The following is a 72,089-nucleotide window of genomic DNA, read 5'->3' as shown; positions in this document are numbered from 1 at the left end:
ATCCATTTCACAGCACTGCTACATCTGTCATGATCATAATAGCTGTCATTTGTCGAGTTACTACTATGCATCAGAGACTGGGATAAGCACTCTGCTTGCGTTATTTGCAATCCTGACAGTAATCCTGAAGATGGGTGTTATTCAATTTACAGATGATGATGCTGACTCTCCAAGAGGTTTAGCAACTTTGGAAAAGTCACACCAACTGGTAAGTAGTGGCATCAGGATTCTCCCGGATACCTTTCACTACATTACACTTGTTTGCTTTTATTCCTTAAGCATAGTTGAAATATAAAGAACGCTCGAGGTATACATATATACATATGGGGGAAAAAGGGAAGAAACTTAGGAAATGTATTCCAGGAGTGTAAACCTAGACTGAATATAAGACATGGCCTAAATCAACCAGAGGTTAGAAACAAATCACAGAGCAAAGGCTACAGGCTGAGCTTAAGGACTGTGCATAGAACATAAAGGAAAAGGGTAACTGAGATGCTTGCGGTTATCGCCTGGAACTCACTGGAGGCTCTTAGTTTTCATGTTGCATGCATCCTAACTGGGATAAAAACCAAGAGTCCTACACACACACACACACACACACCCCACAAGACAAAACGGGTTATGCGTCTCCCTACTACATGATATCTAATGTAACTTGAAAATAAGTCTCTAATGTTTGTAAATCAGAAGCATTAGAAAAATTAAGTTTCTACATCAACTATACCCCAATTTTAAAAAGAAAAAAAAACCTTTTTTTTTTTTAAAGAAAAATACAATTTCACAAGTTAATGATTGTCGATTGGTGTGTGGAAATACCCATTGTATCAGTCTCGCTGTATTTTTGCAGGCTTAAAATTTTCCATAATTAAAGTTTTAAAAGAAAGAAAGGTGGGAAATGAAGGGAAAGGAAGAAAAGAGGAAAAGAAAGAATAGCCATCTTCTTGAGATGGAAGAAGAGTGATGTGTGAAAACCAAGAAACTCTGATTTAAAAATGACTTAAGAAAGAACTTCATTCCCCCAGTTCAACAATAGTTCTAGGATTTCAAGAGGACAAAACTCAGGAAAGAAAGGAAAAGATCCTCCTGTTAAAACCTGAGAGTGTTTTTACAAGAAATGTAGGACTCTGAATCACCAAGAAAAGCCAGTATCTTGGAAAATACACCAGAGTGACCCAATACAGAGGAGCTGAGGAGGAATACACAAGGAGTTCATGAGAAAAGGGCAAGTTTTGAACAGAGAACTGTTCCCAATGAACATAGGCATCTAAGAACAAAGTCCAAAATATTAAAATATATTAATATATTTGTATATATATCAAAAATATATCTATAGTGATGTCTCAGGGAACCAGTCTGTTTAAGCCCTTATCAGGGCTTCCACATAGTCATTCATTTTGCCCTGGTTGATCCTGTTGTTTGCTGCATTGGCATGAGACGGTCAACTGTGGCTGTTACCTCCTTTCATCCAATCCTAGCTTATAAACCAGTGATTCCCGAACTTCAAGTTAAGACAGATTGTTTATTCAATTTGGTGGAACTTCTTCTTTTTTTCTCCCTAAAGGAAAAAAGCTGTATGATGTTTAAAAAAAAAAAACAAAACTAAGCCAAAATAACAGTTCTGATAATTATTTAAAATATCTTTCAATATTAATAAGAATACAAAAATACTCAGCACTCAAAATGGTGAAACTAACAATGTCTGGCATTCAGTCAAAGATTACCAGACACAGAAAGAAACAGAAAAAACTTACTCTTAAAGAGAATGATAAGTCAAAATAAGCTGAACCAGAACTGACCCAGAGGTTTTGTGTCCAAAGATGTAAAAATAATGATGATGGTTGTATTATACATGTTCAGAATTTTAGTTAACACATGAAAGATATTTTTAAAGACTCTTAGCTAACTTCTAGACACCCATAAATCAATGGACCGGAATAAACAGCCTAGAAATAAAACCATGCATATTTCATCAATTAATTTATGACAAAAGAGCAAAAATGCAAAATGGAGGGAGAATAGTCTCTTCAGTAAGTGGTAATGAGAAAACTGGGTAGCTACACAAAAAAGAATGACTGGACCACTGTCTTACGTCATACACAAAAATCAACTCAAAATGAATTGAAGACGTAAATGTAAGACCTGAAACCATAAAATTTCTGGAAGAAAACATGGGACGTAAGCTCTTTGACATCACTCTTGGCAATGACCTTTTGGATTTGGTGCCAAAAGCAAAAGCAAAAATAAAAAGGGAACTACATCAAACTAAAAAGTTCCTACACAGGAAAAGGAACAATCAACAAAAGTAAAAGGTAACCTACAGAATGGGAGAAAGTAACAGCATAAAATATACATGACTCCTCGTGCACTGTCAGTGGGAATGTAAATTGGTGCACCCATTATGGGACACAGTATGGAAACTCCATACAACTTAAAAATAAATTAAAATTTTTAAAAATAGAAAAAATTAAAAATAGAACTACTATTCTCTATCAATTCCACTCTGGGTATATGTTGTTGTTGTTGTTCAGTTGCTAAGTCCTATCCAATTCTTTGCGACCCCATCGACTACAGCAGGCCAGGCTCCCCTGTCCTTTACTATCTCCCGGAGTTTGCTCAGATTCATGACCAATGAGTCGGTGATGCTATCTAACATCTCATCCTCTGCTGCCCCCTTCTCTTTTTGCCTTCAATCTTTCCCAGCATCAGGGTCTTTTCCAATGAATCGGTTCTTCACATCAGGTGGCCAAAGTATTGGATCTTCAGCTTCAGCATCAGCTCTTCATGAATATTCAAGGTTGACTTCCCTTAGTATTGACTAGTTTGATCTTCTTGCTGTCCAAGAGACTCTCTAGAGTCTTCTCCAGCACCACGGTTCAGAAGCATCAATTCTTCACTGCTCAACCTTCTTTATGATCCAACTTTTACATCTGTACATGACTACTGGAAAAACCACAGCTTTGACTATACGGACTTTTATGTGTCCAAGTGGCCCTAGTGAAAAAGAACCCACCTGCCAATGCAGAAGACTTAAGAGATGTGGGTTTGATCCCTAGGTTGGGAAGATCCCCTGGAGGAGGAAATGGCAACCGACTCCAGTATTCTTGCCTGGAGAATCCCATGGACAGAGGAGCCTGGTGGGCTACAGTCCATTGGGTTGCAAAGAGTTGGACATGACTGAGGCGACTTAGCAGGCAAGCATACAGACATTTGTTGGCAAAGTGATGTCTCTGCTTTTTGATATGCTCTCTAGGTTTGTCATAGTTTTTCTGATAAAATAGATAACTAATGAGAACCTATTGTATAGCACAGAGAACTCCACTCAATGCTCAATGGTGACCTAAAAAAAGAGGGGATATATCTATATATATAGCTGATTCGTTTTGCCGTACAGCAGAAATGAACACAACATTGTACATCAACTATACTCCCAAAAAATCAATAAAAAAATAAATAGATGTAGTTTATTGTATGTCAATTATACCTTGATAAACTGACTTTTAAGATGCTCAGAGATCAAAAAATACATGGTTCATTTGATACTAACAAGCTCACCATGCTGGTGGGCAGGGGAACTGAACCAAGGGCCTCAACCCAGCTTTCTCTGAGCTCAGTACCAGGGCTTTTCACGAGCTCCAAATGTGTTTTGGTTTTGTTTGTTTGTTTTGTTGCCACGCTGGGCAGCTTGCAGGACGTTAGGTCTCTGACCACGGACTGAACCCAGGCCACAGCAGTGAAAGTGTCAGGTCCTAGACACTGAACCACCAGGGAATTCCCCATTCATCCGTTTTACAAAGGCAATGCCTGGTTTTCCCCTCTGTGTCCTTAGGAGCCTCCATCACCACTATCCACATATTTAAACTGAAGCTAAGGCAACCAAATACATGCTTCTGAAACTCCACTCCACTGTGAGGAACACTTAAAATCAGTAATTTAAGAATAACAGCCCAACCAGATCTATATTACTATGTGCACAGAGTCCTACCAGAGGAACAACCCCTCAGAGATTCAATCTGTGTTATTTCTATTCTTTATTAAGAACTATTTGTCCCCATGCTATAGTATAGATGAGAAACAAGGAAACACCTGGTTATCACAGAGGGTCGCTATTATCTGTTCCCATGAAGTTTGGCTTCACATATGAAAGTCCAGTCATTCACACAGGTGGGTTTCTTTTCTCACTTTATTGAGAGTAAAGCAGTCAAACTGTTTTGGCAGCTCCATGAAGTTACCGGGTCTCAGCCTTCTTCTGTCTCCCCAAGCATGTGTTTTCCATCCTCAAGGTCACATGGTATTGGCTGGAGAGCTTTGATCTGAGCAGGAGGAGGAAGGAAGGAGGAAATGAGAGGTACCTTGGTTTTCCAGGAAGGTAGAAGCGGGGACTACCTGGAGGAAGGAGAGGTGGGTCACCAAGAGTGATCCAGGAATGCCTGACTTTGGAAGTCAAAAGATGGTGGACACTGCGGCCAATCCTGAGAAGGCACTTGTGCTGTCTTGCACCTTAAGGGACTCCCAAAAGAGTTCATCACTAGACCATCCACTGCTTAAGATTCAAGCTCCCAATGCAGGGGACATGGATTCGATCCCTGATGAGGAAACTAAGATCCTGCATGCCACACGGTGGGGCAAAAAAAAAAAAAAAAGAGTTAATCACTGGAGCTGAAACATGTTCTCTGGGTATAAAGACCAATAATCGAGTGCAGTGCTGAGATTTTCTTTCCCTGAAGAGCTGCTTTGAAAGAACTCCACTCCTGTGTCCTGGTCCTGATTCCACCCTCAGGGACCACATGACAAGTGCAGGCAGGAACTCTCTCCTCCCTGGAGATCAGACCTGGCCCTGGGAGACTTCCCTGGGGCTGTGCCCTGAACACCTTGCATCTTCCTCTGTGGTCACTCAGTCACCCAGTGTTTCTGGGCTGCTGGCTGGTGAGCTGGGTGAATGGGCACAGTCATGCGAGAGGAGTGTTTGCTGTCCAGAGCACAGACTTGGAAAGTGGCTACGTGCAACACACACACACTCATAAAGGCACGTTATCATGAGGGGGAGTAGTGGGAAAGCGGTGGGAGGTGTGTTCAAGAGTAGAAGCAATGCTGGTGTTGCACAGTAAGAGGCACAGAGAAGCTAGTCAAAAGGTGACGGCTTTTGTCAGACCAGGCATGCCTGCCAGCCAGCCCCAGGCCACATCTGCCCCCAGCCCACTTCTCTGGGGTTAAAATCTGGGGAGCTTTTGCCCCGCACCTCAAGGGGCCTTACCTCACACACCTTGTGGAATTTGGCTCCAGGTGCCTCACACCTGTGAGGCGTCAGAAACTCAAATGAGTGGCTGACTCTCCAACCGGAGCCCCACTGCTGAGCACGACCTCGGGAAGTGGGCAGCCCACACCTGACAGGATGGCTGCTTCCTTCACTACTGTGACCACCAACGCGTGTGCCTCCTCAGTCACTTCAGTCATGTTGGACTCTTTGTGACCCTATGGACTGTACCCCGCCAGGTTCCTCCGTCCATGCGATTTTCCAAGCAAGAATACTGGAGTGGGTTGCCGAGTCCTCCTCCAAGGAACCTTCCCGACCCAGGGATCAAACATGCATCTCTTATGTCACCTGCCTTGGCAGGCAGGTTCTTTACCACTTGCGCCACCTGGGAAGCCCATGACCGTCAAGGGAGAGGGGAATTTTTCCCAGCTTCAGCACTCCGGCCATTCGGCTCCCCAGGACCAGCCTCTACTCAGCCGCTGGGCTCCTCCACCACCATCAGTGAACAAGATCAGAGGGAGACCAGCCATACTCCACGCCCTCCACACACATGAAAGCACTACAGGTCCCTGGACACAAAACCAGGAGAGGGTAGGCGCCTTGAGGGGAATAGCCTGGACTTCTGGGCCTCCTGCCCAAGTGTCCTCCAGCCACACTCAAAGTAACACTTCCTTCCTGTTTAAAATCAATTTCAGACATAACTAGTGGGTGTAAAGTAAATAAGTTCCCCCTCCAAACCTAGCTTCACTCCAAGGACTGTAACATGCAGTTTGGGGTATGTCTTTACAGAAATGTTTTATACAAGTGTATGGCAACCCACTCCAGTGTTCTTGCCTGGAGAATCCCAGGGACGAGGGAGCCTGCTGGGCTGCCGTCTATGGGGTCGCACAGAGTCGGACACGACTGAAGCGACTTAGCAGCAGCAGCAGCAGCATTCTATTAAATGCATTCTCAAGAATTTTACTTATAAATAATTCAATTAGTAAGAATAACTAAGGTATAAAGTATATCTTATTTACATTGAAATTGGAACCGGAAAAACAAAAACTTAAAAGTGATCAGAGGACTGTCCATCCTCCCAGAGTGCAGTTTTTGAAGTGACCACCAGGTGTCAGAGTTATCAATAATATTCCCCGAATTACAACTGGAAAGTTACAGGATGGGGAAAGTGCCTGGCTGGAAAATGAGATGGTGAGATTCCCCAAACAAGATTATTTGGCCCTTTAGCCCAATATTTTGTCTATTTAGGGTTCCGTAGGGAGAGAGTAAAGGGAGCTGCAGGAAAGAAATCTTACGTTCTCTCCCAACAGACTGCCACTCAGTTGGGCACGCTTGGATCTTCAGAGCTCTGACTGGTGGTGAATTTCACATGGGAAATGTGAAAATGGCTGGGCGGAGTTGGGCCTCCTACCTTTGCAAGGCTACTTTTGGAATCCAGAGCCATCTCCCCTCTCCTCAGTAGGAGACCAGAGGATGGTGATCACCAGAGGAGGACACACGCGAGGCCACATCAGCTGTGGCCATCTTCATTTTAAAAGGGAAAACCCACTTCTGTGTCAGGAGCTCTTCCTATCTAACCTTGAACATCATGGTCTCTTACTCACTTCCAGTTTGGCCTCCTCACATATATTTCCTTTACCAGAACTGATGGCAGAGCCTGTTGGCTGTTGTCTAGAGCTGCTAGACATGTGTACCCGCCCATGCTTGAGCACACAGGGCGGGGCATCTACCACCAAAGTCTTCAGGCTGTTGCCCAGGGTTAGTTACACGCTTCCTCTAGGGGCCCAGCCACCTCGCTGGCACCACCCAGCCGGCTCTAGTGGAGCCAACATCCTGTGGAGGACTCCAGGTGATGCTCATGGCAAGCTTTACCCTTCTCGGATTCACCAACATCCAACTCAGCCAAAAGGGGATGCTGAGGCAGTTACAACACAGACTTGTAGGAGGAGGGGATGATGGCCAAGGCTCCTCTTCCCTGGGAGACCACAGCTGAAGAGTGTCAGAAAGCAAGGAGAGCCCTTGCCACGTGGCCCTGTTGGCGCTCATCTAGGTTGTTCCCTGGACCACATCCCATTTCTGGCCGTGGATCCAGGCAAGGGTTCAGACCCACTACATACTGGGGCTTGTCATGGGTGGAACTTTACTGTGAACAGCGATGCCAAGCTTGTGGGAGGGGTAGGAGGTAGTGTAAGGAGAGGGGAGAAGGTAAGAAGGTGTCAGCATTTCATGGACAATGTTATTGGTATGTAAATACTTCTCCAGACTTATGATTTCTATGAATTCAGACAGGCAGATTAAGGGGACTATTTTTGGGGTGGACGGAGGGGTACCAGCACATGCAGGATCCTAGTTCCCGAACCAGGGACTGAATCCAGTCCCCTGCAGTGAGAGCGCAGAGTTAGCCACTGGACCACCAGCGAATTCTAAGGGGACTTTTCATGTGATTTGAATGACATCATCTGCTAAATTGGTACATCCTATGTAGGCCACATGAAGCAATAGTAATTATATAAGTCACTATACACCTTAAATGCTATATACATAATTTAAAATGATACACCTGTGGTGCCACAGACATAATAAAAATGCCAGTTATTATTAAAACATAGGTAGTATCCATATTCAAATATGACCATGCATTATGTTTGATGTTTCAAACAGAATATACAAGCCAAATGCTTCTTTTAAAAACAAAAAGGGATAAAGCAGTGTTTATATTGGGATCCATGTTAATTTGCCATGACAAGTATATTAACTGTTGCTTTGATGTGGCAACATTGGGATGGCAATTGAAGGTTTTTTTTTTTTTTTCGCCATTATCCTATTACATATGCTATAAGAGGGATGGAACAAAAAGAATCTCTCATAATGCTAACCACAGCCTGACTGTTTCAAAGGCAAGACTCTCCAGACTAAGCCAAGGGAAGGGACCTAGAGCTCCACCCTAATCTGCTCAGGGTTTATCAACCTCAGGAGGCCCCACTCACTGTGGCTCCTGGACCCACTACATTCCCGTAAGTCAAAGAGCCTTCCCTAGCTGTGAAAAGTCTGGCTATCCATCACATGTTCTACTTGTGATGGATACTTGAGCGACAAGGCTGTCACAAGCCCAGAAGAGACTTTGCACAGTCAAGGCATATCTTGAGATCCCCGGACTTCAAGGTTCTCTGTTAAAAGGACAACCAATGGTGCCCCCTCAACTAGGAAAAAAAAGGACTCAGGCCCTTGCCTCTCCAATGCCTGCTCACCACCTGCCCGCTCCAGGGTAATCATGCTTTGTGTAGGTAGTCAGAGAGGAGGTGGGCGGTCGTGTGTGGATATCCTGATGACAGTGACTCCTCCCTTGACTTAATCCCTCTTCCAAGCCCTGCAACTCAGCCAGGCAAGAGGCCTGATTCAGAATCTCCTCACCAGTAGGCAAGGCTGTTTCCCTTCGATAAACCGAGCAAGGAAATCGTTGATGTGGACACACAAAAATAGACTTCCTGAATCAGATGTGAATTTGGGTGCAGAGTAAGGCCAAGCTAAAGGCTCAAACTCACTGACCATAATTATCCCTCCCATAGGGCAGCAGCCTTCCTTACCTGCAGCCAAGCAGCTTCTGAGGCAGTGACGAACAGCCAAACCTGTCGAAACCTCAGAGGAAACATTCCTCACCAGGCCTCCCAGCCCAAGCTTCAGAGGACAGGGCACCAGAAAAGTAAACAGACTAAGCCAATAGCAACAAGAGAGAACTGGTTCTCCTGCTCTCAAGATGGTTCATGACACTTCAATTAAGTTCAACACAATATAGTTGAATTATTTTTAACCTTTTATGGAGCCTCTTGGCTTCACAAACAAAATGTTTGTTGGTAAAGTTGAAGGATAGCTAGAAGCAGAGACCAGAAAAAAAGAAAGAAATCACGAGAAGAAATGAGCCTTTTATTTAAGAAATCATAAGTGTGGTACACTTTGGGTGTTGCTTATTTGTCATTTATTTCTCAGAATAATATAGCACATTTCCTTTAAGCAATTTCACGGTTATTCCAGCAAATGGGAAAGGAACCCTCGGTTCTGACTTTCTCAGTATCTCTGTTGCCTTGATAATCAGCTCACAGCTGAACAGTTCAAGATATTCCTGCCTAAAGTTAATATGAAGAGTTCTTAATGCACAGCCTTTTGGACAACTTGACTCACTCACTGTCTAAGCAGACTAATCTCACATTTAATAGCTCTGCTACGGGGCAAAGGGAGAGAAGGGTCCCTTTTCCTTTCTCTGTTCTGCTTTTCTTCTTGGCTCCATGCTACAAAAATCTCTTGTCAAGGGTATACTGTAACCTCACTGAAAAAATGTATCCAAAGTTTTTCTGATATGGTATCAGAGTTTAGCACAAGAATTGCAACTTCCAATGCCTTATAGGTGCCAAACAGATTTGTTTCATAACATCTTGAGCTGTATTCTTTGGCCTTGAAACACTTTGCTTTTTAAAATATCCATTCTGGAACTTCCCTGGCGGTCCAGTGGTTAAGACTTTGCTTGCCAATGCAGGGTGTGATTCCTGGTTTGGGAATGAGGGTCCCACATGCTATGGGGTGTGGCAAAAAAAATTTTTTTTTAATCCATTCTTCTTGAAATATGGCCCACTTTTAATAGATAGGTGGGCATGAGAAATAGCTCTCTTTCCTCTTAACTCTACTATCAGAAATACAGCAGTTCACAGTTGACCATAAATGGCAGCTGACAATCAATTTCAGTGTTTGAGAGATAATAAGGACGCGTGCAGACTGTAGTAAACTGCAGAGCACATGACCTGTATAAAGGAAGAAGCCACTGTTGCTACCAACAGCCAGTCCTGCAGGAAGATGAACTCAAGTCTTTCTAGAGAAACCAGAAATCCAGATTCTGATGTGTAATCTCCCCATTTTTAAATATGAACTGCCAGTTTAAAAACACTCTTCAGTTCACCACTTTGCTATCTCCCTTCAGTGATTAAAGGCAGTATGACTCGGAACAGAAAAGCCACCATGGAAGCCAGGAACCCAAGATTGTCAGACCTAGTTCTGACACCAACCCACCGTCTATCCCTGGGCAAGACACCTAACACCTCAGTGACCTTGTCTGAAAGGTTTAGAGGTCCAAGAATCCTTTTTTTTTTTTTTTTAATATTTATTTCTTTCTTCATTTGACTGTACCAGGTCTTAGTTGCAGCATGTGGGATCTAGTTCCCCGACCAGGGATTGAACTTGGGGCCCCTGAATTGGGAGCCTGGAGTCTTAGCCACTGGACCACCAGGAAAGTCCCACAAGAATCCTTTTAATCCTAAATTATTACACTGTATATTTAAGTAAGTTTTCTAGATGGTCAATTCCATAAAGAACAACCAGAAACATAATTAAAGGGGGGGGGGGACATACACACACACACACACAAAAACAGATCATTGTGCCATGGCAGGGTCTATTACGCTGTCTAGACATGGCCTTGATGTGGCCAAGCCACTTGGTTAATAAAACCACGAAGAATGTGAACACTTCTATCAGGCCTGATCTCCTCTATCATAGCCACCCACCCACTGGGAAGATGAAAATTGTATATCACCATTTCTGTGGCAGGGAGCACCTGTCCATAAAACAGAACTCTCTTGGCCCTTTTGAACCCAAACCCAGGGTTTTCAAGGGACATTTTGAGCTGGAAAATAAAGCTGGCCAGCAGGCTGCCCTGAGCCACGACTCCTGATTTTCAAGTTCATGCTCAGCCTACCTGCGATGAAATCTGGAGTTGCCACATCAGGGCTTTCGGCATGAGCCAACTGTACTCAGAACAACTCTTGTTATATAACCTTCGGCCACGGCCCACATGTGTACATGAGCACATGCTCACCCTGTACAAAAGCACACAGATCTTCAGATACAGCTTTTTTTGTTTCAGTTACAGGAAGGGAGTAACAAACATTAAGCTGGAAAATAATGAGGGATGGGTAAAGGAAAAGCCCTTTCCCACTGGAAAGATTAAAAAATATGCACATTTCAGAGCAGATAGAAGTCCACATTCTTGTGGCTATATTAACTGTGTGGCTTAGGCAAACCGAAGGCTCAAAGAAAAGAAAGCCAAGTGGATTACAACTGGGCAGTTTCTTCACACAGGCCATCTTGACATGGATAGCTTGGCTTCCAATGAAGTGGACAGGCACCTACATTCCTAAGTGCTTCTGTGCATCAGGTGTGAACAGCAGGGCCTTTTTATTTTGCTATTTGTAGCTGCCAATAAGTATCTAGTATGATTTAAAGAACCTTTGACTCCTAAACCAGCTATGACCTATGGCTTCAGTTCTGCCTGCTGCAGACACTTTCCTCACTGTGCCCTGATGTTGCCCTGGCTTTAGGTAACCAGTGTTTGTTCTAAGTCAGCTTGTTCTTACCCTAAGGCCTTTGTATTATCGGTTCCCTCTTCTTGGAATGCTCTTTACCCTCATCTCCACAAGGTAGTTCATTCAGGCCTCAGCTTCCAGGCTGTCACTCGGAGAGGACCTCTCTGGCCATCCACAGAATCCACCCATGCATTCTGTGTCATGTGACCCTACTTTACTTCTCTGCCTACACTTCCTACCATCTGATTCAGTTCCTGTTTCTTTCTTTATTGCCTGTCTTCTCTCACTGGTATATAAACTCCATGGAAATAAGGATTTTGTGTCTTTTTCACCATGTGTTTCCAGCAGCTAGAGTGCTTTGCATATGGCAATTGCTCAATAAATATTAGTCGAAAGAACAATGGACAGTTGGATGAATGGAAGAAAGCATCCAGCAAATATCAGTGAAGCATCTATGGTAACCTGGGAAGAGACGAAGAATGAAATCCTCTTTCAAGGACTCCACGATCTACCAGGGATGACAGACATTTAAGCGGAACAACATGGTGAGGGAACTGCTTATAGAAGAATACCATGGGGCTTCCCTGGTGGTCCAGGGGCTAAGACTCCCAAAGCAGGGGTCCTAGGTTCGGTTGTTGGTCGGGGAACTAGATCCCACATGCTGCAACTAAAGATCAAAGATCCTGCGTGCTGTAACTAAAACCTGGTACAACCAAATTAATAATAAATAAATAAACATTTTTCTAAAACGAAGACGCGTACCATGCCTTCCACCCAAGGTGAGTAGGAGGACAATCTCTAAGGAAAGTTAAGACTTGGCCAAAAGGGCAAAGATGAGAAGAAGGGTGGCAGGGAAGGCAGCCTGTTGAGAAACACCCCAAGAAAGGCATGATATGTGAAAGCAAACTATGGGTTCCAGAAGCCCCAGGATGACTGGGATGGTTGGTCCCCCAAGTGACAAAATGAGAGACATGGGGCCTCAAAAAGAGAGACCAGGGCTAGTTTTTAAGGAGCCTCACAGACCAGCCTCTGGATGTAAAGATTTTCATTCTGTGATCTGTGGGAGGCACTGAGATGTTTTTAAGCAGGGAAGTGATATGATGGTTTTATGTTTTATAAAGATAATGCTGATGGCAGTGAAGGAACTAGTTAGAGGAAAAAAAGCATTCAGGAGGTTATTGTCCAATCCAGGTGAACAAATGTCAAGGATCCCAATTAGTGGCAGCAGAAAAGGAAAAGAGCAGACAGATATGAAAGCTATTTAAAGGGTATAATCAATAGAGCTTAGTGATACATGAAATGCGGGAGGTAAAAGAAAGGATGGGGTTAAAGAAAATCCCAGGCTGTGGTTAGTGTCATCAAAATGAATGGTGCTCCTGCTTCAGGAGGAGCCTAGACTCAGAGCCTAGATTCACTCTGTTTGTGATGTGGCTGAATCTGAGTCTGCTCACTAACGTGAGCTCATGGACCCTTGCCCAGGTGGCTCTCTGTGATCCTAGCACAAAGGTTCCTTTCTCTGCTTATCAAGTAAATTTCTATAGACGTCCCTCTGAAGTGTGTGCATCAAATCTACAACGTCGATGATTTATCAGTTCACAAAAACACACAATTATTTCGATGCTCGGCCATTTTTGGAGGCACACACTGATCCATCACCACAGGACCATGACTATTGGTCTAAATATAGATGTGCCTGTCACCTCAGAGAAAGAACAGACCAGAAGTCATGATTCCATTTACTCCAAGGAAATTTTAAGGTGATAAAATTGTAAAACAAATCGATATCACGTTTCTTAAGTCTATAAATCTGATCTAAAGAGACAATTATGATTACCTCACTTGTGTTTCACATTCTCTTGATATTAATTGCTAATTTAGCCCTCAGATCCCTCTAAAGCAGCCCTCATCCCAACCCCAAGATACTGCTTCCAGTCCTCATGGGCTAGCTACCCAACAGGTGACAAAAAGCAAGCAGAGTGGGCTCTCTGGCCAGAGGCCCTTCAGGGATCCCCGGCTTATTCCTTTTCTCCTACTTTAGCCCCATCTGCTGCTGCCACCCGAGAGCCTATATATTGTTAAGAGATAGGGGGCACTGGTGCTTGAAACCTGGCTTTACCATTTATAAGCTGTGTGATCTCAGGCAAGTTATCTAGCCTCTCTGTGCCTCAGTTTCCACCCTTGTAAAATAAGGATACTTTTATCTAATTTACTTCATGGGGTAGCTGTGATTATTAAATAAGTTAATAAAGTACTTAAAACAGTACCTAGCACAGTAACAAGTAACAAGCACTCAATAAATGTAAGCTACTGGGGGCTTCCCTGGCGGTCCGGCGGTTAAGGCACTGCCTTCCAGTGCAGGGGTACGGGTTTGATTCCGGGTGGAGGAGCTAAGACTCCACATGCTCCACAGTCAAAGAACCAGAACATAACCAACAGAAGCGATATTGTAACGAATTCAACAAAAGACTTTTTAAATAGTCCACGCCTAAATAAATAAATAAATGGAAGCTCTTAATACTACTTCTACTACCACTGCTCTTAATGGCACTGGGGGAGCCTCTGGTAGGTTCTCAAAGACAGCACCAAAGCAAAAGGAGTTCTAAGGTGAGGGACAACGTCCTGCTTTTGCAGCATATCAAAGGGGCCACAAAGCGGTACGGTGCATGCTCAGTGTTTTCTAAAATTACCAGTAAAAAAAAAAAAAAAAAAAAATGCCCCTGCATTTTTCAGGGGCAGCCCTCCCTCCCCACACCAAAGGACTGAGACATGAGTCCACGGGGACCACGGCTGGAAGACACATGAGTGGCAGACAGCACACAGTCTCCCTCCATCGGGGCAGGGCTCCATCACAGGGCCAAGTGGGTCCAGCCTGGCTCCTACTCCCTTAGGACGAGTTCTTCCCCAGAGAATCGCCCATTCCTCACCTAAATAGCCTCCTGGAGCCACCCACTTCTCAATCCCTCCAAAGGAAGCATTTAAATCTGATACTTTACAAGGGTAAAAGACCCACTATATCGTTAAATTATTTGTAAGTAGAAAGTAAATATAAATTGCAAAAACAAACTGAATTCAAGACTAAAGGCTAGTTCTGATACGGACTTTTAATTTATCTGTAATGACAAACTACCTGTCAATAGTCTTAACATTAGCACAGGCAGAGGAAAATTAAATGTTAAATACGATACCACTTATATTAGCATAAAAAAATTCAATACACAGAACAGACTTGAAAGCCCAGAAATAAACCCACACATATAAGAACAATTAGTAATTTACAATAAAGTAGCAAAGAACGTACAACAGAGCTGGAAATAAATATAATTGGGAAATCTGGATGGCCACATGCAAAAGAATGAAACCAGACCATTATACCATACACAAGAATTAACTCAAAATGGTTTAACACTTCAATGTAAGACCTGATACCAGTGGCTCAGCAGAAAAGAATTCGCCTGCAATACAGGAGATGCAGGTTCGATCCTTAGATTGCGAAGATCCCCTAGAGGTGGAAATGACAACCCACTCCCGTATTCTGGCCTTGGAAATCCCATGGACAGAGGAGCCTGGACCCCTACAGTCTGTGGGGTCACAGAGTCGAACACAACTTAGCGACTGAACAACAACAACATGCTCTTTGATGTCAGCCCTAGCCCCTAGCAGTGTTTATTTGGATCTGTCTCCTCAAACAAGGACAACAAAAACAAAAATAAACAAATTGGAGCTAATCAAACTAAAAAAAAAAAAAACACTCAAGAAAGAAAAGGCAACCTACTAAATAGAAGAAAATATTTACAAATGATATGTCCAACATGTGGTTAACATCCAAAATATATAAAGAATTCACAGAACTCAACAGCAAAAATAAACCATCCAATTAAAAATGAGCAGACAGGGACTTCCCTGGTGGTCCAGCGGTTAAGAATCCTCCTGCCAGCACAGGGGACACAGGTCCAATCCCTGGTCTGAGAGGATCCCACGTGCCTCAGAGCAACTAAGCCCGCGTGACACAACTGCTGGGGCCCAGGCACTCGAGCCTGTGCCCCCCAACAAGAGGAGCCACTGGAATGAGAAGCCTGGGTACCACAAGCAAGAGTCGCTCCCGCTTGCCGCACCTAGAGAAAGCCAGCGCACAGCAATGAACACCCAGTGCAACCAAAAACAGGTAAGTACATAAATTTTTAGAAAAACTTTAAATGGGCAAACTATTTACAGTAGCCAAGATATGGAACCAACCTAAATGTCTATTGACAGATGAATGGATAATGAAGATGCGGAGTATATATAATATATACAATAGACTACTACTCAGCTGTAAAAAAAGAATGAAATGATGTTATTTGCACCAACATGGATGGACCCAGAGATTATCATATTAAGTGAAGTAAGTCAGACAGAAAAAGACAAATATTATATGATATCACTTATATGTGGAACCAAAAAAAATTATATAAATGAACTTATTTCTAAAACAGAAATAGACTCAGATATAAAAAATGAACTTATGGTTACCAAAGGGGAAAGCGGGTGGGGAGGGCTGGATTAGGAGTTTGGGATTAGCAGATACAAGCTACTATATATAAAACAGACGAGGGAATTCCCTGCCAGCCCAGTGGTGGAGTTCAAGAACCAAAATCCCACAAGCTCAACTGCGTGGCCAAAAAGAAAACATAGACAGGCAACAAGGTCCTATTGTATAGCCCAGGAGCCATATTTGATATCCTGTAATAAACCATAACGGAAAAGAATATGAGAAGAATATATATATAACATGCATGTATAACTGAATCACTTTTCTGTGTACCAGAAACTAATATAATATTGTAAATCAATTATACTTCAACTAAAAAAAATGAGCAGACACTGAATTGATCTTTTTCCAAAGAAGATATATACATGGCCAACAGACACATGAAAAGATGCTCACGTCACTAATCATCGGAGAGATGCAAATCAAAACCACAGTGAGATATCAGCTCACATCTGTAAGAATGGCTGTTATCAAAAAGACAAGTAACAGGTGCTGGCAAGACTCTGGAGAAAAGGGAACCCTTGCGCACTCTTGGTGGGAATGTAAATTGGTGCAGCCACCATGGAGGATAGGATGGAGGTTCCTCAAAAAACTAAAAATAGAATACCGTGTGACCCAGCAATTTCACTTCTGGGTACATATCTGAAGAGAACAAAAACACTAATTTGAAAAGATACATGTACCCCAATGTTCATATCAGCATTGTTTATAATAGCCCAAGTATGAAAGCAACCTAAGTGTCCATCAACAGATGCCCCATTCCGACTACAGAAAAATCTGAGCAGCCAGCTAGTTCCCCTCTTGTTCGCCCTCCCTCAATTTTGTTTTCATGTAAAAGACAAATAAATGACTTGACTCCCCCCCCAAAAAAAATGTATAAATAAAATATACGTGTATGTGTGTGTGTGTTAGTCAGTCGTTAGTCAGTTAGTCAGTCGTATCCGACTCTTTGCAACCCTGTGGACTGCACCCCACCAGGCTCTTCTGTCCATGGAATTCTCCAGGCAAGAAGACTGGAGTGGGTTGCCATTCCGTTCTCCAGTGGATCTTCCTGACCCAGAGATCGAACCTGGATCTCCTGCATTGCAGGCAGATTCTTTACCATCAAATATTGGCTATATTCCCTTGTAGCTTATTTATTTTATACATAGTAGTTTGTACCTCTTAATCCCTTACCTCTCTTTTACCCCTCCCCTCTTTCCCTTTCCTCACTGGTAGCCACTAGTTTGTTCAGCATATATATGAGTCTGTTTCTTTTCTGTGATATTCCCTGATTTATTTTTTAGATTCCACATGTAAGTGGTAACATAAGTATTTGTCTTTCTCTATGTGACTTATGGGCTTCCCAGATGGCATTAGTGGTAAAGAACCCACTGCCAATGCAGGAGACATAAGAGATACCTACAGTCCACGGGATTGCAAAGAGTCAAACACGACTGAAGTGACTTAGAACACACGTGTGACTTATTTCAACAAGCATAATACCCTTGCAAATGGTAAAATTTCATTTTTTTATGGCTGAGTAGCTTCCCAGGTGGTGCTAGTGGTAAAGAACCTGCCTGCAGATGCAGAGACGTAAGAGACGCGGGTTCCATCCCTGGGTTGGGAAGATCCCTGGAGACAGGCGTGTCAACCCACTCCAGTATTCTTGCCTGGGGAATCCCACTGACAGAGGAGCCTTGCAGGCTACAGTCCATGGGGTCCAAAGAGTTGGACAAAACTGAGCACACAGGAAGGCAGGCAGTATTCCATTGTGTGTGTATGTATATACGTGTGTGTGTATACATGTGTATATATGTATATACAGATGTATATCTATATATATACACACACATGTATACATGTGTGTGTATATATGATCAGATCAGATCAGATCAGTCGCTCAGTCGTGTCTGACTCTTTGCGACCCCATGAATCACAGCACGCCAGGCCCCCCTGTCCATCACCAACTCCCGGAGTTCACTCAGACTCATGTCCATCGAGTCAGTGATGCCATCCAGCCATCTCATCCTCTGTTGTCCCCTTCTCCTCCTGCCCCCAATCCCTCCCAGCATCAGAGTCTTTTCCAATGAGTCAACCCTTCGCATGAGGTGGCCAAAGTACTGGAGTTTCAGCTTTAGCATCATTCCTTCCAAGGAACACCCAGGGATGATCTCCTTCAGAATGGACTGGTTGGATCTCCTTGCAGTCCAAGGGACTCTCAAGAGTCTTCTCCAACCCCACAGTTCAAAAGCATCAATTCTTCGGCACTCAGCCTTCTTCACAGTCCAACTCTCACATCCATACATGACCACAGGAAAAACCATAGCCTTGACTAGACAGACCTTTGTTGGCAAAGTAATGTCTCTGCTTTTGAATATGCTATCTAGGTTGGTCATAACTTTCCTTCCAAGGAGTAAGCATCTTTTAATTTCATGGCTGCAGTCACCATCTGCAGTGACTTTGGAGCCCAGAAAAATAAAGTCTGACATACACACACACAATTTTGTCTATAATGTGAATAGCCGACTCATTGGAAAAGACCCTGATGCTGGGAAAGATTGAAGGCAGAAGAAGAGAGTGACAAAGGATGAAATGGTTGGATGGCATCACCGATACAATGGACATGAACTTGGGCAAACTCCGGGAGATGGTGAGGGACGGGGAAGGCTGGCGTGCTGTAGTCCATGGGTTCACAGAGTCGGACATGACTTGGTGACTGAACAACAATGTGTGTGTGTGTGTGTGTGTATAGGTATAGATATGTGCATACACACACACACACACATAATGGAATACTACTCAGCCATAAAAGATGAAATCTTGCCATATTATAAAGATATTTGTTCTCACAAATCAATGCACAGATTTTATTTAGTTCCAGTCAAAATCTCGGCAGTTATTTTGTGTAAATTGACAAGATGATTCTATTTTCCTATGGCATGTAAAGGGCCAAGAACAGCCAAGAAAATCTTGAAGAAGAAAAACAGCTGATAGATTTACATAACCACATGGAAAAACTTATTATAAAATGATAGCAATTGAGTCAGCATGGTATTAGCATAAACTTTTGTCAACTGAAACACACCAAACAAACAGACCAATAGAACAGACAGGGCTGAGGAACAGACCCGCCCAGGTACAGTCCTCTAATGTAGGATACTGATACCACTACAGGACAGAGGGGGAAGGATGGTCTTTTCAAAACGGTGTTAGGTCAGGAATTTCCTGGCTGTCTAGTGATTAGGACCCTGTGCTCTCACTGCCAAGGGCCTGGGTTCAATCCCCGGTCAGGGAACTAAGAACCCACATGCTACATGGTGAGGCCAAATAAACAAACAAGTAAACAACAAAAATGGTGTCAGATATCTGGATGTTCACGTGGAAAAACAAGTTAATGTTGACCCCTGTCTCATACCTGTCACAAAACTAAATACTAGGAGTGTAGACAATTTTAAAAAACAAAACGCTGAAACTTCCAGAGGGTAACTTAGGCGAACATCATCATGCCCTTGAGGCCAAGGATTGAATTCTAAAGTAGGACAAGAAAAGCACAAACCATAAAGGGAAGAATTGATGAATTGAACTTCATTAAGAAATTCTGCTCATTAAGATACCATTAAGAGAGTGAGGGCAAGCCACACAGTGGGAGAAGACATTTGCAGCACATACATTCAACAAAGGCCTCGTATTCAGAATATATAAAGAATTCCACAAATCAATAAGGAGGAAACACACTTTTAAAAGGGAGAGACAAGAGCACAAGAACTTTTCTAGGCACTTCATAGAAGAGAATATAGAAATGGCTCCAAAAAATATATTTTAAAATGACTTAACAGCATCAGTCATCAGAGAAATGCAAATTAAAACTACAATATGGTACTATGGGATCCTGGTAAAGCTCTATTTCATGACACATGGGTGGTGGTTTCATGGAAAAATATTCACTGAGTTGTACACCAGGAGGTGTGCACTCCTCTCTAGATATTACACTTAAATAAAAATGCTTCCTTAAACAGTGAGACTTTAGAAATATATCAACCAAAAGCAATGTGTGGATCTTATGTGGATCTTGCTTCACACAAGCCAACTATTTAAAAAGAATATGTATGTGAGACAGTTGGGGGAATTTGAACACTAACTGCATATTTGACGGTAATTAAGGGATTATTCAGCTTTTTCGGTATGATGATAGCTTTGTGGCAATGTTTTCAAAAAGGGTTGTTATTTTAGACCTACATACTGAAATATAAATACATATATTATAAAATATCTTGGATTTACTTCAAAATAAGCAGAAGAGGGAGAATGGATGAATTGATGGCTACTGTAACTGGACAGAGGGCACATGGGAGTCTCTGGACTATTCTACCTTTGTGTATGCTTAAAATCTTGCATAAGTCTTAAAAAAAAAAAAAAAAACCTATGGCATAGCCAAAGTTTTATGCTTTGGGGCTATTTAAGATTCCTTTCTTCTAACCCCACAACCCAATCAAGTAATACTATGTAGTGGCAACAGAAACCAGATACACTGAACCCTTAGGCTATAGTGACCTCAAGAAGTCACCTAGGGCATGATCTTATTTGCAAAAGAGAGAGAGAGACACAGACACAGAGAACAAATGTATGGACACTAAGGTGGGAAAGGGGAGGTGGGATGAATTGGGAGATTGAGATTGACATATATATACACATATACTGACATATTTGGGCTTTTCCTGGTGACTCAGAGGGTAAAGAATCCGCCTGCAATGTGGGAGACCTGGGTTTGATCCCTGGGTTAGGAAAATCCCCTGGAGAAGGGAACAGCTAGCCACTCCAGTATTCTGGCCTGGAGAATTCCACGGACAGAGGAGCCTGGCAGGCTACAGTCCATGGGATCGCAAAGACTTGGACACGACTGAGCAGCGACTTTCACTATTGACATATTTATATATGTCTAAAATAGGTAACTAATGAGAACCTACTGTATAGCCCAGGGAATTCTACCCAGTGCTCTGTGGTGACCTAAATGGGAAGGAAAACCAAAAAAGAGGGGTTATACGTATACGTATAGCTGATTCACTTTGCTATACGATAGAAATACAACATTGTAAAGCAACTATATGCCAACAAAAATTAATTAAAAAAAAAACAAAATTAAAAAATAACAATAAAAAAGAAGTCATCTAGGCCACTTTCTTGTTATCAAGTAGAGTATCTGAAAGAGAAGAGAACCTACACTCCAACTACTCAATGATGGGCACAGGAGACATAGTGTGCTTACCCTCAGAGAAGCTGCTAAAAGAGAAACTTGCCTAGGGCACCTGCATAAGACAGAGCAATCATTTACCCACATTTTTCGGGGCACATGCCATTGTAAGGGCTCTAAGCAGCCTGGCTGCCCTCCCTCACAGTAGACTCTCAAAAGAAGCTCCTGTAGTCTCCCTGAGCTGGCCCTTCCTGTCCTGCCCCTGGATACTAAGCATCTGCTGTCTGGCCTCATCTTAGTTAGACATCTATCTTCCTTTGCCAGTTGACCTGGCTGGAGCCACTAATGGAGTAAAGCAATCAAGTACGAATTCTTGTATAAATCAAGGCTGGTTCTTTCTTTTCCCAGGATCCTAGACAAGTACAGGCTTACACGGTTGAGAAACTCGCACTAGAGAGAGACACAAGCAGTTGCAAAACAACCCGGCTGAGGCCTCCTGACTTAATGTGTCTCTCAAGAAGCCCTCTAGGTTTGGAGCTCTCCCAGTTCGAAAGGAAATTAAGTTCATTCATTCCTTCTGGCCCTCCTTCACTATTTTAAGATGAAGTTCACTAAATGGATAAACAAATCTCCAGGTTATACCTAGCCTAGTGTGCTATCTATCCCTTCTAGGCAAGACGCTGCATTTCAACCAGGACTTTTTTGAAGAAATGAACTGTATGTCTGACGAGGAGCTTTCGGGCACTCCCCCAGGTAGCTTCCGGAAGAAAGAAAACCTTTTACTAACGCTCACAAAGTCATTTATCTACCACTAAATGGGCCGATGAAAGGGAAAGCCTCTTGATGAAAGTGAAAGAGGAGAGTGAGAAAGTTGGCTTAAAGCTCAACATTCAGAAAATGAAGATCATGGCATCTGGTCCCATCACTTCATGGGAAATAGATGGGGAAACAGTGGAAACAGTGTCAGACTTTATTTTTTGGGGCTCCAAAATCACTGCAGATGGTGACTGCAGCCATGAAATTAAAAGATGCTTACTCCTTGGAAGGAAAGTTATGACCAACCTAGATAGCATATTCGAAAGCAGAGACATTACTTTGCCTACAAAGGTCTGTCTAGTCAAGGCTATGGTTTTTCCAGTGGTCACATATGGATGTGAGAGTTGGACTATAACGAAAGCTGAGAGCCGAAGAATTGATGCTTTTGAACTGTGGTGTTGGAGAAGACTCTTGAGAGTCCCTTGGACTGCAAGGAGATCCAACCAGTCCATTCTAAAGATCATCCCTGGGTGTTCTCTGGAAGGAATGATGCTAAAGCTGAAACTCCAGTACTTTGGCCACCTCATGCGAAGGGTTGACTCATTGGAAAAGACTCTGATGCTGGGAGGGATTGGGGGCAGGAGGAGAAGGGGACACAGAGGATGAGATGGCTGGATGGCATTACCGACTCGATGGATGTGAGTCTGAGTGAACTCCGGGAGTTGGTGATGGACAGGGAGGCCTGGAGTGCTGCAATTCATGGGGTCGCAAAGAGTCAGAACCGACTGAGCGACTGAACTGAACTGAAATGGGCTGACGCAGAGAGTCGGACAAGACTGAGCGACTTGACTTTCACTTTCAAATGGGCCGATGAGACAACAGGGGTTTCAAAGGTGAGGGACCAAAATTTTATGTGCACAAAAAGGGCAAAGTCAAAAAATTAATTCAGGGACCTCCTTGGCAGTCAGTGTTTAGGACTTTGCTTTCCAATGCTGGGGACACAGGTTTGATCCCTGGGCAGGGAGCTAAGACCCCACACACCAAAAAACCAAAAATAAAAATGTACGCAATACTGTAACAAATTAAATTCTTTAAAAGCGGTCCACGTTAAAAAAAAAAATTCTTTAAAAGAATTAACTTATAGGACTTGCTCTATTTCTTTTTTTTGGCCCCTTTAAACAATGAGTACTTTTCCGAGTCATACCAGCCATCTCTGAAAAGCAGTGGAGTGCAGAGCACACAGTTGTGAAGCCTGTGCATCCGGCTCTCCCACACACCAGCTACGTGACCTCAAGTTTTCTGTGCGTCAGTTTATCACCCATAAAATGGGGGTAATATTGATAATACTGTATACCATCAATAATATTACATAGCTCATAAGGTTGATGGGAAGGTTAAAATAGTACAGTGAATGTAAAGACTTAAAACAAGGCGTGGTAGGTGTTAGCTCTTCCTATTTTTTTATTATTACTGTAAACCCGGCATTGGACATGTCCCATCATAGGAAAGAAAGGATAAGAATGGGAAGGATGGACACTGGGAAACAAAAGGAAAAGACCAGTGTTGTTGAAACTCTTGACTGAACCTTGCAAACACACCTATTTCTATTTTCATAATATTTGTCAATAATTTAGGGATAGAGAAAAAGCTACTCTGAGAAAGGCTCAGAGGTATAGTTACAAAGTGGACATTCTTGTATTTCACAGATGTACACAGAAAGGTCACTCTTATGAAAAGACACAAACCCCATTGGTATTAAAGGACCAGCAAGTCCTAAAACCCTCCCGGTCCTGACTTAGCCAAAGACCGCTCCACAAGCCATTAAAAAAAGAAGCTAGCTAGCTAAGAACTACTGTTTTGCACTTTTGTTGTTAATGACTGGCATTCATTAATTCCTTCAGCTTTTTAAATTTAGGCTACCATCCTGTGCCACATTAGCCTACACATTTAGTATTATTAAGTAAACAGCACATTTTTGAGATAAAATTAAAGGAAGAAATGCAGGGACTCTTTCAACAGTTTTTTTAAACTTCACGAATAATCACCTACTAAAACCTTTAAAATGTTTAGGCATTAGACCATTACTTCTATCTGGGCTGTGTATAATCTAATCAGAAAACATATTTTCTCATCCTAATTAGAATTTGTTGGTTACCAATAATTGTGTTTTTCCACTGATTATTATTTACAGTTATCACAGTGCCAGAGAGATGAACCACATACGGGAACCTGAGAAGAAGAAAGATTGCCCAAAGGGCCTGCTGTCCAGTGTCCATGGACTCCAGGGGCTATTAATTATTTATCTACTTTTCAAAGTTAATAAATAGGAATGTCTTTTTACCCTTTATTCCCCAGATGAATTTAACCAAATGAGAGATGGGTGTGTGTGTGTGTGTGTGTGTGTGTGTGTGTGTGTGTGTGTGCAGAGTCAGCAGTCTGAGAACATGGGAAGTGGAGGTAATGGGAAAGAAAGAGACGTTTACAAAGCAAATATATTTAATGTCATCAATTATACACAACACTGCTTCATCTGGCATCTTTTATTATGATTAATGATCATGAATATTTTGATTGGTTTTGAGTGTGCTTTTAAAAATGTGAAAAAATTTTTAAAATTAAAATAAAAATAGAAACTTGAGTACTTTAAAAACATGGCACTTATTAATACACAAAAAAGCAAAATCCAAATAACCTCTATTGACACTTTTAAAAAATACTTATATTTAGTTAGAAAATGCAAACACTGCAGAAAAGTATCAAATGGAAAAATCGGACCCTCCCTCCTCAACCACCCCAGTCCTTCCACTCAAAGATAAATCACTGCTTTATGCTCTTCTATCCTACTAGAAAAAAATAATGCATACATATCTATTCATTTATTTATTAGGTGAGTCATATTAGGCACACTGTTTTGTTACAGGCATTTTTTACTCAATATATCTTGGTCCTATTTCCATATCAGCACAAGGTGATGACCCCACTCTTTTTGCTCCTACCAACGATGCTTCAGTGCATATCTCTGCACACACATCTTCGTGTTACATGCATTTTGTGACAGAGCAGCAAGAACCAGCTACTCCAAGCAGTCTAACCCAGCTGTGTGGTGGGAAAAGAACAATCTAGTTTTCTTGGCAAAAAGGACAGTATTCAGCTGAGAGGAAAAAGAATACTTCCACATGTTCCCTTCTAAGTATAAGGCTCCTGTCTTTGCACTTGGATCCACCCAGTGTGCCACCCCTTCCCCCCCTTAGAGGAGGATACTGGATGCTGGTGGCAAGAGTGGAATGTTGGTAGGAGGGGAGGACAAGCAAGTGCTGGAGAGACACGCACAGAGCAGTAACTGCCGGGTTACCGTGCCCTTCACTCTACAACGCAGGTACTGGAAACTCCCCGTTCATGGAAGACCAATTGGAAGCACAGTATTGAGAGCTGTCAGGCTAGGGGTGCACAGGAACCCAGTGGAGCGGCAGTGTTGGGGTTAACAAATGACTACAGAGTCCACAGCTCAGAAACACGAGCAGTTATTAAATTCTACCTTTGAACTTCATTGCCTCAAATCTTTTTTAAAATGATGGAAGACTTAAGTTATGTTTTAAAACCTTTCAAGATAGTCTTTTTCCAACTATCTGTTATACTTGATATCTTCTTTGACCCCCAGATCAAGTCTCTGAGGCAGGTAGGCCGGTGCCATTATCCACACTTCATTTGTGAAATGAGGGCAGGGCAGAGAAGTCAAACTACTTGCCGAAGGTCAACTGGCTGATCAAATGTGCTCTCACTCCAAGAACAGTGCTCTTTCCTGAATTCTCCCAAGTCCAACAAGTCCAGCTTGCCAATATTAGAACCCTGAACAAAGAAAAGCTAGGAATGATACAGGCAGATTCTTTACCATCTGAGTCATCAGAGAAGCCCCAGAAATGATGCTAGAAATGTAAATACAAATATATCCCTCTCCAAGGACACCTGAGAACTACCTTTTCCAGTAGAAATTTAATAAACTGAATAATAGTAATGTTGCTAACACTAAATTTAAAACTTCACAGAAGAGTAAACAGTCTCTTCTAGTTTTTTTTTTTAGAAAGTCTTTTATGAAAATTTGGTTTTATGTTTTATTATGAACACCCATACTATCTAAGTAGCTTTTAATTTTTTAATCTAGTAGCTTTTAATTTTTATGGCTAAGACACTGCTCTGGACAGAACTTGTCTAACACTGATTTCCTGAGTTGCCTTTTGTCAGTCTAGACCGTCCGAGATGAGTGTTTTGCAAACTTTTATGAGAATGGCCTACAGAAGAAATGCATTTTGCTTTGTAAAGCTGAGAGATATGTCTGTCATTAAAGCAGAACTTTAACAAAATAATAATGACCTTTCCTACTAGTGACTGACTTGGATGTTTTCTACTCTTTTCCATTTTTCCATTTCATTTTTAAAAATTGTAATCACAACCAATACACTGATTTTATGACTCACAGGTCAGGGTCCAAAATCTGAAAAACATTGGCTTAAACGAACAATACACAGATCCTACCTCAAAGAATTTATACACTAGTTAAGAGACACATTATGTACATAACTCATAGACATTTTGTAGTTGGAAAGTCCTCACACATAAACTAGCTCAACTATCTTTTACATCCCTGTAAGTCTTTGCTTCAGTATCTCTAGGATAAAAGTTGCCTCTTATTTGGAACCTGGCACAGGGTTGGTCATATAAAGATCTGTTAAAATAGCACAGGAAATGAAAATAAATGAATCAAATACCTGAATATACAATTTTTTTTTTCCTAAAAGACATCTTGGACCTTTACTCATAAATCTATCTCAGTCTTTTCCAGGAGGAGGGTGAAAAGGGGAAGAATCAGGGGGACTCAATCAGTCCTCTCTGAAGACTTGAAGAAGGGATTTTAGTTAAATATTGCAAGCAGGAGGGTAAGCAGGCTGGAAGTCAGGAAAAACTCCCCCAGGGAGGTGAGAAAGGAACCAAGTCTTGAATCAGAAGGGTAGAGAAAAAGGTGGGAGGGAGCATGTGATCAGACTCAGAAGATGAGGCCAGCACATTTGGGGGAGTGAAGGGTTCATAAAGGGAGCAGTAAATAACAAAGTCAAAGAGAAACTGGAGAACAATCTGTGGAGAGCAAGATAAACTCTGGATTGCATCCTGCAGGTAATACGTTGTTACTGAAGATTTCTGAGTGTGTACAGAGTGGTATTTCAGAATTATTCATCTGTACATGGGCTTGAAACCTGGCTCTAAAAACATTCAAAGTTCAGACAACAGGGTCTCCAGCTGTATTTTAGTTTAGAGAAAAATGTGTGCCCACATGGACTTCATAAATTCAAAATTCTAGTAATTCACCTTAGTCACATGAAACATACAAAAACTGGGGTATATATATGAGTTTAGACACCAACTGGGACCAGTTTCTTTTGCCTTTCATCCTTTACTTTTGTTCATGAAGTGTAAGCCTTGTCTGTGGCTACCACTAAGTAATTGTTTCCTTCAGGAAAGCTACAGACTTTATTCAGAAGCTTGTCCTCGGTACTGCTATGGGCCTCATAAATTATTATAAATGACTTTGCAAAATTTAATTTTGTATAAACAATAACAACACTTTTAATAATAAGGCTGTCTAAAGTTAGCATACAACCAGGACTCTCTGAAGTGTTAACTGTCTAGTAATTCAGGCTCTGCTGGATACAGTGGCAGTGCCCTGTGAACCTCAGGTAGAACTCAGGTCTGTCTCAGGTGAGTAAGAATACTGAATGTGAGTCATCTTGAAATTACACCGCCACCTGGAAGCATATTTAAGAGATGAGACTAAAAGCTAAATCTTTGTCAGATCTTGCATTGGTCTTCTTCCTGCCTTAAGTTTGAGGATCAACAGAGCTCAGGATTCTTTAATACTTTCTCTAAGAATTATTTTTTGTGGTGGTTTAGTCGCACAGAGTCGGACACGACTCTTATGACACCATGGACTGTAGCCCACCAGGCCTCTCTGTCCATGGGATTCTCCAGGCAAGAATACTGGAGTGGGTTGCCATTTCCTGCTCCAGGGGATCTTCCCAGCCCAGGAATCGAATCCGGGTCTCCTGCATTGCAGGTAGATTCTTTACCAACTGAGCAACGAATTCTTCTAACTTTAGAAACCTAACCAAAAGTCTCAAAGTTATTTTGCGCTATAAACTTTTGAGATTTCTGAGCTGTAATATACTCTATTGTTGAGTGTGTTTTTCCACATGGAAACTACTTCAGAATAAGATTGTTAAATGTCTGAGAAAATCTCTGTACATGTCAGGTGTATATGCTATCGACCACATATACGTAAATAATCGGGGTAATAGAGAGAGACTTTTCACCAATGATCAAGACTCAGCCTAGCTCTTGGTTTCTACAGCCACATAAATGGGTTAAGTTACAGCATCGCTGAAGCCTCGCAGTTCACCTAAACATTTAAGCCTGGATCTCAAATTGAGTCTGAATTCTCCCTGAGATGCATGTTTTGGATGAAGCTGTTTGGTCTCCACTACTGCTGCCTAAAGTGGGCAGTGACTCAAGAGGCAACTGGAAGGGAGAAGGAGATACTGGGCAAAAGCTAAGTGAAAGCCCCTCAGCAAAGTCCCTCCCCGCCTCTCTATACCCACAGCCTTTTTCTGACTCCTTGTCTCCATCAGATATTGCTCTTCACCGTCTTATTCCATCTTCCCCGGGTGGCACACAGAGTCTCCCAGGCTCATCATCTCAAACCTCCAGGGATGGCCCAGGCACGACAACTGTGTGTGGCACCTGGCTGTGGAAATTCGAATTTTCCACACTCAAACCAAGAGCTGGCCAGTCCTGGTTACCATTGAGCGAGTCGACAGGGCCTACCACAGCCCTGTGCCTGTTCTTTCTCGTGACAAAAACCTCGCCACCTGCTCGACCCCGTCCTCGGCCAGGGATGGAGAAATCTGCAGTCCCTCCGCACCCCTGGCGTTTTTAGGTCACCCCGGGGTCCACACGCACACTTCTCGCGCACACGATCGAGATCGCCGCCCTCCTGTGCACGCCCAGCCTCAGAGGGCGGTTACAAACTTACTCCTCGCCGAGGCAGCCCTGCCAGGGGCGCTGGGGGCGAGGCCCAGCCGGCCAGGCCCAGGCTCCGGGGCGGATCTGGTCGGGTCGGGTCGGGGTCGGGGTCGGGGTCGGCCCCCCGCCGGCCCGCCGGCCTTCCTCCCCGCCCGCCCGGCCGGCCCCCGGCGCACGTGCCGGGTGACAGGCCCCCCTATAGGTTCCATACCTGCCACCGGAAGTGAGTGAGGAGGGCAGTATAGGCATTTCCTGTGACGCGAGCGCCTGGACTCCATTAGGCAGCAGCTGGGGGAAGAATCAACACACCAGGGAGCAGAGCGGAGCGGACCCGAGGACAGAGGCGGCAGCTGCCTCCGCTGCCGCCCGCCGCCGCCGCCGCCACCACCGCCGGGGCTTAGCCCAGCGGCGGGCCCCGAGCCCCCCGCAGCCGCCCCGCGGCGCCCCCCCCGGCCCGACCCCCGGGCCGCGCACCCCGAGCTGCCTCCGGGAGGGGGGGGGGGAAAGGGCCCGGATCCTCCTTCTCCCCCTCCTCCTCTCCCTCCTCCTCCCCCTCCTCTCACCCCTTACCCTGACCCCCCTCCCCGCCTCCCCAGCCCCCCCTCACCCCGACCCTGTCCCCGGCCCCTGCCTCCCCTCCCCCGCCTCGCCCCACCGGCTTCCCACCACGGCCTCTCTCGGCGAGGAAACTCTGGCCTCCGCTTCCTCCTCCTCCGACTCGGACACCGGCGGAGCCTCCCCGCCCCCGCGGAAGAAACCCCGAGCCTCGGCGGCGGAGGGAGCAGGAGAGCCCGGGGCTTCGGCAGGCAGAGCAGGCCTCTCCCCTCCGTCCTCGTCGTCCTCGTCCTCGTCGTCGTCGTCGTCCTCCTCCTCCTCCTCCTCCGTGGTGGTAGTGGTGGGACTCCCCCCGGCTGCTGCCCCTTCCGCCGCCGCCGCCGCTGCCGTCCCCCACCGAAGTAGCGGCCACAGCCTGGTCAGCGGCAGCATCATGCAGGCCAACGGGGCAGGAGGAGGAGGAGGCGGCGGCGGCGGCGGCGGCGGCGGAGGAGGAGGGGGCGGCGGGGGCCAGGGACAGACCCAGGAACTCGCCTGCCTGTCGGCCCAGAACGGGGAGTCGTCCCCCTCGTCCTCGTCGTCCGCGGGGGACCTGGCCCACGCCAATGGGCTCCTGCCTTCCGCCCCTTCCGCCGCCAGCAACAATAGCAACAGCCTGAATGTCAATAACGGGGTCCCCGGCGGGGCCGCCGCCGCTGCCTCCGCCACCGTCGCCGCTGCCTCTGCCACCACCGCCGCCTCTTCTTCCTTGGCCACCCCCGAACTGGGCAGCAGCCTCAAGAAGAAGAAGCGGCTCTCCCAGTCAGATGAGGATGTCATTAGGCTAATAGGACAGCACTTGAATGGCTTAGGGCTCAAGTAAGTATCCCTTACAGGCAAGCTGGTGTGGACGGACCGAGGGGACCGAAGCTGGCGGGGAGGCGAGGGGAGCGGGGCGCGCTGGAAAGAGCTCAGAGAATTACTGCTGGGCCCAGGACACGGGAGGACGCGGCCCAGACAGGCTGACCAGGGAGGAGGAGCTGACCTGAAGGGAAATAAGGGAAAATCAATCTGTCGGACAAATTGTGAGAGGAGACAGGCGGTTGGGAGGGTAGGGGGAGAGGGGGCGTAGGAGCCCAAAGATTCACCCCTCTCCACACACCTTCAGAGCTTAATTGTCTGTCAATAAAGACAGATGCGGGAGTGTGTCTCTGTATGTGTTGGGGGAGGGGTGGATTAGAGCTGGTGGAAATAATGAACCTTGGAGGATTTGTTTTTCAAGTGTATCTCAGAGGCATCTTTGTGGGACACCTCCCCACCCCCAACCATGACAGACGACCCAGGCAAACTACCAATCAGGAAAGACAATCAGTTACAAGTGTTTATGGGAACTGAGGGGCTGGGATCATTCGGAAGGAGGCTGCTAAATAAATCTGATGGGAATAATGAAGTAAGATACCATGTTGATGTCATGTAAAGGCCCTTGTGTGTGTGCAAGAGGCCTACCAGTAACTTATCTGAAATCCCAATGTAATACCAAGAAAGCGGTTGCCTCTGAAAAAGGGACATCGGATCTGGTGAATCATTTATTTTCAGATACAATTTAGATGGCCTTGTGTACCTAAAGTAGGGTGAAGGTAGACGACCTTGGCCCCAACCCCCCCCACCCCCGTTTTGTATACACACAAAGAAAAAAAGCGGGGTGGGGTGGGGGTGGGGTTGGATGGTAGGATTGGTGGGAATACCGAGGAGCCTGATGGAGGAACCAGACAGAATAAGACTAGGAAACAACATGCAACAGTCAGTTTCCAGCTTCAAAGCATGGATTAAATAAAATAAGTTCTTAGACCTAGCCTACACTTAGTATTTTCGGATTTATAGATTTGTTCTGGGTAGAAGGTGAAAGAGCATTTTTAAGAATGACATAAGTATTCTGATTCTCAGGCAGATTATTGCACTGTTTTTGCTGAAAAATGGAGCTGAATAAGAAAGCATTGAAATATAAGTATGTAAGATGGATAAAGATTCTTAGAGATATCAAAATATCTGATGGAAGAAACCACATGTGGTGAATCCTTTAAGCTCTGAAAGAAATGTATCGAAGGAAGATTTCACTTTGTTCCCTAAGGAAAAGGATTAGTGTGAAAACAGATTTTTGTAAATGCTAACAGAACCTATTACTGAGACAAGAAGCAAGCTGACAGCAGCAGGAGGAAATAACTCGTGACTGTTTGGAACCTACACCATAGTAAATTTGCTATTTTTAGTATAGAGAGAAAGGGAATGATTTTTTGATGCTGGATTTATTTTAATTTTAGAGATTGACTTGTTAGAATTTCTTTGCAGACATAATACCTGGATGTAAGGCTCTTACCTAATACAGGTCATTTCCATCACCTTGTATGGAACTAACTTTTTTTTTTTTAATTTTTCAAACTGTAGTAATGTGGCTAGTATGTAAATCATGGTTTTTCATGTTTCTTAACCGGTTGGTTACAACACATTTTTAGAAATTTTATACTTCATTAAAGGCATAAAATGGAAAAGAAGAAAGAATTTTATTTTGATTCTGGTTTCAAGAAGGTTTTTGACTTTAGATGAAAACATAAATGGCAGTTTAAAAATCAAGTTTGTTTAGCCAAGCACATCAAAGCTGTTTATTTCTTTTTCCTTCATCATGAGGTTAGCTTAAGAACTTTTGAAACTGTTTTCATAGAGAGTAGTTTATTTGGAAGAGTAAACCCTAAAGTTGGTCAGGTCTTTTTTACACTGTATCTCTCCTGCAGCCAGACTGTTGATCTCCTCATGCAAGAGTCAGGATGTCGTTTAGAACATCCTTCTGCTACCAAATTCCGAAATCATGTCATGGAAGGAGACTGGGATAAGGTAAAGTAGGGCATATAGAGCTGTGTAACTGCTGCTAAAATTATATATTTGATGTGCATTTTGTGACATTTCTGTTTTTCTCTTATACCAATTTTTGCAGGCAGAAAATGACCTGAATGAACTAAAGCCTTTAGTGCATTCTCCTCATGCTATTGTGGTAAGAGGCGCACTTGAAATCTCTCAAACGTTGTTGGGAATAATTGTGGTAAATACACTTTTGTTCTTAGTTTCACATTTATGCTTATGTTAGTAGGTTATTGATAAGTCTAGGCTTCTGCCTCTTATAAAAGATAAGGCCGTAATTTTCATATCATTACATTTGTAAACTAAGATGAATGTTGATGGTGTTTTTTAAGTTTGAGCTTTATATTTTTAAAATCGTATTTAATAAATATGTCCTTTGAACCTAGTTTATAAATTTTCTACTAAGTTATATTGAAAGATCTTTACACTCTCAATACTATTAATAGGAGTTTTATATTTATAGGATCAAGGATAAATTATCCTTTTATTCTTTAAAATACTGAATGTGCTGGTAAAGAAAACATCTTGGGATGTATGTATATCTGTATAACCTTAAGTAGCTGACCACATTAAGTATCTTTAAAAAAAAAAATCTTTGGGAATTATAATTAATTCAAACCAGCTCCGTTGGTGTGCTCACCATTTTCCATTCCTGCATTCCAGTTGTGTGAATTGACAGTGTCAAAGTTTGTATGATATAAATCACTCTGGTGGAGGACTCATACGCAAATTTGACCATTGGGCTCTGCTTATTGCCCTTATTTCCCGACAAGATCAGTGTCGAAATTTAACCTGTTAGCCTCTTTCATAAATCTTAATGAATCTTTTATACTAATAGGCTTTAATTCTTCAGTAGATGTTGGTGAGGGAAAGGAGGGGATCAGTTTTTTTTCCTAAGTCCTTGTGATTGGAAACCATGAAGAATCAGCTGCTGGCTTTTTAACTTCTAGCTGATTCATTTGTTGTCAAAAGCAGTTTCCTGTCTGGTGGGGGAGGGAAAGAAGGCGAATAGGAAGTGAAGTAGGGAACCCAGCTGTTTGTTGACTGTCACATTTTGATTTTTTTTAATTGGGTCAAACATTAATCTTTCTACCTTTGTCTATAAACCTAATAGACCCTCCTGTTCTGTTTTCTGGGATTTTTTTTTTTTTTTTTTTTTAAGAAAATCTTAATTACGAGGGTTTTCAAATTCTTGATCTTTTATAAAAATACAATCCTAGAGCATGGACTTCAGGTGAAATAAAAGAGGAGCCATATGAACAAATATGGATTCATTTAAATTGATGATCTAGTGTTTTGTGGGGTTTTTCCCCATAAACACTTAAAATACTAAAATATTTAAGTTACTATTGAATCAGATGCCTGATAATAAATTAACTCATGGAATAATCAACTCTGTGGTAAATTTTTAAAATGGAAACACAGAAGTTCAACATCTATATTCAGAAAGATTGTAGATTTTCTAGCAAGTAAATTTTCCCCAATCAGTATGTTTGGGGGTTGCTTTTTTTTAAGTGATACCTAAATAAATTTTGAGTTTTTTAATAAATTGTTAGCCGTAACAGAATGGAGGTGACCCTAATATAAAGACAATTAAAAGGCCAAAATAAGAGTTGGGGTTCCTTTCCCTTTGGACATTAGCACTACTTGTATGGTGACAGTAGAGAACTTGCCCATGGACTATTTTAAAATAAATGTGTGATTTCTTGGAGGATTGTTTTCCTTTTTTAAGCTTCATCCAAATTGTATCTGTAACTTCGTAGTAAAAATTATTAATAGGCTCACTTCTTTTTTTCTTATTTATTTGTAGTAGTTTGAGACTTCTGTATTGGATTTTGATTATAAATATCTCATTAGAAATCTGCATTAGAAGCAACATGTAAACTGATGAGAGGTAGTTGTAGATAATAAGGAGGAATCCTTTCTTTTTACAGCCTGTTCAGTCTATAGAACATTCTAGGATCTAATAAGAGATGAAGATAAAATCTCTGGCTGAGCCTCACACCATCAAACTGTTTAGGTATTTATAAAAGAAAGGGGTTCCAACTGTATCTCACTTTAAACATTAATGAATCAATTGCTTTTAAAGATTTAGGTCAGCATTTTTTCACCTAATTATGTTTAGATATACTCCTTTCCTCCACTCCATCGCTAAAAGATAATCTAATGTAAGCATAAATTTGTAATAATACCTTAGAAGACAACTATTTGGGTTTTTTTAAAAAACATAATTATTTTAATTGTATACCCAGACACATTTGATGACTTAGTCTAGACTAAAATTGTATTTTCTTTTTAAACCTGAATGTTTCTGTTGACCCAGTCCACTCTCCCTCTCAGCCCCCATATTTTTAAATTGTTCCTAGTCAAGTGATTCTATGAACAGCAGAATTTTTTTCTGGAGTTACTGGAAGCTGAGCCTGTGAATCAACATATTTTAGTTTGGGTTCAGATATGCTTAGCCGTGTCTAGATAATTTCAGTAAATATTTGAGATCAGTAACATAGAAAACTTTATATGTCTAGAAATGTTTGATTCTTAATATAATAGAAACATGCTTAACAAAAGTGTTCAAATATTAACTTGATGTACAAAAATTTACTAGTGTAGTCATATAGGAGACATTTTGAAAGCCATGGTTTAAATATAATTCATTTCCCCTGTCTCTGAGTCATGATTTAATTGATAAAACTTGGTTATAACCTTGATTCAGAGTTAGTCAGAATCACTACTAAGTTAGCTAGGAGTCTGCCCTTAATAACCAGACTTTCTGTATATCATAAGTTCTGAGTTTCAGAACTTCACATTGAGTTCAGTTTATTGGAGAAAACGATAAATCCAAACAATGGATGGGGGGGTGGGGGCGGACAACCTAAATCCTTAAGATTTACCACATACACTGTATTTCAAACTATCCTACCTAGTCACTTACCGATTTCAAGTTTTTATTAGATAATAAAAGAGAAGGAATTACTGCTAGGACCGAAGATGCTGAAAAATTATTAAGAATAATCTCTTACAGAGGTCTAGTTAGGAGGTGGGGAAAGATACAAGGAGAGTTTATTTTCTCAACCTGTTTCCTTTTTTCCTTCATTTAAGAAGCATGTGATCTTTTAAAACAACATAGTAAAACCATATCCCTACCTCAGCAAGGTTTAATTTTGCCTAATTCTTTAAATTTTTTCAGTAAATAGTTAACATCTTTTGTGAAAGACATTCATTTTCTTGAAATTGTATTTATACTTTTGTGCTGTAAATTTTGGAAAGTAAAATAATGGCTTACTTTCTCTCTTTATCATATGTGTCAAATACTGAAATTGATTCTTAGCAGAATAAACAGTTTCTCAACCAAAACTCTAGCAGTTCTTGGCCAGTAACATTAGTTGCCATGCACACTACCAGAAATCGGTATCTGTTTGAGGATATTCTGTGTCTTAATCTGGATAAAATGACTCATAGAGAAATGTTCTTACACTGCTTTTATAGCATTCCCTGTACATGCAGAAATGTGTGTTTATATTGGCTTCTCTCAAAGTTTTACTCTGCCTCTCTCTTCTCTCCTGCCCTGCCTCTGCCCTTTAGAGAGAGAGGAACATGTAGTAGGATATTGATGGGAAAATAAGGGGGAAATAGGAAATAGCTCTTGGGGCACTGTCCCTACACAGATTGGAATGGGCAAGGAGGCATACATAGGACCTAAATGATTTATACCCCACAAATTAAGATGTGCCCTTTGAATTAAAACAAAATTTTCCCCCAAATTCTCAATTACTAAGAAAATTTAGTCAAATTAAATACACATGCCACCAATGTCATTTAAATGAAAAAATTCTGCAAGTAAAAAATATTCGAATTTGATTGAAAAACACTGTAAAATTAAACTCTTTAACAGTTTGTTGATAAATGGAAATATATGAATGCTTCATTTTCATAAAGAGTTGATGTTCTTTCCAGAAGATAAAATGGTGAGAATACCCATAATAACTTTAAAATCCTTTGATTTTTAGATTTTTTTATTTAGACTTTTGGTTTTTGTCACCGGGTGGACTTTACATATTTTATTTGCCATCTAGAGATTAACATTAGGTTATATATTTCAAGACATCTTGGTAACCTATTTCTGAAACATTCATTAGTCTATCTAGGTTTATGTGTAAAATTTGGTAAATGTAATTTTTCCAGAGTTACAGGAGCTTATCTCATAGTTTAAAATTTTTTCTGTTCTTTAACTCTCAGTTTAAGAGTAGATTATTATCAATATAAGCAATGTATATTGTAAAAGATGTATTTAAATGTATGCCTAAGTTACATGGGAGGGTATGTTTTGTTTAGTTTCTCTAGAAACCATTTTTATAAACTTTTAGGTTAAGCTTTCCTTTCTAAATACTCCCTAAAAGAAAATCCTATAGAGCATTTCATTATACTGTTAATTTTTAAGTAAAAGATAATTTCTCCACACCATTTGACAGCAGTACCTTATTTTTTAAAGTAAGCGTCTTATTGAAGAAGAAAAGTCATTTGGGGTTTTCTTTTAAATGGATTTGAGATCTTTACTGCTATATTCCTTGGCATCTCTGAGTATGACTAACATTTCCTGTCAACTTTTCTATCTGCATCATTTGGCTTGCTTAAGCACCACAAGCAGCAAATACGATAGATGAAACCCTAACCCTCCAAGCAGTGGTCTTTAATTAGGTTTAAGGTTTATAAGAAATTCTAAACTTAATGTTAGTAAAAACTCTTTTGTCTGGCAGAAAGCTGCTAAATGAGTGATTATCATTTTCAAGTTTAAAGTAACAGAGTAAAGGAACATTAAAAGTATTAAACATGTATCAGAAAAAAACTAAATGTGAAAGGGCTTCACCATAAGCTGGAAATGGTTTGTCTTTTGTGGGGAAGAAAGTGTTGATAGTAGTGCTTCATAGTGAAATGCATCAGGATGAGATGTTACCAACACACAAAGACCTTCAAGATTAACCTTCAGTTGTAGGCATCCCTTTATTGCCACCTGGAAAGAGTGAGTCCATCAAGCTCGTGCTTGTCCACTTTACTCCTAAGAAACCCAGTACTTTGCACGCCAACCTCTAGTCCAGTTGCTGATTGACTCCTCTTACCTTTGATAAGCCAAAATCTGACACTTTGTAGCTTCGACCCAGTGGCTCCAGTTCTGCTTTTGGTCTACTTAGTCCTTCTTTCACATTGTGGGTTTTGAATAATTCCTTCATTTAACTGGTTTTTCTGCCATCTTTTTTAAACTTGTTGCATGAAACCCCCCAATACCCATTAGAGAAGTCAGGCTTATTTAAAAGCAAATTTAGAATATTTGAAATAGTTCTAAATTTTCACAGAAGTAAAATTCTAGGTGAATGTTTTGAGGACAGAATAAGTTTTCTCCAACATTGATGCCTTGGTCACTAATGATCTTTTCTAATTTGAGATTATTTGTTCAAAGAGTTTTATTAAGATGTGAAATTGAGCAATAGAGTCACATTTCATCTGTTGTGACCCTATTAAATAAAGATATTTTGAGTCATTTTAAAGCTTTATAAAAATTATTTTCAAAGGGCATAGTAGAATGGTTTCTACTGTTCTGTTTAGGCACAAACATTTTCTGAAACCTCCATCAACTTTTTTCCCCTGACTGCTGCTTTCTGTCATGTCAGAGGATGAAGTTTTTGCTGCTGCAGCAGAAGTACCTGGAATACCTGGAGGATGGCAAGGTCCTGGAGGCACTTCAAGTTCTACGCTGTGAATTGACGCCACTGAAATACAATACAGAGCGCATTCATGTTCTTAGTGGGTAAGGAAGCTCAGTTCTAGACTTCAGGTTGAGGAAGAAGCTATTTTTTTTAGGTTACCATTCCAGAGTTGCATTTCTTTTAACATTTTCCCAAGATCTGAGTATTGCTAAATTCTTGGGTAATACTTGTTGGGTAGTTTCACTTATGTGTGTTCAAACTATTTTTGTCATCCTAGGAAGTTTTCCATATTAGAATAGAGGTATTTAAGTGAATGAAAAGAAGAAATATGTATCTACAGTGAAATACCATTTCACGATCTTCTGTAAAAGTCCTATGGCATAATGTTCTATAGATACAATAAGCAGTGACGTTTTCTAGTGTTGTTGCATACATTTTTTTTTAAACATATACTTGTCATGTACCAGGTCCTTGCTAAGCATTTTATATACATAGTCTCATTTTATCCTCACATCAGTGCCCAAAACCTTGGTTCTGGACCTCCCTCTGTTCTGTCTACACACACTTCGTAGGTGATCTCCTACGCCATGGCTTCACATACCATCTATATGCCAGTAGCTCATAAAATTACCCTCATCTGAACTCCCAATGTATATATCGAATAGCCTGCTTGATAGTGTCCATGTGTAATAGGTATCGCAAAGTTACGTGTTCAGAATAAAAATTCTTGATTCCCGTGATCCCTCCACCTACCCCCACAAACCTGTTCTTCCTCTAGTTTTCCTCATCTCAGTAAATGGTAATATCTTCTACCCACTTCTTCCAACAAAAAACTTAAACTTCATCCTTGGATTTTAATCTTTTAACTGTATTGTTCGTGTAAGGAAATAGCTCATAGAAGGCAGGTATCAAATTTGACATGTTTTTTTCTCTTATTTCAGTGTCCTTTGAGTTATATACTATGTGACCCCCATAAACAGACACGCATTTGAAACGTTAAAGTATAATGTATATTTTCAAAAGGAAGCAGAAGTAATCATGGATAACTTGGAAATTTTTTTAAAGAAAACAGTTTTTCATAAAATTGTTAATAAATTTTCCTCCGAAAAAGTTATTTTAGAAACCAAATTTTTGTAGTGTCCAACTTCTTTCATAGGGTTTTTTGAGTCTAATTACTTACACTATTAAAAAATAAATTCTCATTAGCTAAGGCATGTGCATGCTAAATCGCTTCAGTCATGTTTGACTCTTTGCGACCCTATGGACTATAGCTCGCCAGGCTCTTCTGTCCATGGGGATTCTCTAGGCAATAATACTGGAGTGGGTTGCCATACTCGGCTCCAGGGGATCTTCCCCACCCAGGAATCGAACCCACATCAAGTCCCCTGCATTGGCAGGCAGGTTCTTTACCACTAGCGCCACCTGGGAAGCTCCAGTCAAGGCATATTATATAGCAAATAGCAGGAGAACAAGTAGTCCTGCTATTGGGTAAGAGGCTATTAAATTCTTTAACTGCTAAATGCAATTTGCCAAATGCAGTATGCAGTTTAAGAAAAGAAGGTGATGATACGTGTCATGTAAACTGATATATTTCTGTATACCAGATAGTAGACCAAGTACTTCATGTATTCCATCTTATTTAATTCTCACTACTTCTCTTCTTAATATCCTTTTTACAAATAAGAACAGACTGGTCTGAGACCAGAGTATGAGGCACAATAGGAGGAGAGTTACTTGCCAGGTCTAATCTCCATGTTTGATTAATGCCTTCACTTCTTTTACTTGTAAAGCCAGTTCTTCTGAGAAGAGGCAGAACCAGGTTAGAGTCACACTTCCAGCAGGGGGCCCTCATGTATTCTCCAGAATCCATGAATTTAGCACTTATACCTCCTTTGGCATATATAGTGAGTAATAAAATAGTACCCAAATGTTCTTCTTTGGGATCCCATAACTTTGATAAGATCACGCAAGGATGATTATCCAGTTATACCATTTCTTGAGTGGCATTTATGATAAACTCTTGAAGATATGTTGTTTTTGTTTATTTAACTTAGTATGAATATCTTTGAAAGTTTTTTGTTGGGGGTTTTTTGTTTTGTTTTGTCTTAACTATTGAGGAGCAATTAAGTTAGCATAGTGATTAAGAGCAAGTTCTACAGCTACAATGCGTGGATTTATTTTCCTACTTTGCCTCTCCTAAGCCAGTTCCTTAAGCTTTCTGTGCCTTAGTTTTCTCATTTATAAAAATAGAATAATAGTGTTTACTTCATAGAGGATCGTTATGAACATAAAATGAACCAATATATGTTGAGTGCTTAGTGAAGAATAGATCCTGGCACACCATAAGAGCTACATATGTATAATGATATGTAATAGTAAACCTAAGGATGGTGGTGATTGTTTAGTCACTAAGTCGTGTCCGACTCTTGTGAGCCCATGGAGTATAGCCCACCAGGCCCCTCTGTCCATGGAATTCTCCAGGCAAGAATACTGGAGTGGGTTGCCATTTCCTGCTCCAGGGGATCTTCCCAACCCAGGAATTGAACCCAGGTCTCCTTCATTGCAGTCAAATTCTTTACCAGCTGAGCTATGAGGAAAGTACCAAATCTAAGGATACATTCTATTATTGATAGCAAATGATAATGTCTGTTATGCTGTAACTCTTAATTCAGGTGCCAGATTGTATTAATGAATTGGGTCCACTGTAGAAATTTCTTCTTGATATATATTTCTTATAAGAACTAGATCTCCGGAGTATAATCAGTATTTATCAATTATGTTTAATCCAAAGAAAAGGGTTTGATATTTGGTGCTCTCTTTGTCATATTTTTTAGGTATCTGATGTGTAGCCATGCAGAAGACCTACGTGCAAAAGCAGAATGGGAAGGCAAAGGAACAGCTTCCCGATCCAAACTGCTGGACAAACTTCAGAGTAAGCATCTTCATTTTTGATGTTTCTGTATGTTCTCTTAGAAAGGATACTATGAATCCGTTAGGAAGACTTATATCTAGACATACTCTTATCAAGTGGTTATATAGGAGGCATGAGCGGGGAGATCCATTAGGACGCCCTTTAAACCAGAGGCTTCAAAATCCACCCTGGAGTCAAAGAATCTAAACCTCAGGAGTCAGTGAGTAGGATGCTGGTCCCAGAGCATGTCTCCTTCCATTTCTTTTATGTAGTGATGCTCCCCTTAAGATTTTGTTTGGGGGAGAAGTACTGTGGTTAGAGAAAAAACATGGAAACCACAGCTTTAAGCCACAAGTGTTTTAGATAGAAGCAGACCTCGTTGTGCTTCACAGATACTACATTTTTTTATAGATTGAAGGTTTGTGGCAACATTGAGTTGTCAAATTATGGTTAGCAGTTTTAGTAATAAAGTTTTTTAATTAAAGCTTGTACAGTTTTTTAGGCATAATGCTGTTGCACACTTAATACACTACAGTGTAGTATAACCACAACTTTTATATGCCCTGGGAAACCAAAAAAGTTTCTGTAGCTCACTTTATCGTGATGTGTGCTTTATTTCAGTGATCTAGAACCGAACCCTCAGTACCTCTGAGGTGTACCTATTTTTATGTTGATTTCAAGCATAAAGCACCAATTTCCTTTGGTAAATTGTTTTACCCTCCGTCTAGATATTTTTATATAACTTCCAAGTTACAGTAGACATTTCCTTTTTGCCACACCTTTATAATAAAAGACTGTCTTTCCCTCTTTAGTTAAACCATATCCTATGTTTTCATACTGAAGTGAGAGTGGAGATACTTCAGAATCAGAAAACCATGTTGTGGAGGACTAAGGCATTAAAGGATTGAAATAAATTGGTATCGATAATAAAAACACCAGTTATTCCCTGCATTTTCACAGTGCCTTGGCATTAGACACAATTTGATGAAAACTGGAACTTGATTTCTTCCTACATTTTGGTTTGCTCCTTGTCAGTAGAGATTTTTCTTACACTTTTAGTGATGCTTCATCTACCTATGGGACACAAATATCTTTAGATTTTATTTTCATCATCACTACCTTTTCATTTTCTATCGAATTCTTGTTTTTGTTAGGTTTATGTTGTCGTTTTAGGAAATTCACTTGCAAATTAAAGCTCTCCTACCCAAATATATTCATTCTAGTGACAGCATAGCTGTAGTTGCTGACAAATACTCATAAAGCTTACATGTTACATCATTTCACCCAGAACTGCTCTATTTAAAGGTCAGGACATCACTTAGGTAGGGGCAAGTGCAAGAGAGGATGAGTTGAATGTCCTAAATAAAAGTGAACTGTTCTGTTTTGGTTTTTAATTTTAATTTTTGTTTCTCTTTTTAAAAATATCTTCTATTAAAGCCTATTTACCACCATCAGTGATGCTTCCCCCACGGCGTTTACAGACTCTTCTGCGGCAAGCGGTGGAACTCCAAAGGGATCGGTGCCTCTATCACAACACCAAACTTGATAGTAATCTAGACTCTGTGTCTCTGCTTATAGATCATGTTTGTAGTAGGTAAGAGGAAAATATTTTCTATTTTAAAGTGGGCTAACATTTTACAAGCTCACTTATGAAATGTATTAAAATGTTAGGATTTTGTTTTAGACTTTTATCCTGTCACCATAAAGCAATTCATGTTTGCTTTAGCATTTACAAATACAGCTAGAACCACTGAAGTTGACGAGAGAAATTTGTGTATGTTTGTATAGGAAATTACTCCTTGAGAACTGAAGCTGGTTAGCCTGTTTGTTCCTTTACTTGTCTGTGGGTTTGGTTGGTCATTTCTGTATCTGGCCGCTTTTTTTTTTTTTTTTTTTTAAGAAATTATAAGTGATCCTGTGTGAGAATGCCAGTGATCCAAGCCTGTGTTGTCTTTGGATGCCATAGACCACTTAGTTATTCCCCTCCCCAATCCCCACCCCCACCCCCCAACATGCCCCAGCCCCATCCACCCCCTCCCAGACATTATGACTACTTTAACTGTGGCCCAAATTATTTTCTGCTCATGAAGATCATGGAAGTACTTTTCATAATGGAAGCTCTGCTTTTTAGTTGAAGCTAACCTTTTGACTAGAAATACTTACAATAACAGGTATTAATTTTCTGGTTTGGGTTTTGTTGTCATAACCAATGCATCTGCATAGTTTAACTTACAAGAATTCAGGCTTCACTTTTGATGTTAGAAGTATTTTGAGTATAAAAATCCCTACCATTTTAATAATTATCTCCAAAATTTCAACAGAGCTTTCATTTTTAAGATACTGAAAAACAAAATGTGAAATCTTTCAAACTCCAGAAGAAAATTATTTGGGTCTGGTGAACCAAACATGACAGCTGCAATGCATATGCTCTATTTCTTTTGTCAAAGATCCTTGGAGAACTATTGAAAATAACATGAATAGGAAGAATAAGAGTGTATATGTGTGAGCGCTTCAAGAAAATGAGGAATTTCTGATAACCATAAAACATATATATGTGTGCCCATATACGCTATGATTTAAGATAATCTTTATTTGCGCGTAAACCACTTTCACGTATAGTTGAATTCTCACTTCACCCTCCCCCATTGAAATTTAAAAAATAGTAATAATTGAACTATTGTAAAGTATTGGATAATTACTTGGTGCACTTAAAGAAAGTGATTAGAGATCCTTTTCATTTATCCCTTATTACTCCTTAACATTGCTTTTTTATTTGCTTATGAGAATTTTTAAGTCTTTTCATTTAAGTTGAACAGAGGTAGGAGGAGAAAATAGATTAAAAGATTATATGGTTTTGTATTTTATAGCTCCTTTGAAAATTTGAGATCAGTGTGAAAATTAAGGCAGTTGTGAACCCAGGTTTTTTTTTGGTTTGTGAATTTATTGCTGGTGGTATACATTGAAAGGTATAATATATGGTAGACTTCATGATTCAAGAGGTATCAGTAAGTTTAGAGCTTGCCTTCCTGTTTGGAAACAGATGTATGAGAACATGACCTCCATTTTTCTTAAGTTCTTTCATTTCTATGTCAGTATCTGTGAGAGTAAATGATGGACAATATTTATTTACTCTGACTTTTCCCAACCCTCAGATCAGGGATCAGGCTCCTCCAAACCTGCATAGAAAGCACCCTATTTACATAGGAATGAAAGAGTTCTTGCTCCTCAGAAATAACCTTTGATGATTGGAGGTCTTCCTAGTTATGACTCCCCCCCGCCCCGCTACCCCAGTCCCCGTCCCCCTCCACAGTACCTCCACTTTAAAGCCAGCTTCTTAAAGTAGTTACCTACTATACATTTCACAGTATCTTCCTTACCACTTCTTCACTCTTCACATTTCTGTAGTAATAGGATTTATGCAGTCAGCACAACACCAGAACTTCTTTCCTCCTCATCTGCACTGAAGAGATTTTATTAGATTATATATATTATTTATATTTTTTGCAATTAGTGCATATATATATTTTTCATTAAATTTGATCAGTAAAGGATGGGATTTTTTTTTTTTTAATCTGTAGAAGTTTTTTTCTTTTTTTGTGGTTTTTTTCCCCCCACCAACAATCAGTGGAAGGATGTTTCCACAGATAGCTTTTTATTTTTATAAGTATTAGTTTTTAGTAAAGGTTCGTAAAATATTTATAGAATGTTAAGATTTATAAAATGTTAAGGTGTTTAGCTTGATTAAAATGCTACTTTTTTCAGTTTGAAGGAAGGCCCTTATATTTTTAACAAATTTTACATTTATTTGGAATCAAAGATAGACTATCATTTTACTACCCTAAAGTTAGCCTTTTAATAAACTAAGGGCTTAATTACTAGTCTTTTTAGAAGATTACTTAAGTAATAATAAAATAGTGACTATTTGAGTGCCACTCTGGTGTTCCCATACAAGGGGGGCTTTCCTGGTGGCTTAGTGATGAAGAATCCACCTGCCAGTGCAGGAGATGGAAGTTCAATCCCTGGGTCAGGAAGATCTCCTGCAGAAAAAAATGGCAACCTATGCCAGTATTCTTGCTTGGGAAATCCCATGGACAGAAGAGCCTGGCAGGCTACAATCCATGGGGTCATAAGAGAGTCAGACAGGAGTTAGCAACATAAAACAACATTTTTAAAAATAGACTTAAGAGTTTACCCATTAATGTTTAAGTAACTTTTACAATACAGATCTGTATTGTCCCAACAGTAGCCACTGATTACATGTAACCATTTAAATTTAAATGAAAACTAATTCAAGTTAAATGAAAAAATCTAAGTTCTGCAAGTATGTTAGCCACCTTTCAAGTGCTCAGTAAACACACAGAGCTAGGGTATCAGATTGCACAGTGCAGGTATATAAGGTTGGAATTATCACAGGACGCTCTATTGAATGGTCCTGATAAACTGGAAAAGGATAGAATGGTTTTTAAAAGTGAATACTTAATGAGAATAGTCAGTCTTAGCTTTTTCCTCTTTAACTTAAAGGTAATCATAGAATTCTTTGTCTTTAATATATAATAACTGCAACTTTATAAAGTACTAGCTAAACATCAGAGCCAGTCTAAATGCTTTACATTCATTGTCTCATCCTTTTTATTTCATCCTTATATAAGGAATTCTATAAAGTACTCTTGTCTTTAGGTTATGGTTGGATATATTGAGATTTAGAGAGATTAGGCTTCTCAGAATCACAGCTGGTAAGTAGCCAGGATATGAACCTGAGTCTCTCAGATTCTACTGCCCCCATTCTTAAGACTTTACTTTTGACCACTACGGCCTCTACCATATATTGCACTTCTCTTGTGCTGTCCCCAAAGTAATACTAGCAGTCCACTTTTGAATGGCTGTTGCATTCCAGGAATTTTAGATGTATTTCTCATCCTTACAGGAACCCTAAGAACCTTGGTAGATTCGTCTCGTTTTATAGATGAGAGAGCTGAGACTCAGGAGTTAAATGGTTTGGCAAAGATACTAAAGCTTGTAACCCCAAATTCTCTACAGTGCCTATTCTGTTTGTCACACCAAGTTGCTTTTATATCAGTGAACATGTACATTATTTCTTCTAGAACAACCTGATCCCAGCCACTTAACACAGACAAACATGAAGACCTGGTTAATTGTTATTTATATGAATTGACTTAATCTGAGCAAAAAATGTTTCATCTTTTTTTTTTTTAACATTTTTCATTATTATTACTCTTAATCGATTTTAAGAGTAATTATTTGTGGATTTATTTGTTTTAGGAGGCAGTTCCCATGTTATACTCAGCAGATACTTACGGAGCATTGTAATGAAGTATGGTTCTGTAAATTCTCTAACGATGGCACTAAATTAGCAACAGGATCAAAAGATACGACAGTTATCATATGGCAAGTTGATCCGGTATGTACTCTAAATATGAATGTTTAGATTACAAAAAAAGGTAATTTTTCATCTAATTAAGTACATAATTTTAAAGTATTCGTATATAAATAGCATTCTTTTCCAAGAGCATTTTTTGTCATCTTTGTCATGTCTTACCTCTTTCTGTGTTGTTTAAATAATACATAGAGATTAATATGATCAGAATTGTTGAGTGTTACATGCTAGGATTGTGCTTAGTCTGTGTATATTTTGTAATTTCATCCTTTGATTAACTCTCTTGAGATACTAATATCTCCTGTTTTCAGATGAGGAAACCAAGGTAAAAGTTGAACACCTAGGCTCTCACAGCTTGTAAATGGCAGAGTTAGACTTAAATCCAGGGATATTTTTACTCTAGACCTACTGCTCTTCAATATCTCTGCCAATCAGCTATCTTTGTTAGTATTTGATTTACAGATTAATGCAGTAACCATTCTGACACACGTTAGAAAAGACTCATTTACCATTTTGCCTTCCCAAACCCTTCATTATCTTCTGTAATTTGTGGAACTTCTGTTAAACATTCCCCCACACACACATTTCTTTCCCCCCATTGATACATATGAAAAGTATTGTATTCTGGATTTAAAATTTTCAGTGCAGTTCAGTCGCTCAGTTGTGTCCAAGTCTTTGCGACCCCATGAACTGCAGCACGCCAGGCCTCCCTGTCCATCATCAACTCCCGGAGTTTGGATTTCACCCAAACCCATGTCCATCGAGTCGGTGATGCTATCCAACCAGATCATCCTCTGTCATCCCTTTCTCCTCCTGCCCTCAATCTTTCCCAGCATCAAGGTCTTTTCAAATGAGTCAGCTCTTTGTATCAGGTGGCCAAAGTATTGGACTTTCAGCTTCAACATCAGTCCTTCCAGTGAACACCCAGGACTAATCTCATTTAGGATGGACTAGTTGGATCTCCTTGCAGTCCAAGGGACTCTCAAGGGTCTTCTCCAAAACCACAGTTCAGAAGCATCAATTCTTCAGTGCTCAGCTTTCTTTATAGTCCAACTCTCACATCCACACGTGACCACTGGAAAAACCATAGCCTTGACTAGACGGACCTTTGTTGGCAATGTGATGTCTCTGCTTTTTAATATGCTGTCTAGGTTGGTCATAACTTTCCTTACAATCACCATCTGCAGTGATTTTGGAGCCCAGAAAAATAAAGTCAGCCACTGTTTCCCCAACTATTTGCCATGAAGTGATGGGACTGGATGCCATGATCTTAGTTTTCTGAATGTTGAGCTTTAAGCCAACTTTTACACACTCCTCTTTCACTTTCATCAAGAGGCTCTTTAGTTCTTCTTCACTTTCTGCCAAAAGGGTGGTGTCATCTGCATATCTGTCTGAGGTTATTGATATTTCTCCTGGCAATCTTGATTCCAGCTTGTGCTTCCTCCAGCCCAGCGTTTCTTATGATGTACTCTGCATAGAAGTTAAATAAACAGGGTGACAATATACAGCCTTGACATACTTCTTTTCCTATTTGGAACCAGTCTGTTGTTCCATGTCCAGTTCTAACTGTTGCTTCCTGACCTGCATACAGGTTTCTCAAGGGCAGGTCGGGTGGTCTGGTATTCCCATCTCTTTCAGAATTTTCCACAGTTTATTGTGATCCACACAGTCAAAGGCTTTGGCATAGTCAATAAAGCATAAGTAGATGTTTTTCTGGAACTCTCTTGCTTTTTCGATGATCCAACGGATGTTGGCAATTTGATGTCTGGTTCCTCTGCCTTTTCTAAAACCAGCTTGAACATCTTAAAGTTCACAGTTCATGTATTGCTGAATCCTGGCTTGGAGAATTTTAAGCATTACTTTACTCGCATGTGAGATGAGTGCAATTATGTGGTAGTTTGAGCATTCTTTGGCATTAAGTTCCCTCAAAAATCAAAATTGTCTTTCTTTATAACCAGGTAACCTACAGATTTGTAGAGAGGAGTATTTCCATTTCTTTCAGCCAAGCAATTAAGGAAGTACATGACTCCAAATAGGTTAAGATGTATTTGGTTTAGGAGTCATTCACCTAAAATCAGAAAGTATAAATAATCTTATTGAGAAAGGGGGCCATGGAAGGAAATATTTTAAAAAGAGTAGAGTCCGTTTGAGAGCATACATCAATTCTTGTGTACCTGCAATATGCTATGAATGAAGAAAGATGAACAAGATCTACTCTGCCTTAAAGCAGGCATTTTTTTCCTTTTATTGTACCATGTATTCCTCTGGCAGTCTGAACCCTATGGAACCCCTCCTCAGAATAATGTTTTTAAACGCATAATCCAAAGCACTTAGGAAGCCCAAGTATATATCATAAAGGTAAACCCAATTATACTGAAATATAATTATCAAAATAGTACAAAAACAGATACAGTATAGTAATATGCCACTTTTTTATAAGCTTAGTAACAGATTCTAGTAGCAGATCCGATAACTTCAAGAATTTTGAAGTAGTGACAAGCATAAAATTTTGAGATATCCAAAGCTATAATATGTGAAAATAGTTGAAATTTCCATTATTAATAGTCACCTAATACCACCCAATGCTGCCTTGTTAATTGCCTGTATTCAGGATTGAAGGAAATATGAATATCAGTGTGTGGTTAGTGAAAATAAAGAAGTGCATTTTCAAGTATAAGAACTGCTATTTAGTAAGCGAATAGGATGAGTAAGGCAAAGCATGGGAAATGTGACTAGAAAAAGAGGTTGGGATCCATCATAACCTTATCATTGGAAGGACTGATGTTGAAGCTGAAACTCCAATATTTTGGCCACCTGATGCGAAGAGCTGACTCATTTGAAAAGACCCTAATGTTGGGAAAGATTGAAGGCAGGAGGAGAAGGGGATGACAAAGGATGAGATGGTTAGATGGCATCACCGACTCGATGGACATGAGTTTTGGTAAACTCCAGGAGTTGGTGATGGACAGGGAGACCTGGCGTGCTGCGGGTCATGGAGTCAGAAAGAGTCAGACATGACTGAGTGACTGAACTGAACTATTATAAGAAGTATTTTCATTCAGTAGTTATTTATAACATGTCCAAAAAGAAAGCAACCATATCAAAACTTCTTTATTATATATTTTCTTGTAGCAGCAGTGTATGAGTCCCTTTTGTTTAGTAAGTATTTATTGAGCACCTGCTGTGTGCTTGACCTTTTGATAGAAGTCAGACTGGGCTCCTGATATACATGTAATTATTCTTTAGTGAATGCTACAGGAACTCAAAAAAGAGATCCTACTGGAATTGGAAAGCAAGGAAAAGTATGAGAGTGAGATGAAGGAGAAGTAAATTAGGCAAAACGTTACAGCTGGCCCTCAGGTGAGAGAGAACGTGACTGGGCAGTTTGGGTGAAGACTGTAGAGTAGGAGATGAGGTTCATGAAGTAAGTAGCACCCAGATCAAGGAGGATCTTCTATACTTTGCTAAAGAGTTCAGGCTTTTATGCCAGTGTTTCCCAAAGTGTTTTTACGAGAATACTGGTTATGTAAAATGTTAACAGTGGTTCCATGTAAAGGGCTTTTGTGTCCAGATTAGCTTGGGAAATGCAGAATCAGTGCTTACATTTAAATCTGAGATACAGTGGGTTTTAGAGTTTGATATCATGATATTTTTCTATGTCAAATACTATTTGAAAAACTTGTTAAGAAAATCAGTTCTGTTTTTGAATGTGTATTTTTAGTGGATAGAAAGAATATAGAGAGAGAACCTTAATATTTGAAGATGTTATCCAGTGGTTAGTTTCCTTTAACAGGTTTTTTTTACCTTTTTTCCCAATAAAGAACTTTACCCATTCCCCTCCTCAGAATCCAAGCAGAATTAAGTGGATTGCATGAATGTGATAATACCATTTGGAATAGGTTACTCTTTATAAAGGCATTGTACTTCTGAAGATACAATATTAGTATTCTCATTTGTTTTCAACTTTTCCTTTCACGGCTATTTTTTAATTGCATGAAACTATTAGTTTTTTAGTTAAATATTTCTGTAGTAGCTTGTCATTAGTTTAGAAGCACATCTTTGTGTAAATTTAAAACACCACTATGAATGAAAATTTGTTCCTAGAAGATACTGGGCTAGTCCAAAAGACTTGACATGCTTATTAAATTATGCAAGCTACTTTGACCTAATGATACTATGATCTAATAGCCCAGGCCTATTATCATCTTCCCAAAGAAGAATCAGAAGTAATGGCATTGTAAACTATTGAATTTTCAAAACAAATTCCCAATCTAGTTTTATCAGACTAGTTCCAGACCCATTTCTAACTGCTATAGGTCATCAGCATTGGAATTAGCCAAAACTGGTCCCCATTAAGTCTAGTCTTCCCAAATTCTGCTTCCTTCACACCATTTACGTTCATCCTTATTCCCTAAAACAGAAATTTAGAGATAGTCTTTGAACATTTTTTGTCTCATTCTGTCATGTCAGTTTTATGTTCCACAACCTATTTCAGTCCTGACCATGTTAGTTTAAGGCCCATTTCTTGTCTTAACTACGTGACTGTTGTGCTGGCTCATTAGGAGTGTCCTTATTCTGCATCTCTCTCTGTTCTGATTCTTCTTCCACCCTGTTAATCAGTTCTCTTCCTAAAGCCAAGTATGTTATATATTCCCAAGCTTAAAAATCGTTCTTCACTTACAGGATAAAAATTTAACCCTTTAGTCTAAAATAAAGATGTCAATTTTCCAGTCTTTTCATTTGCCACTCATGTTTGCAGTTTATATATTTCATCCTGTATAGCTTTAGAGTCACGCACCTCAGGTTCAAATCCCTGGTAATACTATCAATAAAGGCAAGTTGTTTCTAACCTTTCTCAGTCTTCATGTCCTTTCCTATAATATGGGGGAGGAAAATAATTCTTAACCTTTTAGATTTATGAGGTTTAAATGAGATTGATTGTGAATAGTGCTAATACTGATTAGCACTAAATAAGTGGTAGCTCTCCTGGTGGGAGTGTAAAATGGTTTAAACACTTAAGAAACAGTTTGGCAGCTCCTCACATTGTTAAGCGCAGAATTGGCATATGACCAGCAATTCTACTCCCACACATACACCCAAGAGAAATAAAGACATGGGTCTGCACAAAAACTCTTACATAGTTGTAGCAGCATTATTCATAATAGCCAAAAAGTGGAAACAATCCAGATGTTGCTTAATATGGTATAGGCATAAAATGGAATACTATTCAACAATTAAAAGGAATAAAATACTGATATATTCCACAACAGGGATGAACTGGGAAAACATTATGCTAAGTGAAAGAAGCCAGTTACAAAAAACTGGACATGTTGTATAATTTCATTTATAGGAAATGTCCATAACAGACAAATACATGGAGAAAGTAGCAGTTGCCAGTGCTGGAGAAAGGGAGAATAGGGGATAACTGCCACTTAGTATGGAGATTCTTTTTGGGGTGATGAAAATGTTCTCAGTAATGGTTGCACAATCTCTGAATATACTAAAAGCCACTGAATCAAATACTTTAAAAGGGATGAATTTTATGCTAAGATACATCTCATTAAAACTTTTTAAGAGGAGGGGGTAGCTTTTATTATACTTGTTTTAAGTTTCCTTGAAAGTCTCGTAAGTACAAAGTCTGTGTCATCTTTATTTCCATCTAGCATTCAGTGCCCTTGTGTGTAGTTGATGCTTAACGGATGTTGCAGCATGAATGAGTCTTCATGAAGCAAGTTAGAGGTTCTCTTAGGGGCAGGGAATTGGCAAAATCTGTGAAAATGTCCTCATATTAAACTATATTATCAAAGTGCATCTCTGTAGCTATTTAAGTTCTTACGCCCAAAAAACAGTGACTTTAGAAATGAGAGTTAACTAAGTTGTGTATTTTCCCTCCTAGGATACACACCTGCTAAAACTGCTTAAAACATTAGAAGGACATGCTTACGGCGTTTCTTATATTGCATGGAGTCCTGACGACAACTATCTTGTTGCTTGTGGCCCAGATGACTGCTCTGAGCTTTGGCTTTGGAATGTACAAGTGAGCAAATTTTATCCTTGGTTTAGTCTTTATAATCATACTGCACATCTTCATTATAACTTTATTCATGATCTGTAGAACCAAATCATTCAACCTAAATTCCCATGATATATTTCTTATAAAAGATAATTAATTCATCAAATGGAACCCAGGTGTCCAGATTTATAAATTTAAATATTTTGTTGAGCATAATAGCATTTTTGAAAGAATGATCAGTAGGTATTTTTAGGGATGTGGTACTTTATAGTGTGTAATATGTTCTATTTTACTGTGATACTTTGTACCTCAGTAAAGATTTCACAGTTGTTTTGAGGTTCCACAGTTCTATATAAAACTTACTTTTCAAGTGTGGAAACATGGACATGACACCACATTTTCCATTCCAGTGGCAATTGCACCATTTCCTTACCTATATTTAATGTTACAGTCTCGTTTAGTAGATTTAAATGATGTTTACAGTACTTACTATCAAGAGTTTTATTGTAGTTTCTAAATGAACTTAACACTTTATCTAGGGTTCCATTTTAGAAGAACTCAGCACTGAGTTCACCCTGTCATCTATTGGCTCTATTAAGTTCTTCCATAAGCTGACTGGTTAAATGATTTTTTTTTTTTAACTTCTTGGCAGGGGAATAGTTCAGGCTACAGTTTGGGTGTAAAAGTATAAGCTGGTGGGATATGGTTTTGAGTTTGGGGACCCATGTGTAAGTTGATTTTTATCAAGAGTAAAGATAAAAGCTCCATAGAAATGACTCAATAAGACAGTATAGAAGACAGATAAATACTAAAATGTACCTGTGCCATAAATCTAATTCTACAGTAAGATTTATATTTCACCCCAGTTTTTTATTAAGAAAATTTTGAAATACTGAGAAAGGTTGAAATATGAATATAATGATGACCTGTATCCGTGCCACCGTAGATTCAGCAGATATTATTCACATTTTGTTACATTTTGTGTGTATATACCCACATGCATACAAACATACATATTTATATATCCATACCTAAAACATCTGGAAGTAAATTAAGATAATATTTTACCACTATTTAAACATGTATTTCCTTAACAGTAATATTCTCCTACATACTCAAATGCCATTATCTTACCTATAATTCTCTAATACTTGTTTCATAATTTAAAAATCCCCAGTTGTTCTCAAAATCAGACTAGTGTTGAATCAGTGTTGTATTTGTGATTGGGCTCAAGGTGGCCAAGCACAGAGTAGATCACATGGCTTCTCAAACAAGCTTAAGATGAATCTGACCTAAAAGACAATTTCTGCCCCCTCAAAGAGAGGAGGCGGAAATTGTCTTTTATATGGTCATAGTCCCACAACAGAGAGTCAGCCTGTGTAGTCTTCTTTAAATTCAATTTTGAATTTCTGGACAGTTAGACTGTTATAGCTTAACTGTTTTACTGTGTCTTATGTTACAGACTTGTTCTAAAAGGGTGGTCCTTTTAAGTCAGTTTTCAAAATTGCTCCTTTGAGATTTTATGTAGATTACTAATTACAGGTTTCCCCTGCTATCTGAAAGTAGTTATTCCTGTGAAATTTTTCATAAGCTAAAATGGCATAAAGAAGCAGTTACCTTAGGACACATCTTACTAAAGGATGCACAAAATAAATCAAGATAAAGCACAGGTGCTCACATAGCTCAACGCCATGGCAGCTTGATGCTGAGATGCTGAGTGTAGTTCCTGGGAAGGAGCCCTCTCACTCTTCAGAGTGTATGCTGCCTCTGTAACAACTCCCTGCGAAACACTGTTTTCACTTTCCACAGACATTTTTCGTAAAAGCAAAAATCCTCTTCAGATGTCTTTTGCTTGGCAAAAACAAGTGCTAATGTAGATCTTTGTAAAAGCCAAGTGGTACAAAGCAAACTTTAAAAATTCTGGGGATACCTGTAATGTCCTCATACTCAAACAGTCCTGAGCATAACAGAGGAAAAGACCATTTCTGCCTTCAGAACTTACTGTAAATAGAAAATGCTGAAGATTCAGCTGTTGCATATGTATTTGTGTTTCTAAAATTTTTTTTTACCCATTTATATTGCACAATCTCAAAAGACCGTGACTTGAGAATAGTTAACAATATGGGGGAAGGGTTTAAGATTGCTGAATTTTTTTTTCTTTTTCAGTGTAAGGAAGACATTCTGGTTTTTGTGCCCTCTTTGCTTTTATTACTTGGCCCCATTTCATGATCATGCACCCTTTTTTTTTTCTTTTCTTTTTTTTTTTTTAATTTGATTACCCATTTCTCACAGGAAAATTATGCCCATGTACTTTTTATTATCCCAAGGGCAGCTCTTATCTCTCAGATCCTGTTTCTAATCCATGAACAAAATGGAATCAAGACTAGATTAAATGGTATGTGTCTACCTTCTAAGTTGAATAACTTAGAAAAAATAACAGGAGGATATCTGACGGTTGTAACCAACTAAATAGTCTTACTTAGTTGGAAATGCTTTAAAATGACTATGCTAAACAGTACCAATGTCCTTCACTCTTTTCTGTTACTTTTAATTGAAATAAAGTTGTATATCAGAAAAATAATTTTTATTTTCCCATTCTCCCTTCTACATTTTGAGCATATTGGATATGAAATTAATGTAATTTAGACTGCCTACACTCTTGGCCTAGAGTAAAGGCATAGTTTTTCTGCCTATTAATCATGTTCTTAAGGAGTTGCTAATTGCATGAACTACAATTTTAGAATAAAATAAAGAACTGTGAACTAAGGAGAAGTGAGAACTCAGAAGCAATAGGTATGTTGTGCTGGGCTTTTCATCATTGTACTTGGGGAAAATTACTTGTTTTAATTTATGCATGTAATTGATTTAAGACAAGAGTTCTGTTTGAAGTTTATCTCATAGCTATTCTTTGAATCACCTATGCCAGGCTTTGTTTGACTCCTGAGTTTTTTTCAAGTATTTAATTTCTCTTCTGAATGCTATAGTCTTGTTCTATAAGGCCAATTTAAACAGTTTACTTTACTAATTAGGAATATTAAACTAACCAGATATCCCAGTTACTATCCTTTTTCTGTTTTTTCTTTATACGTTCCCTTTAGAGGAATATCTTGAAGATCTCATCCACAGTTTTATTTCCTTGTAGACGGGAGAGCTAAGGACAAAAATGAGCCAATCTCATGAAGACAGTTTAACAAGTGTGGCTTGGAATCCAGATGGGAAACGCTTTGTGACTGGAGGTCAGCGTGGGCAGTTCTATCAGTGTGTGAGTATTTAGTGCCCTATTTCAGATGCCTACAAATTTACTTAAAAGCAAATTCAGTTTTGTAAAAATAAAGAATTCACTTGACTTGATAACTTTTATAAAATATATGAAAACCCACTTGACTGTCTAAGATAAACACTGTCCAATAGAACTTTGTGTGGAATCTTTTTCTTTTTTAAAAACACATTTCAAGTGCTTATACAAAGTATAGGCTTTGAATTTAGTGAAACATTAAAAAAAAGATTGTCCTACTAAACATTTTGTTCTTATAAATAAATAAGTTTCTTATGTATAGGGACAAAAAGTTTTAGTATTTAATTCTTTGGTGGGGAGATCTTAGGCCCTTTGGATTTTTTGTATCTCTCTCGGCCTCCCTCCCCTCACCTGCCCCCCTCCCCGAAAAATGCTGTATTTCATGAGGAGACTGACTTTTAAATATTTGAGGAATAAAAGTGATGATGAATGTTGCCAGGAAACTTTCCAGTCTTTATTTGAGGTGTCTTCTGATCATTACCTGCCCTAGTAATCTTGGAGTGTTGGGATAATAAAAGTAAGTAATAGGTAAAACATCTTATGACAAAGTAGATGATGATACAAATGCCGTGTCATTACTCTCTATTATCTAGATTTCATGTCTCATATCACTGCCTACCATGGTTCCAGTAGATCCTTCTAGATTTATTTATTTAAGACTAAAGTTAAATATCATAACCCCATCAAATCATTCAGTGTGGGTCATTTATCATAAAAACTTTTATGTCGCCATTACAAATTAGCAGTTTCATTAAGCTGACTGCAAGACTCATGGAATCTAGTGTGCTATTATCTCAGCATGGTTGTAAGTCATTTAATTTTTCCTCAGTTGTCCCAATACAGTTTATTGATACACCCCTGATTTTCTTTTAAGTGGTCAGTACCATTATAATATACTAATTTAAGCATTTTATGTCTGGACTTTCTCTCCATGGGCTAATGCTGTACTTTCATTGATTGATTGATATAATTGACATATATTGTTACATTAGTTTCAGATGTATGACATAATATGATCCAGTATTTGTATGCATTACAGAATGAGTTCCACAATAAGTCTTGTTAACAAACATCACCATACATAGTTACAAAATTTTTTTCTTATGATGAGGATTTTTAAGATTTACTTTATTAGCAACTTTCACATATGCAATACAATATTATTAACTATAGTCACCATTTTGGCATTTAAGCCATTAGTTCTTAATTCCCTGGATTCAAGGTGGCCTTGTGTGTTTCTGCTGACTTTGCCGTCCCTTACAGTGCTTAAGCCTTCAGGGTACATGACTTGGTAGTTCCCTAACCTGTAAAAATAGGATTGGCACTCAGAGCTTTGAATGTTCAGGAAGATAATGATCCTAAGAGCTTTTCTCAGTAGAGCATGTTACAAACTTGATGACTTTTTTTAAAACATCATAACAGATTCCTAAGTTCTGTACAGCTATAATTCATGTTATCTTTTTCCATATCACAACTTCTGAATATTATAGTACAAATCCCAGTATAGTGTATTTTAAAGGGATGTTTAAATTATTTTCCAAAAGTTGTGAGCCCTTGAAACTTAAGGAGTCTTTTCTTTCTTTGTATTTATTGTATTTATTTATGCTTGATAGAAGGGAAGATAGATTTGCTAAGATTCTCCCCCTCCTCTTAGGTATTGTAATGAAATTTGACTTATATAAATTTTGATAATTGAAAACACTTAAGGAACAACTAGGTTGCGATCAGTCTCAGGAAAAGATAGATATTACAAAAAGATATATTAAGAGATTCTTTTGGGGGAAAAAAAAAAGATTCTTTTGGTTCTTTGTTTGCTTTCTGAGTGCTGTTCTGTAATGAAGTTAATAGTAATTTTCTCCTCAGGATTTAGATGGTAATCTCCTTGACTCTTGGGAAGGAGTGAGAGTGCAATGTCTTTGGTGCTTGAGTGACGGGAAGACTGTTCTGGCATCAGATACACACCAGCGAATTCGGGGATATAACTTCGAGGACCTTACAGATAGAAACATGTAAATATACTTTATATCCATTAAACAACAGTTATCTGATTTGTATTAAAAGTGTAGTAGAACTTGCTTCTTCAAAAGAAGAGTTGTTATTTTTATTATGTTTTTGGTTTGATTGGTAATTTGGGTGGATAGTCTAGTGGTGCTTAGTAATTATTAACTCAGATTCTTTTTCTTGATTGAAATATAGTATGTAATAGTGATTACAGACTTAAATGTGTTGTATTTAAGTAATTTGAATGTCTTGATTCTTCGTATGTTGGTTTTGACAAATTGTTTTTTGGTTACAGAGTACAAGAAGATCATCCCATTATGTCTTTTACTATTTCAAAGAATGGCCGATTAGCTTTGTTAAATGTAGCAACTCAGGTAAGTTTATTAACATAATTCTCAGGAAAATTTAGCTTAGTTAAAATTTGTGGGTTTTAGTATATATAAACAAATATTTTTATGAATTCTTAAATTTTAATTTGTGTGTTTGATCCATAAGTTTATAGAGTCAGTTGGAAATTTTTCAGGACATTGGCATTTTGCATAAACAGAAAATGGAAATGTTCATCAGGCAAATACATAGTCACAGATTACTCTTTAAAATTCTTTTATGTTAAGAATAAATACCTATATTCTCCTTTGCTTACAGGGAGTTCATTTATGGGACTTGCAAGACAGAGTTTTAGTAAGAAAGTATCAAGGTGTTACACAAGGGTTTTATACAATTCATTCATGTTTTGGAGGCCATAATGAAGACTTCATCGCAAGTGGCAGTGAAGGTAAATTGTGTCTCTGTTGATTCACAGATATATATAGATGGACTGAAAGTTCTATAATTCTCTGAATTTGTAAAGGTAGTTACGTCTCCAAACAAATTCAAGATGTTAAATCAGAAATCGTGTGAGTCATTTATCCAGTACACTGTTGATTCCCCTTTTCCTGAACTGATTTGAGTCCCTCCCTACTGCCACAGATCCACAGTGCCTGTTGTGGCTGTGTGGAAGTGTGTTTGGTGCATGTGTCAAATCAAGATTCAGTTAAATCATTACTCTTTTGTAGGTATTTTTCTTTTCGTGAGATTTAACGGTTTTCAGATGTTAATAGTATCTTAAAAATCAAGGTTAATTATGTTTTACTTGATCTTGGACAAAATTGACTGTAATTAGATCTTCAGTGGTTCTTTAATGACCGAAGAAAATAATTTAGATTTTCTTTGAGACCATGGGATTCTTATCATCTCAGAAAAGCTCAAATTATGGAATTAACTACTACCTTTTTTAATAACTTACTCTGGTCTAATAACATCAGTATATCAGGCAGGCACGTGCCTCAAGTAGTCTAATTTAAAACATTGTTTAAAATATGCGAGCACAAATAAGTGAGGCAGTATTAAAAGTTGCTGTACATTTTAAGGTAATAGAAACAAATAATGGCAGATTATTGAAAATTTTCTTTCAACACATTTTCTCGAGTACCCACTTCGCTGTTCTAGTACTGTAGCAGCAAATTACTTAAGTCATTTTTTAAAAACTGAATCTAGTTTTCCAAGATAGACCAAGGAACTGGATTATGTTGGTGAACACTTGGTGATGTTCGGTTACTGTGTGAGATGTTTCTATTTTCCCTTTCTTGAAAAAAAAAAACTGATCTCAGTAGAGAAGAGGATCACAAGGTGACACATGAGTTTTTCCTTTGTGTATAAGGTGTATTTAAGGATTGGGACAAAGAGACATTTAGAGATTTAGATTTTTCACGTGAAGCATATGACTTCATTCTTTCTTTCCCCTAAAAATGTCATTCAGATAAGATTAAGAAAAGAGAAGAGTGGCTTGCTAGGTAACAATTGGGAGTTCACTTCTTTCCCATCAAAAAATCTTTTTTATCTGTTAATGTTATTTTCTTCTAGATTTTCCATTGGTTTCTATTTGATATGATTTAAATATCTTAAGCCTTCTATATGCTTTTTAGCTCCTCCTACTCGAAGATCCTTCCCCATGCTCTATTTAATCCTTCTCCTGATGGGGTTTTTTACCCCTCTTAATTATGCCTCACAATCGTGTGTGTGTGTGTCCAACTCTTTGTGACCCCATGGACCATAGCATAGGTTGCCATTTCCTCCTCCAGAGGATCTTCCTGGCTCAGGGATAGAACCCACATCTATTATGTCTCCTGAATTGGCAGGTGGATTCTTTACCAACTGTGACAATCCCCTATACTCTTTCTAAAAATAATACATAGCCTAGAAGTACTTTTAAAAAACATGTATTGCCACTATTATCCCTAGTGATGTCAATCTTTTTTTTTTCCGGCCCAAACTAACTTTAGAACTAAGCCTGATGAATAATGTAATTAAGCCACATTATATTCCATTTAGGGCTAAAAATGAAACATAACTGTGAAGGAAAGAGATTAGGATTCTCATGACTCAGGTGGTTTAGAATGGCTCTAACAATGTTTTCAACACCAAGTGGTTATAGCAAATATGCTATCTCCCAAGATGTCCACAGTAATCCATTCGTTGTTTATTTGTAAGAAATACATTCCAAGAACCTTCCAAACCCCCCAAATCATGAATGTCAATATAAGATAGAGCAATAGGAAGCATTTCCCCCTAAAAGTTACGCCATTACTCCAGCCTTTTCATTGTGCTGATAATAAAGAGAAAAACTTATTTTTTCCTCTGCATTGGCACTGGATTCCTTAAACTGATAAAAGTAAGCAGAACTTGATCATAAGGCCTGTCATTGTGACCTTGACTGCTCAGATCTTTCTTAATTTTTGCTGCATATTCAATAAATATCCTCCTTGGATATGTGTTCACAAAAGCATTTTTCATCCAGATTTCAGTAGGCAGATTTCGGTTGGATTCTCACTTTTCAGGAAAGCCTGTAGTCTTTCTTTGTGGACTTGCTCTGTCCAAGGGGAAGCATAGCTAGTCTGGGCATTTTTTTTTTACTTTTGTTAGTTTTATTTTATTCAAGGAAAATTATTTTTAAAAATGACTGAACAACGAATACCTTCTAGGAAAGATAAATTCAGTACTTCAGTGAGTTCCTTTTAGCTTTCGCTTTCCATACACAAAAAAATGTTCAACAGTGGTTCCAACTTTTTATCTTTGTAAGTTTTGAAACCAGGGCATGTTCTTTTACCACAAGTTGATTACCTGTTCACCACTCTCTGGCAGCACATCCGCTGAAAGTTCCCACATTGATCATGTATGTAACTGAGTGACAGCTCTTCAGATGGGACACTTTTCTAACTCACCCTGGGGTTCTGCCCTCTGTTCAAGAACCATCACTTACATTTAGTTAACTCTTTATGGTAATACATGGTGTTCACTGTGTATTGGACTCTGTTCAAAACATTTCTTCATATACAGACTTAACTTTATCCTCATAATATGATGAGGTAAGTATGACTCCCCGTTTAAAGAAGAAAAGTTGCAGGGGGTGGCAAATGTGCCCAGAGTTACACAGCTGGTCAGGAACACAGGGAGGATGTAGACCAAGTAGTCTGACTCTACAGCCCTTACTCTGAACCACTACTCTGTACTAGACAGTTGTTTCATTTTGTTTTTGAAGATTAGTTTATCCAAAGAAACAAAGTTGTTGGGGGTTTTGGTTTTTATGGGCACTTAATGAGAGTGTAAATAGACTACACACAGTCATATCATGATACAGCTGTAGGACAGCCGGCTAGCCTCTCAAGTAAACACGTGAGCAGGACGTCCCGGATTTCAATCCCAGGTTCACCGTTTACCAGCTGTTAACCATGAGGAGATTGCTTACACTTGCAGTTCATCAGTCACCATCCATAAAAGGGATAAGCACCACCTCCTGATGGTGGTGAAAACTAAATAATATAGTTATTTAGCACCTAAAACATTGTAAGCACTCAATATTTAGCTGTCATCTTAATTGCCATATTTGAATTTGGATACATTGCTTCTCTGTCACCCCTCATTTCCATAGAATTTATCTTCATCCTAGATTTCTTTATATTCAAAGGTCTTCACTGTGATTATACATTATGTATTACAGAATATTGCAGATTCTATGATGACTTGCAAGCTGGTTTGTCATTTTTAACAGGGGGAAAATGTGTATTTTATTAAAATTTAAATGGATTTTTCAAAAAATAATATGTTGAATTATTCACATTGTTTTTGTTGTCCTTTCAAGTCTGATACGTTAAATGTTCTGTAATGAGCAGTAAACTTAAAATCAGTCAATTTTGTTAATCTATTATACTTTCCCAACTTTTTTCTGAATTACTGTTATTCAGATCACAAGGTTTACATCTGGCACAAACGTAGTGAACTGCCAATTGCGGAGCTGACAGGGCACACACGTACAGTCAACTGCGTGAGCTGGAACCCACAGATTCCATCCATGATGGCCAGCGCCTCAGATGACGGCACTGTTAGGATATGGGGACCAGCACCTTTTATAGACCACCAGAATATTGAAGGTAACCGTCATACAGTATTGTGTTTTTTTCCAAATGAAACCTTGCCTTAATTTATCATTAAGTTGTAGCACTTTGGGGCGGTACTTTAAAGTGTAGGATATAATAGATTTTCTCCCTCATTTAAAGATTGTACACTATATCTCACTGCACAGGAGTTTAATTAATCTAATATGCAACAGTATTTTTTTGTTTGTTTTAATGATGACAGTGGTGAGAATACGCAGGAATATGCCACCTCATTTACAGGCAAGTTAGTATTGCCACTTTCAAAATCTTCGTAAAAATCTTCCTTCATTGACAAGAAGTATTTTATACTTCTGTGCTCGTGAAAACTAGCTAGTATATGAAATTTGAACAACTGAGAATGATCTTGCTTATGGTTTTATCCTTACAGATGAGTATCTGTTAATACCATGTAGCACACTAGCATGAACTGTGCATGATGGACAGAGAAAGAGAATGGAACTAGAATTCATCATGTACCTATGTGCCTAGTAACCTGCTAGGCCCTTTATAGACACTGTCTTGCAGAACATCTTTATAGCCCTGTAAGAGAAATGGAGAAGTGTGTTTGTCCTCATTTCTGGAGTGTGAAAACTGAAGCGTGGCAAGACTAGTTAACTTGTAGAGTGCTACCAGGTCTTCAAATCTTAAGTCTGAAAGGTGTTTTCCATTACTTTCAGATACCAGAAAAAAGCCCAAAGCCAGAAAGCTAACAGTTAAGGACATAGCTTAATTGAGCAAGATATGCTAGAAAGAAGAGATAATGAGAAATTTTATGTAAATGACTTACCTGTTCTTTTTTTAGAGCAGAAATATTTAGTTTGCTTAAAAGGGAATAATTTACCTAGAAACAGATAAACAGATTTTTTTGTTCACAGTGTGTCCCACCTAAGTGTTTTTAGTAAGAAAGATGACCAGCTGCTCTCAGTTATGCTCAGAGGAGGAGGGTTGTCAGGGTAGCACGAATGGCTTAAAAGCATGTTTTCTGTGCTTTTATCTGTATGGTACGAACTGTACCAGATCTCACTGGTAGGTGAGGATGTACAGCCAAAGACAAGGGTAAAAAGCATGTAGAGTACACAGCTCAAGAAGTTGGAAAACTACTCTTGAGTTATTCAGAAGCTTCTAGGGCATTTTTGTATTTGTAGATCACTACATGACATGATTTCACTAACATACCTCTGAAATTAGCTAAAAACAAAAATCTTGTATTGATTTCCTGTTGTGTGTGTGTGTTGTCCCTTTTTAGGTTTCAAGGCCTACTCATAGATACTTTAGAGATCTATAACTGAGATTTTATGTGATTTTCAAATTTAATTAGTCATTTTGGAAATTATTTCTTCAAATAAACATTTGATACAAAGAACTAGGAAAAATACTAGGTATATAGTAACAGATTTACCTTGTAAGTAGATTTATTTTAGACGTAGCTTTAAGGATATGTTTGTGCCTCCACTACAGTGGAATAAGAGTTGCAGTGCTATTTGTAATTTAATTATTGTGGATACTCATGGTGGATGAGACCAACTTAGTCCAGTTGTAAGAACTGGGTCAAATTAAGCAATTTTCAGTTGTGCTTTGCAAATAGGTATAGCACTAAAAGATTTTCATTTATACTTACAATGGGAAGACAACTGCTTTGTAACCAGACACTTGGTTCCATGCTTTTTATTAAGGTATCCTCTGAGTTCTTTTTCCCCTGCTCGAAAACATGTTTTCTAATTAATATCTGTTTGGAATAGACATTTGGGAAAAATGTAGATGAAGCTAAGGAAATGGCATTCCAAAACCATATGTATCCTAAGATACTATAAGTCATTTAACTAAAAATACTTAAGTTCCAAAAAAAAGAATCACTGACCTTTTATTATAAGTAGCAATCCATACTACATTTTTTTTTTTTTTTGAGGACTGTATAAAATGGAATAGAATCAAGTACTCATACATGCTACAACATGGATGAACTTTAAAAACAATATGCTATGAAAGAAGCCAGACAAAAAAGAGTACCTACTAGGTTCCATTTATATGAAAGTGTCCCAAATAGGCTAATCTATAGAGAAAGCAGACTAGTAATTGCTTAGGATTGTTGATCGACTTCTAATGGTGATGAAAATGTTTTAAAATTGATTGCCTTGATGGTTGTACAATCCTATGTGAATATGCTAATAAATACTGAATTGTCCAGTTTAAATGGGTGCATTGTAGAGTATGTGAATTATATCAGTAGAGCTGTTAACACATTGTCCTTCCCCCCTCCCCCCGCCACACACACACACACACACAGAGTAGGGTAATATTGCAAAGTTTCAAACTGAACCACTAAAAGAATTCAATATTGGATTGGACAAAAAAGTTTATTTGGATTTTTCTGTAAAATTGGGAAACTGAACAAACTTTTTGGCCAACCCAGTACATAGTTACAGTGCAGTTCTACCTTGGACTGCCAGATGTTCTTTCTTCTCTTCTATTGAAAACTACCATAAAAATGTTTCCACTCTGAGTAACTATTTCAAGATTTCTTTTTAAAGTATAAGATTCCAATATGATTATTCACTTGGGTTCTCCAGTATTCAAAATAATCATGGGTTTAGACTGTAATATGTAGCCTAAGATGTGATAACACAGTTTTAATGATCATGATGAAAATACCAAGAATTTGCCTTGATGTGATTGTTTTTTAATGTTAAGATATTTTGTGATGTCTTGATGCTAATTTCAAAACTTTCTAACTGATAACTTTTTTCTCCCCCTCCCCTCTTCTTCTTTTCCCCCAATACACATTTCATCTTGTCTTCATTCAGAGGAATGCAGTAGCATGGATAGTTGATGGCGAATTTGGAGCAGACGACTTCTGTTTAACTTAAAATTAGTCGTATTTTAATGGCTTGGGATTTGGTGCAAACAAACATGATTGATAGCTGGACTGACATGCTCGTCATGAAAAAAGAACCATTTCTGAAGCCCGATTGGGGCCAAACATTTACACCTTGCTTCATAGTAACCAGTTGAGATGAAGCACGTCGTTAGAACGTTGTTGGACACCATGTTGAATTATCCCCCCATCGGTTGTGAAGAACTGTGCTACATTCAGGCTTACCCATTGAACTCAGTATATATATTTTTTTCCCTCCTGCCTTTTGTCTGGCAGGATACCATTCTTGTTGCTCTTCTGTGTAATGAAGTTTAAATGCTTGTTTGGAAAACTTTATTTAACAGTTTAGAAGGCTTGATAGAAAGAGTGCATTAGTCTGAAGAGTATACATTGGATAGGAAAGAATTTCCTTCTTTTGTTTCTCCAAATCTTTCCGCCTTATTTAGCTTGAGATCTTTGCAGCTTGGTTCATGGATTCTAGCCTTGCCCGTTGCGCAGTATATACTGATCCAGATGATAAACCAGTGAACTATGTCAAAAGCACTCTCAATATTACATTTGACAAAAAGTTTTGTACTTTTCACATAGCTTGTTGCCCCGTAAAAGGGTTAACAGCACAATTTTTTAAAAATAAATTAAGAAGTATTTATAGGATTAAAGTGACTTCATTTGTATACATTTGGAATCTAAACCAGCTAAAAAAGAGTTTCCTTTATGACTTAGATATGCAGTATAACTGATGCTCTTCTGGAATACCACATGAGACATGGTCAGAAACAGTACTTGGAAGGACATTATACAGAAAATTCAGAGTAGTGCTTTGAAGATTTTCCCCCTTTTGTTTTATTCCCGAAGGAACATCAGTACCTGATCTTGAAGAAATTTAAGATTCAAAAAGAGAATTTTTAATTTGTACCAATATGAGAGATCAGTAGTCCGTATAAGTTTTCAACAAAGCTTGTTCCAAGTTGTTCTCAATTTGGGGAATCATTTTGGTGTCATCTAGCAAGAGAGTAGAAATCAGCAGATATAACCACTTTGGAAGTTTATAGTATAACTGAGCTTGTTAGAAGAATTCAGCAGGTTACAAACATACTTAAACTGGGTTTAAAACCTCATAATCATTTCTCTAATTGCCCTTAATATTTTGACATAGGGATACATAAATTTAAAGACTATTTCTCCTCAGTTTTTCGGATATTGCCATACTGAACCTCATTCTAAACTGGTGCTGTGGGTAGTGTCCCTCTCCCCTCCCTGTTTAGTTTAAGGAAAGGTTTCCTTCATGGAAAAGCACTTTTGAGAATTTCACATTTAAAATACGCCAAAAGCCTGATGTTCACATTGTGCTTTTAAAATCCTGTAACAGCTGAGTACAACATACTTAGTCTCCTTTGAAATTCCCTCCCCTTTTCAGTAGAGGATGAATGTGGTGACCATAGCTGTTACATTGAGAAGAGTGGGAATATCTCCAAAATAAGATTCTGGTGAAGAAAAAGTCTTAACGCTGTTTGCTTTTGACCCAGCCAAATCTATATTATTTACCATGAGCAGACTTCTTCAGGATCCACAAAGAAGAGAAGAAAGGCTTGGATGTCAGGAGTTCTTCCTTGGTGGGTGGGATGGGGGTGGGGGGCCTTTAACAGGAGGGTAGCAGGGAGAAATGGTCAAGTCAGGGAAGGGGAGAAGAAAGAAAAACACAAATTGGCCTTAAAATAGCTCGGATTCTCCCAGAAGCTCATAGTAAGAGGAGATGACAGATCGTGGTCAGCAGATTATTTTATCAAATTGGTAATGTAAAAGATTTCTTTAAGCTCCATTTTGCAGAGACCACCACTTAGAGAATCAAGAATTCCTGTTTTGATATTTCTAAGTTAAAATAACTATATGTTACAGTTTATCTGGTACTTCATTTTTCCTAACTAAAATTACTTTTTACTTTAAGCTTGAATAAAATCTTCATTGGTAACTGTATATAATTAAGTGGCAACTTCTGTTTACCTCAGTACAGTTAAATCCATTCATATTTTAAGTGATTCGTGTATACCCTGAAGCCATTAATTACCCCAATCTCTATGGTAACATCACTAACAAAATGTGGGCATAGAAACTCCACAGCTGTTTACAAATTGCATTACAGTGTGCCATGGTACCTTTGTAACATTCACTGGGATTTGTGCCCCTTCAGGGGCAATTTGGCACTCAGAGTCTACTGTCCTTCACCCAACCACCCCTAGATCTGAGTTTTCAGAGTGCTTCTGAAGTACAGTTTAAGAACACTTTAAAAAAGTGGAGGCAAAGTGAGGCACATTTTACAAGAACATAACTCCAATAAAACGGAGTAACAACTATGCAAAGGTTTCTGTAGCAGCTAGGTGAGTTTGTGTTCCAAGTCTGTCTTAATTGGCAGCTTCCTACATATACTGGTACTTGGTGGTGCCAACTTGCTGTAAACGTCTATTTCATGCATGTGCCGTGCAGTGACTGCTAGAAAGGTGAAATAAATGAAGAAACCTAAGACTTTGTGGTACAAAGAACCTGATGACAGGATGGTCCAACTCATAGCTGTCAAGTGAAACCTCTGACTGTGCTGTAGTCTCTCTAGGCTTGAGGTGAGAGTATTTTCAAGCCAGCTGCAAGATACTAACAAATGTATAAACTGAAAAGTACCAATACTTTTTGCACATAGATCAAAATAGAGTGGAGAATTTTGGCTCCAAAAATCAGGTTAGTAGGCTCATTTCCATGTGCTTGAAAATGTTTTTGTTGTTAACCGTTAATCAAGGGCTAGAGCATGTATGAAATTAAATGTCTTTTTCCTCCAAATAACTGGTTATTAATAGTACAGTGTTGGATTTGGGGTTCCTAAAATGGGTGTGTGGGTGGTGAATTAAGAGTAGGGAATTAGCTGGGAGGGAAGACGCCCTCAGTTTTTATTTCTGTATTTTATTAGTGTTCATGCTAGCTACACTTCTGTTACTGGCCAGGTAAATGTTCTATTTAACCAGGTAAGTAGTTTAAACAGAGGAAATTGTGTTTGCAAATGCCCCTACTAATTGGCCCATTTTAGTGGGTGGGAGAACAAAAAGGGATTACCTAACTTTTAACTAAAATAACTTGTCAATATGTTATGAATCTGAAATCACCCTAGCAGTAATTTGGTGATTTTTATTATTAGGAGTGTTGTCCCTGTAGAGTGGCGTTCCATGACATTAATAGAAAACCCTTTTCCCCCACCCCTCCCCATCTTGAAATTCTCTTTTTTAGGTTCCTGCACACAAGAACTGACCCTAACACCTCTGCTCACACTGGTAAATATATCTTAACATCTCTTGAAAGGGAAATATCCATATCAGTTTCTTTCACAGCAGAAGAATGACTACTTTTGAATGGGGAGGAAAGAAGACATTTTTCTTAATATCCTTTTTGTCCCATATCTAAAATGTTTATCTTGATTTTGTTTTACTTTCTCATTTAAATTTTAGCAACGTTTTTGGGGTTGTTCCCGAAAACATTACTTCCATTTCAAAAACCATACCTGATTTAATATAAACTGCTAATTTTAAGAGAAGAGGTGAATTTGCATTTACACTTAGACACTTTCTAAAAACAGGGTGAACTTAATTGAAAATTTTCAGTGTTGTTAAGCTATTGTTATAGTAGCTGCCCTATAGTTGCAAAAACAAAACCCTTCACATCCTTTATCTGCTTAATCCAGATAGCCTGGATTTAATGAAACTAATAATATAAAAATGTGTGTGTGTGTGTTGTATCTGTATGAAAGAGAGAGAGTACTTAAGTCCTAGAAGCAGCTGTTCTGGGTTCTTAGCAATTTTACTGAAAGTCTCATGCACATGTGAAGTGCCCTCTCTGAATTAAGGTTTGGTTAATATTGGTATATTTTTATAAGACTGAAATTGTGTCCCCATCTTTAACTTAAAACCTTTTCATCATCAGGGTCAATGTGCTAAAACTGAATCGGAACATTTTTAGGCACAGGTGGAAAAAATTTTATTGGCTCCTTGAAAATGTGTGTGTGTGGCGAGGGGAATAGATCCACAAAAGCATGTGTGTATTTATAAACCAAGCTGTAGAGATCAAGAAGAGAACTTAAGTGTTGATCTCAAGATTTCCTAAATTGTCAAGATTTACATGGCATTGTGGTGGAACTAGTTAACACTTAGAGCTTTTGGTATGTAATAATTATTTGCTATGGACTGATTAAATGTTTCAAAGGATTGTGTTCTTAAATTTGGGGGGGTTGTTTTTTGTTTTTAACTGCCTCTCAGATTATATTTAGTAGTTTAAATTTTTTTGCTTTATTATTTCATTAAAGCGTAAAAAACTTCAGGTCTCTGGTATATTTATTTTCACTTGTTCTACTAATTATTTACAAAACACCCTTTGTTAACTTTTATTTTATAAATGTGTAGTATATTAAATGTCTTTAAATTTTTGTTCAACTGAAATATGTTAACTTTGATTTGCTTTCCTGGGTTTTTTTTTAAAAATACACCTTTTCCATGTCAGTGCATAGCACTTAACCAATTGTTTGTACTCCCTTTTAATTCAATAAACAGAATGAATAATTAAGTAATTGTAGCTGTGTTAAATCAAATAGCCACTAATCTGAGTGTTTAAATAGTACTTTTTACCTAGAACAATCAGTTTGCTGAATTTGATATCCATAGATTCACCTGGAGTTTTTTAAGTGTCTAACAAAGCCCTCTTAGCCAGTTATCTTTTTAAAGAGCTATTGTATGTAACTATGGATTAATTTAGAAAATCTACAGGAACATTTGCATTTTAAAGGAATCATATGCCATATGTTCAAAAATGTTGTTCAGTCCCCCAGTCGTGTCCGACTCTCTGCACCCCATGGACTCCAGTGCGCCAGGCCTCCCTGTCACTCATCATCTCCTGAAGTTTGTCCAAGCTCATGTCCATTGCATCAGTGATACCAACCAGCTAACTCATCCTCTGATGCCCTCTTCTCCTTCTGCTCTCAATCTTTCCCAGCATCAGGGACTTTTCCAATAATTCGGCTGTTCACAGCAGATAACCAAAATATTGGAGCGTCCGCTTGCATCAGTCCTTCCAGTGAGTATTCAGGGTTGATTTTCCTTAAGATTGAATGGTTTGATCTCCTTGCTGTCCAAGGGACATTGAGGATTCTTCTCTAGCACCACACTTAAAAGGTATCAATTCTTTGGCAGTCTGCCTTGACCTGGGTTCGATCGCTGGGTTGGGAAGATCCCCTGGAAAAGGGAAAGGCTGCCCACTCCAGTATTCTGGCCTGGAGAATTCCATGGACTGTATATAATCCATGGGGTCACAGAGTTGGACACGACTGAGCGACTTTGACTTCATTTCACTTCTTTACAGTCCAGCTCTTGCAGTGAGGGTAACAAATAGATTCAAGAGATTAGATCAAGTTTACCTGAAGAACTACGGGCGGAGGTCCATAATATTATACAGGAGGCAGCGAATAAAACCATCCCAAAGGAAAAAGCAAGAAGGCAAAGTGGTTATCTGAGGAGGCTTTACAAAGAGCTGAACAAAGAAGAGACGCAAAAACAAGGGAAAAAGGAAAGGTATATCCAACTAAACACAGATTTCCAAAGAACAGCACAGAGACAGGAAGGCCTTCTTCAATGAACAGTGTCTAAAACTAGAAGAAAACAACAGAAAGGGGTAGAGATCTCTTCAGGAAAATTGGGAGATACCAAAGGAACATTTCACTCAAAGAGGGGCACAATAAAGGACAGAAATGGTGGAGACCTAGTGGATGCTGAAGAGCTGGAAAGAACACACAGAAGAACTGTACCAAAAAGATCTTAATGAACTGGATTGCTACGATGGTGTGGTCAGTCACACAGTCAGACATTTTGTGCAGCGAAGTCAAGTGGGCCTTAGGAAGCACTGCTGTTAATAAAGCTAGTGGATGCGATGGAGTCCCTAAAGGATGATGCCATCAAGGTGTTGCATTCAATATGTCCACAAATCTGGAAGACCCAGCAGTAGCCACAGGACTGGAAGAGTTTCAAAAATACTACTACATCTGAAATTATGCAGTTAGGCAGTGGAAATGCTGACAAGGGGTGAAAATACATTTCCAATTTGAAATTAAAATTTATTTCGTAACAGATATATAGTTCTTTAAAGATCTCCTTGGAGAACACGTTCAATATATACAAACCTATGCAGTACACTTGTATTTATGAAAATGAAAACAAAGTGCCCATCAGTGAATTACTACAGAAGTAGGCTTTATGATTTTTACTGCTAAGAACGACGTTCTGCACAGTAGAAGGAAGTTCAAATGTGGAAAATCTGTATTTAGCAGGCAGTGAGTGGAGAGTCAGCTTAGGATAGCAGACCCACTGGTGAGGCAGAGAGAGTAGTGCTTCCACACGCTGCTCCCCTCTTCAAAGGTATGGTTGCCACTTGCTCTGATCAACAGGCAAGAGGAACTTTTTCTACTTGAGTCTTTAAATATACAGCTACACTTGGTGGATTTAGCTTAGTCAGATTATTCCTCTTTATTTTTTATTTATATATATTTTTCTCTCTCTTTAAAGCTTCATGCCAGATCCCAGCAGGTATAGAAAACTTCCCAACCTTAATAAATCTGACAGTAGAGTTGTATTTTAAAAACACAATTCTCTTCCACTTAAGCAAGAGAAAAGTTGGTCTTTAGTTACATCATTTCATGACTTGACATTTTTTCCAGAAAGACTTAAACCTGTAAACATTCAACAAAATCACCCCGTCATCCTGTCAACTCAGGCTCATGCTGAGTCATATTTGGCTCTTTTGCAACTCCATGGACTGCAAGCCCACCAGGTTCCTCTGTCCATGGGATTT

At 39.2% G+C, this 72,089-nt stretch overlaps 1 protein-coding gene across 3 annotated transcripts; it reads left to right on the top strand.

Moving 5' to 3' along the window:
* The first annotated feature begins 29,389 nt into the window (after window positions 1-29,389).
* Window positions 29,390-69,572, top strand: WDR26 (WD repeat domain 26). 3 transcript variants are annotated; one of them, XM_005216853.4, is made up of 14 exons: window positions 29,390-30,533; window positions 32,441-32,540; window positions 32,641-32,697; window positions 38,228-38,364; window positions 41,098-41,195; window positions 42,612-42,768; window positions 46,455-46,593; window positions 52,466-52,606; window positions 55,725-55,844; window positions 57,741-57,886; window positions 58,174-58,252; window positions 58,524-58,653; window positions 62,159-62,344; window positions 65,152-69,572. In XM_005216853.4, exons 1-14 carry the CDS (start codon window positions 30,109-30,111, stop codon window positions 65,175-65,177), a joined length of 1,941 nt encoding a protein of 646 aa, XP_005216910.1. In that variant the 5' UTR covers window positions 29,390-30,108; the 3' UTR covers window positions 65,178-69,572.
* Window positions 69,573-72,089: the final 2,517 nt, after the last annotated feature.

Source organism: Bos taurus, chromosome 16 (assembly GCF_002263795.3).
Source record: "Bos taurus isolate L1 Dominette 01449 registration number 42190680 breed Hereford chromosome 16, ARS-UCD2.0, whole genome shotgun sequence".
Taxonomy (NCBI): domain Eukaryota; kingdom Metazoa; phylum Chordata; class Mammalia; order Artiodactyla; family Bovidae; genus Bos; species Bos taurus.
This window is presented reverse-complemented; position numbering and strand designations above follow the sequence as displayed.

What these genes read in the sequence shown, in the direction of transcription:
- WDR26 (XM_005216854.5), top strand. Translation starts at nt 30,109, where the DNA reads ATGCAGGCCAACGGGGCAGGAGGAGGAGGAGGCGGCGGCGGCGGCGGC. An exon ending in TGTTAAATGTAGCAACTCAG is followed by an intron (nt 58,253 to 58,523) that starts GTAAGTTTATTA and finishes CTTTGCTTACAG; the next exon opens with GGAGTTCATTTATGGGACTT. An exon ending in CATCGCAAGTGGCAGTGAAG is followed by an intron (nt 58,654 to 62,158) that starts GTAAATTGTGTC and finishes ACTGTTATTCAG; the next exon opens with ATCACAAGGTTTACATCTGG.